Genomic DNA, 72089 nt, shown 5'->3' on the forward strand with positions numbered 1-72089 from the left:
GCTTTTGCATCAGTCTCCTTTTGGCAGATGTACAGTAAACCCAGACGTTACCCATCATGTACAACATTTGCCTATGGACCTGTATGCTAGATTTAACTTCATCCTGTTGCCTATATTCCAGCCTTGGATTTTTCTTTGCTATTTGTGCCTGTTTCACATTTTTCCCCTTCTAAACCTTTGATTGAATATCCCCCCATCTACAGTTTAATGTTAGCAATGTAAATTCTTAGTTTATTATACCCTATAGATGGTTTGATCTGCTACCTTTGGACTTTTTGTTTTGTTTTATACATTTTTACTGCTCTGTTTTATCATCCCACTGTATGGCCATATCACAGCCTTTATAGTCTGACTATTAGTAGCGTGTATCATTCTTATAATTGGATCTTAATGTTAAAGTTTTACTGTTTTGTATTAGTAACCCCTATAACATTGATATTAATATCTTATTTTAAACCTTAAGTTCTATTTCTTGCTATTTCATGTAGCCCGCTTATAGTACCAGTGAATTCTACATCATGAAATCTATGAAAAGATCACAATACAGTCTAGATTTTTTAAACTCCTGACTATTCCTAATCAATTTTTGTTTCCCTTCATTTATTTTATGCTGTTTTATTGTTTATACTGTATTATTGTAATGTTGTAATATAAATAGTAAGAAAAGTTCTTATAATTAGATCTTAGTGGTATAAGATTTTACAATTCTATGTTAGTAATCCTTATAATTATGTTATTGATATGTTACTCTCTATATTAAATTCTTATTTCTAGAATGATTGTAATTCTATGTATTTTATATTGTTCTGTGCCTGCAACAAAGATTGACTAATTGACTGGCTTACTGTACATAGAAGACCCTGCTAGCAAGAGAATGATCACAGGAACTGCTAATACAGGTAGTCCTCACTTAATGACCACAATTAGGACCAGCATTTTGGTTGCTAAGTGAAGCAGTCATTAAGCGAATCTGACATGATTTTACAACCTTTTTTGCAGCGGTCATTAAGCAAATCACCACGGTGTTAAGCAAGCCATATGGTCATTAAGTGAATTACATGGTTCCCCATTGATTTTACTTGCCAGAAGCCAGCCAAAAATGGTGATCACATGACCAAGGAATGCTGCAACAATCATAAATGCGAACCAGTTGCCAAGCACCCAAATCATAATCATGTGACCATGGGGGATGCTGCGACAATCTTGTGAGGATCAGTTGTAAGTCGGTTTTTTTAGCACTGTCGTAAGTTCAAACCATCACTAAACAAATGGTTGTTAAGCAAGGACTACTTGTATTGAATTCCAGCTTTAGCCCTTTTCTGGGCAATTTGGCACTATCTGAAGGTGCTTCATGTGTTCAAATTTTTATTGTTTCAGTTTCCTTTTTAGTCCTATAAATCACCCAAAAGAAAGAGGAAGAAGTATGTGTTGATTTGAATGCTTAACCAGCAATTTGAGCAAGCGCTAAAGGGTATCTCAGATGCTGAGTTTTATCAGATCTGAAATCTAATTATTTTTATGTGTTATAATGCCTTGAGCTCCTGGAGGCAAGGGGGAGGGGGATATAAAAACATAACACTAAATAAAAACAGTAATATATATTGCAATATACATTCAGTATATTGAGTAAATACTCACTATCTCTATTGTGTTGGTTCACCACTGAAACTTGTTATTTTATACAGATGCACAGGTGTTAATATTATTTGTTTATGTATTAGAGAACTGGGGAAAATACAGAAATCCTGGCTGGGGCTCACAGTGGAAGGAAATAGAATGGGATCCCATTTCTCCCCTTTTCAGTCACCCCAGGACTATTCATGCCATTGGTCAGAACAGTGAATGTTTTGTTCGCACTAAGCCGTTCCACAGAACATTGCTCAAACATTAGGCCTGCATAGGCAATCACCTACTACATGGACAGACTTAAGCTGGGGAAGGGATTTAGAAGTCCATGCCCAGCTGCCCTTCCCAGATGTGGGGAAATCTGGGGACACTTTCAGCAAAACATGCTTAATTCTTTTCCCACCGGATCTTCACACTAAACACCCAAAGGTAGCCAGATATACAGAGAGGTCTGGCACAAAGTTTCAATGCATGCTCACATCCCCTGCCTGTTTTAGTTCTATAGGTACTGTATCTGAATGCATAATTGCAGATAAATGCACCATGAGACAGGCAAGCTCCCATAGACATTTTTTCCTTTTTTAATCATTAAAAGAACATCTACATTTTTAACATAAGGAGTAAGGAACCACAGGAACTCAACACAGAAGAAGATGAAGGAAACCCACTGAGAAAAATGTGAAAAGAAGCTGAAAAATAAGGTTCCTTATGTTAAAATGGTAACAATTAAAAAAAAGAGGAAAATAGCTGTTCCTCTTGTCTTTGACGCAGCCTTTAATTAGAACCCATATTTATGACTGTCCAAAGACAGACTGTGAAGAAGCACTTGTTTTAATGTTTTATCATTTGTGCTTTGCAGTAACTTGTAGCCTAGAGATAATAAGTTGACCATCTTCTTCAGACACCTTTACCCATGGGAAGCACATACATCCCATTTTTCTGTTCAAGGGTTTTTGCAGCCCCTCAATATCTGCAAAATGTGGTACGAATGAGGTGAGGATTTATTATCATGGGAAATATTGCTTCCATTGCTTCCATTGTTCTCTTTAAATTATTAACTATTTATCTTATTAAGCTGAATATACCACTAATTCAGTTGGCAGTGTACAGCCTTAACCCATACTGCATTTGTCTGATGCTTCCTCTCTCTAACCAGAGAGCTTAACCAGACTATCCATTTATACTGTATTTCTATTCATTGGATTCAAGGAAACTCTTTTCTGAAGGCAGTGCTTCTATTACATTTATATCACATTTTCTTAATTCTCAGATTGCATTCTCTGGTCACCTGAAAGAATTCCAGCTTGAGCTAGGCTTGTATATGTGAATTCTTCTCCTTTCTTCCCCACATCATCCATTATACCAATAAATATCCAACAAGGAATAAATATTACTTTTCACAATAATTATATCAGGCTTCCCCCAAACCGATACCTATCAGATGTTTGGAATTATAAATCCAGAAGCCCATCTTGCAGGGCCAATGTGTAGTCTCAACACATTTGGAAATCGTCAACTTGGGGTGCATTTTCAGTATGGTGCCCTGGTGACTAGTGTCGGCATCCTTAGTGGGGTAATTATAGAAACTTCATCATGATGGGCAAGATGTCACTGTGTCTTCAGGCACCTTGGATGAGTGGATTCACATAAGGTGCTAAACCTTGATCTGTTTGGTTTGGCTTAGCATATTGTGTGAACCAAACCATTATGGCTAGTAAGTCATGGATTATGTATCAGCATGATACATGAACTTGGTTGCCAATCGCTGAGTTTACTCCCCTGTCCTCTTGCCAAGAGCTTCTAGTGCTCCACGAAACACAAAGAGAACCAAGCCTTTGACTCACCATAGTGCTCTTCTGGCAAGCTCTGTGTTGTTTTTCATCCCAACAAATCCTGACAGTGTATCAAGCAACCTCAAGGACTTCTCCCCAAGTGAAGCTAGGTGGAAAGGAATGGGGAGGCACAGCATTACAGGCAATCTGTCCAGTGAGAAAGAAAACACTCACAAACAGTGGATGACCCCACAGGAACATAAATTCCATCTGTAGCATAAGTGTGGGAGGAAATCCTTCATTTCAGGGGGTGGAGGAACACATTGCTGCCAGTTTGCTATCAACTTCATACAATGAGCAGAATCTTGTACAACACCAGAGTTATAGTAAAATGGTTGCACAGCAAGCTATAACATTTATATTTTGTTATTCAAATTGCAAAGGAGCCTTGAGAAGGATTCTGGGTGGTTACTCCAAATTATGGAATACTCCTCTTTAAAGACTTGCCAAAAACTCATGAAATGCTGCATGTACAAACTCCTACCCTTTGGAATTTGCAGTAAAGTTTGCCATTCCAGCTGGGGCAGGTCTGAGTGGGTCTAAATCAGACTGAGGACTTACCTGAGTGTTTGCTGTGAGTCCAACAAATTCCAATAAAGTCAAGGCCACATATTACTTGTGTAGATGCAACCCATCAGGGAGAATCATCACTCAGAAGAGAATTGGGGGGAAAGAATTTGTTTGTTCTACTGGATATTATCATACTTTAGAAGATATATTGAACCAATATCTTTTGTGGCTGCTTTATATCTCTAGAATGTGTTACACAGTTGTGTTGCATTGTTAGTAGAATTATATCTTCTGGGCTATAACTACAGTATTTATCATCTGCCATGATTGTCAGTTCTGAAATAATCCTAGCTCCTTGTTTGGGCTGTCTGGATTCAAATTTTGCATACAGAGGTTATCTGATTTCCTTTTTGAACTGAACAAGTTGATTCTGCATTCTATCCAAGCAGTTGCTATATTATTTCCTGATAAATGAGATTGCTACTAAAGAAACTTTGTTCATGTTGGATCTCTGAAGGTTGTATTCCACAGAAATGTGTTTCTGGAAACAAATATGCTCAATAGGGCTGTGCACATTTCACAAGTTACTTGTAAATATATCCTTGGACACCATGACACTGGTACCTCTCTGCTGTTCATTAAAACATGCACATCATTTTCCAGGCTTCCATGACAACCTGAAAAAAGTGGCTGCTGTTTTAATAAGTCAAAGTATTAAAGCACTGCTTCTTTAATACAACTCTTAAAGGAACTATATTTTTATTAAGCTCATGAATAACCCAGAAAAAAAGTTGTGGCTGCTTTAACAAACAGTAGAGAAGTTTTGTGCTCACATGAAAAATATTCTATGTTTGTGAAATGGCAGCAAGGAAAAAGGATTACAAAATACATGAACTAAAATTTTCCCTTGCCCATAAAATAGAACCACCTTCCAATGTTCACAAAGTTTTCTCTTGCAAAATTCAGAACCCCAAGTTTTCCCAATCTCAACTCACTGCAAAGACAGAGGTTGGGAATAGCTGTGGAGTCCAATCAAAAGGGATCAAGGAGAACAGACAATTACCAACTGCTGATGTAATGGGATGACTTGCATGTATCACTACAAACCAAAATCTGAGTCACTACAAATCAGAGGTCTTAATACTTTAATATAAAAGAAAAATAGGGGAGCCTTTTTTTGGTAAACTGTTAGGATTCAAAATGCATTCTAATCTACATTAAAGATCTAGCAGTCTACCAGAAGATCTCAGTTGCTTTCTGCTCATCCTTCTTCTATATAAGGAGAACAAGATGAAAACATGCCTGGAAACCTTGAATGTATGAATGTATGAAATGAATGAGGGTGAAAACTTGACAGGTCTACCTCCTGACTTCTTGAGCAAGCATCTCTGCTAAGCATAATCAGGTGAGGCATGGGAAGGATGAAGGACCCAATGCTCCAGGTGATACAAAAGAATTGTACTAGCATCTGGGAAAGGAAAACATCATGCAATCAACTGGGATGCATGATATGAAATGTGGGTGAACAAAGAGCAGTTTGTCAGGGTGAAAGCTCCAGCTCCTGGACTATAGCAATTGTGAGATTTCAGAAAGGACTCAGCATGGAAATGATAGAAGGATTCTTCCTACAACTATCACAAATTCATGCTCAATGGATGCCCAAGGTGTAGGATCATGCCAGCTAGATATGCCTAGGGCTACCAAATCTGGACTGCAAATATAGCAGGATAGACATACAGAAAAAGCTCTGTTTCCCCATTATCTAGTGGTCATTCAGAATTTTGCAGCCCACATTTGCTGCCCCTCAGTGGCCACATATTTTTGTGTTCTTCCTCAGTGATAAGATCTCTTATGGCCATAGATCAACCCTGAATAGATTTTACTTGGGAATCAGGAAAAAAAATCCTAATGGTGCAAGTTATTGAACAATAGAACAGACTGCCTTGGGAGGTAAAGGACAATCCTTTGCTGAATGCCGTTTGTCATAGATGTTGTAATGGTAGATCTCCATACCAGGCAAGTGGTTAGAGTAGATAATCTCCAAAGTCTGTTCCAACCCTTACATTCTGTGATTGATGATTTTATTTGAAGATGAAATAAAATGGTAGGACTCTTTAGCTCTGAAGAAAAGGTGACTGAGAAGGAACATGTTTAAGATGTATAAAGTCATGGATGACATGGAGAAAGTAGAAAGGGAGAAGTCTCCCTCCCTCCCTCCCTCCCTCAAAATGCTAGAACCAGGAGCTATTCAGTGAAGTTCTTTGGAAGGAGGTTTAAAACAGATGAAAGAAATAACTTTCACACTGTACATAATTAACTTGTGGAAATCATAACCACAAGATCTGGTGACCAGCATTCACTTGGATAGCTTTAAAAGGGGATTGGATGAATACATGAAGGGCAATCTCACAAGGCTATTGATCTTGAAAAGAGTCAATGTCACCTTTGGGTTGGGGTCAGCATGCTTCCAAATGCAGTTGCTGGCTGTAGAGAGGTATATCTCCACTTCCTGCCTGCAAGAACCCCAGAGGCATTTGGGGGTCTAGTTGGTGGAGAGCATCCCAGGAGGAGCTAGAGGGGATCAAGACACTTCTTACCAGTTTGCATTCTGGTAGGTGGTGTTTTGTGACTGGCCATGCTCACCATGGCAGATATGTCTCCCCTTGGCAACCCTTCTATGAAAGTACCCATAACATCTGCTCAAATTCCAAAGGTGTCCACTGGTCCAAATGTAGTTCAATATACCAAACTCCCTTTCATGCTAATATGAAACAGTTTCTAAACGAGCTATAACAGCATATACCTTAATTTTGAGGTATATGGCTAAATAATTTTTCCCTCATACAGCCACTGAATTTGGAGCTGGGCAGGTTGTAGGAATAGTTATCTGATCATGTAATGAGAGGATTGGAAGCTTTCCCCAATTTGATGCTGTCTTGTAGAGAAGCCAGAGATGACCTTGGAGAAAGTATGCAGTGGCTGTTAGTAACACATGAGCTTAGCCTGGGAACATAGAAAAGCATGAGAAAGGAGCTTAAAATTATCTTGCCTTGAATCTGTTTGGTATAAGAGGGAGGGAAGGGAACTGTTGTCAGGCTTCCAAGATTCTGTTAATGTAGCCTGTATCAATAAAGTAGAGTTTCAGTATTTCTTGTTGGGTCTGTTTCCTGACCTGGCCTGGCCTACTTCAAAGGGCTGACATGTCAGCTCCAACTAGCATGAACTCTGCTGGCATGCATTAAATCCTTTTTGAACCCTATTCCTGTTTTACATTGTTGTGTGTCCCAGATAGAATGGTGTCATACTTTCTGGCAAAGGGCTTGAGGCCTCAACACTGGCAGAAAATTGGGTGTTCTTCAAGCATCTGAAAAGTTACCTGCAGAATGCTACATTTGAGTATACTAATAACTGCATAATTCAAGGTTGATACCACACTGTAAAAACCTCTGAAGGGACATTTCCTATCCCCAGCAAATTTCCCTGACACAGATATAAGATTTATTATAGCACATTTCACCATTATAGTATTCACTAGAAGGACTTTTTTTAAAAAAATTAATTAACACTCAAACATAAAAAATGAGGAGGCAGCAAGTGAAGCAGAACATTATATGGGAGTGGGGGATGAGGTAAGGTTTTTATAGAAATGCTTCTGAATTTGGATTCACTCTTCACACTCCAGTAATAATTCCATATATACAGAAATGTAAAGATCTTATTGAACATTCAGGAGACTCATTAAAACTAAAAATGCCATCTTAAAAAAAAGGAAAAGAAATTAATACTTTTCTTCAGCAGCAGACACTTAAAAAATAAAAGAAAAACCTCATTTCTAATGTAGAAGTTCCTTCAAAATTAGCTTACTCTGTGATATAAATTAGTTTTCTTTGTGATCTAAAATTGACTTGCCGTTAACTACTTAGTCAAAAAATAGCTGGTGAAAAGGCCCAGCCTTGGAGCTTTGGACTGTGGGTTCCTTTCATGCTGTAAACAAATGCTTCAGATTTAAAGCTTTCCCATAATTGTTATGCTAACCTTGGAGTGAAACCTCTCCATTTGCATTTGAAGGAGCTAAATATTAGGCAGGAAAGAAAAGTGCTCTTTTTAAAAGCATGAGAAAATGTTCCTTCTTTTTGGTCCTCAACCATCTGGGCAGGCTCTGTTTTTCTCTCTCTGGCAAAGGAAGAAGTAGAGGGAAAGGGACAGGGGTGGTGGTAATCTCACCCACCCCCGAAGAAGAAGAAGAAGAAGAAGAAGAAGAAGAAGAAGAAGAAGAAATAATAATAATAATAATAATAATAATAATAATAATAATAATAATAATTCATTCTACACTTGAATGGGAGAATGAATGAGACTTACTATAGGGAAAAGCAAAAAATGCATTCCTGGAGAATGTTAAGAAAGGGTAGGTGAGAAAGAGGTGGGTATAGGAAGACATAGCCTTGACTAAAATCCTCAGTAGTTCAGCAACATAAAATACATTGCAAGGATTGATGTATATATAGACTCAGCAAAGTCTTGATTCTGCAGCCATACAATTAAGAATCTTTGAAACTTTGATCATACAGTTTTGTTTTGTGCTATGTTCTGACTTGCTTGGGACAAGATCATGCAAAGGGTAAGCTCTTTTTAAAGCCCACTGTTTTCAGTGAGAAAGCTAAAGGTTACAGTCCCTACTTATGTAGGAACAAAGCTCAGTAAACCCCAGTGGGATTTATTGAACAGCAAACATTTGAAGAGAAAATTAAATGTGTTTAACTCTGTGATCCCATACATGTATACTCAAAAGAATTACAGAATGGCATGGTGTATTCTTAATATGGTTGTATAAAGCATAAAAAAAATTGATTTGCAGGAGATTTGATTGAATCATCCCTTTGAATTGCATCTCCAAACTGAATCTTCAAATCAGTTTGTGCCATCAAATCATATCAGGGTCCTTCAAATAACTTCAGAGAGATTGGAATGATTTAGAGAACCTCCTGGTTTTGCAAATTTTTTGCAGACAAAACATTGTTGCAGCTTTCCTTATATGGACAAAGCCAAGGGGCTGGGGATTGGTGTGATAGGCTTTCTGATATTGATATGAATAACTGGCCAATGAATTGTACTACTTCTACAAATCTTGCCTATCACTGTGCTTGTTGCAGTGCTGCTTTGTTGTGTGTATCTCACTCTTCCGATAGAATCTGCTTAGGCAGGTTCATTTCGAGAGAGAAAGAAGCAGATTTATTCTGCTGCTGGTTTTGCTCTGATTGTTCTTTCTTGTGTGACTCTCCACCTATCCTCCACTTCATAGCTTTTTGTCCTTATTCTCCCTTAAATCTCAAACCTTATGTCTGACCTTTAGCATAGTCCCTGCTATTTTTTGTGCCCAGTAATTGCAATTCTTCACTCTGTCATTCTGCTCCTTCCCTTTCATTTAATTGTCATTCTCCATACTTCCTGTTAAAAAAGCTAAAATAGAAAGCAAACAAAAAAAAAATCCTGTTTACTTGTCTTGTATTGAGAAAATGAGTCATCTTCATTTCTGTAGGGTGCAGCTGAGGCTTTGAAGAAGAGAAGAAGCCTCCCTCAAGCTCCTATAGACTGAACAGGCTGGTTCAGGTGAATCAGTTAGGCTGACAAGCCAGAACTTCTTCATCCCTGATTAAAGCTACAACTAGCTACTTCTCCTACACAGCTGGTAACAGCTCAAGAAAATGTGGCCTGACAGCCATGTCATAAGAGCAAAGAAAAAAAGCATCCAAATAGTCAAGAAAGAATGAGAAAAAGGGGAGCTCAGCAATGATAATATATATAGACACACAGATTACACAGGTCAAGAAAAAGAAGCCTTTCAGCCTTACAAAGTGCACACAAATTCTAGTTTGTTCCTGTACGATGTCAGTCAGTTACACGTTTTGCTGGGTTAAGACATACTGAAAGAGTTTCAGAATCTACAAGTATGTAAAAAAAAAAAAGGGGGGGGTGTCCACAAAATCATGTTGTTTATTGGTTCAGTCTCTTCCGACTCTTCGTGACTTCATGGACCAGCCCACGACAGAGCTTCCTGTCGGTCGTCAACACCCCCAGCTCCCCCAGGGACGAGTCCGTCACCTCTAGAATATCATCCATCCATCTTGCCCTTGGTCAGCCCCTCTTCCTTTTGCCTTCCACTCTCCCTAGCATCAGCATCTTCTCCAGGGTGTCCTGCTTTCTCATTATATGGCCAAAGTATTTCAGTTTTGCTTTAACATCATTCCCTCAAGTGAGCAGTCTGGCTTTATTTCCTGGAGGATGGACTGGTTTGATCTTCTTGCAGTCCAAGGCACTCTCAGAATTTTCCTCCAACACCACAGTTCGAAAGCATCGATCTTCCTTTGCTCAGCCTTCCTTATGGTCCAGCTCTCGCAGCCATATGTTACTACGGGGAATACCATTGCTTTAACTATGCGGACCTTTGTTGTCAGTGTGATGTCTCTGCTCTTAACTATTTTATCGAGATTTGTCATTGCTCTTCTCCCAAGGATTAAATGTCTTCTGACTTCCTGGCTGCAGTCAGCATCTGCAGTAATCTTCGCACCTAGAAATACAAAGTCTTTCACTGCTTCTACATTTTCTCCCTCTATTTGACAGTTATCAATCAAGCTGGTTGCCACAATCTTGGTTTTTTTGAGGTTTAGCTGCAAGCCAGCTTTTGCACTTTCTTCTTTCACCTTCATCATAAAGCTCCTCAGTTCCTCTTCGGTTTCAGCCATCAAAGTGGTATCATCTGCATATCTGAGATTGTTAATGTTTCTTCCAGCAATTTTAACTCCAGCCTTGGATTCCTCAAGCCCAGCACGTCGCATGATGTGTTCTGCGTACAAATTGAATAGGTAGGGTGAGAGTATACAGCCCTGCTGTACTCCTTTCCCAATCTTAAACCAGTCCGTTGTTCCGTGCTCTGTTCTTACTGCTGCTACTTGGTCGTTATACAGATTGTTCAGGAGGCAGACAAGATGACTTGGTATCCCCATACCGCTAAGAACTTGCCACAATTTGTTATGGTCCACACAGTCAAAGGCTTTAGAATAGTCAATAAAACAGAAATAGATGTTTTTCTGAAACTCCCTGGCTTTTTCCATTATCCAGCGGATATTGGCAATTTGGTCCTGAGTTCCTCTGCCTTTTCTAAACCCAGCTTGTACATCTGGCAATTCTCGCTCCATGAATTGCTGAAGTCTACCTTGAAGGATCTTGAGCATTACCTTACTGGCATGTGAAATGAATGCCACTGTTCGATAGTTTGAACATTCTTTAGTGTTTCCCCTTTTTGGTATGGGGATATAAGTTGATTTTTTCCAGTCTGATGGCCATTCTTGTGTTTTCCAAATTTGCTGGCATATAGCATGCATCACCTTGACAGCATCATCTTGCAAGATTTTGAACAGTTCTGCTGGGATGCCGTCGTCTCCTGCTGCCTTGTTATTTGCAAATGCTTCTTAAGGCCCACTCAACCTCACTCTTCAGGATGTCTGGCTCTAGCTCCCTGACCACACCGTCAAAGCTATCCCCGATATTGTTATCCTTCCTATACAGGTCTTATGTATATACTTGCCACCTTTTCTTGATCTCTTCTTCTTCTGTTAGGTCCTTGCCATCTTTGTTTTTGATCATACCCATTTTGCCCTGGAATTTACCTCCAATGTTTCTAATTTTCTGGAAGAGGTCTCTTGTCCTTCCTATTCTATTGTCTTCTTCCACTTCCATGCATTGCTTCTTTAAAAATAATTCCTTATCTCTTCTGGCTAACCTCTGGAATTTTGCATTTAATTGGGCATATCTTCCCCTATCACTGTTGCCTTTTGCTTTCCTTCTTTCTTGGGCTACTTCTAGTGTCTCAGCAGACAGCCATTTTGCCTTCTTGGTTTTCTCTTTCTTTGGGATTTATTTTGTTTCCGCCTCCTGAACAATGTTGCGAACTTCTGTCCAGAGTTCTTCCGGGACCCCATCTACTAAGTCCAGTCCCTTAAATCGATTCTTCACCTCCACTGCATATTCCTTAGAAATATTAGTGAGCTCATATCTAGCTGATCTGTGGGTCTTCCCTAATCTCTTTAGTCTGATCCTAAATTGTGCAATAAGAAGTTCGTGATCTGAACTACAGTCAGCTCCAGGTCTTGTTTTTACTGACTGTATAGATATCCGCCACCTTTGGCTGCAAAGGATGTAGTCAATCTGATTTCGGTGTTGTCGATCTCGTGAAGTCCATGTATAAAGCTGTATCTTAGGTTGTTGGAAGAGAGTGTTTGTTATGCAGAGTGAGTTGCCTTGGCAAAATTCTATCAGCCTATGTCGTGCTTCGTTTTGTTCTCCCGGACCATGCTTAGCTGTAATTCCAGGTGTCATTTGACTGCCCACCTTAGCATTCCAGTCTCCCGTGATTAAAATAACATCTCTTTTAGGCGTGTTGTCCAGTAGGTGCTGCAGATCCTCATAGAACTGCTCTACTTCAGCTTCTTCCGCATCTGTGGTTGGGGCGTATATTTGGATCACTGTGATGTTAGATGGCTTGCCCTGAATTCGAATTGAGATCATTCTATCGTTTTTTGGATTGTATCCAAGCACTGCTTTAGCCACTGTACTATTAATTATGAAGGCTACTCCATTTCTGCTGTGGTCCTCTTGTCCACAGTAGTAGATCTGGTGGTCATTTGATGTGAGGTGGCCCATTCCAATCCATTTCAGTTCACTGATGCCCAGAATGTCTATCTTTAACCTTGACATCTCACCAATAACCACATCCAATTTGCCCTGGCTCATAGATCTTACATTCCAGGTTCCAATGGTGTGTTGATCCTTAGAACATCGGATTCGCCGTTCACCACCAGCACCATTGGCCGCTAGCCGTCCTTTCGGCTTTGAGCTAGCTGCGTCATCACGTCTGGGGCTAGTTGAACTCATCCTCTGTTCCTCCCCAGTAGCATTTTGACCATCTTCTGACCTGGGGGTCTCATCTTCCGATGGTATACCGACATATCTCTGGTTGTACTGATCCATTGAGTTTTCACGGCAAGAATACTGGGGTGGGTTGCCATTACCTTCCCCAGGGATCGCATTTAGTCTGACCTCTCTGTCATGACCTTCCCGTCTTGGGTGGCCCTTCACGGTTTAGCTCATGGCATCATTGAGGTGCTCAAGCTCCAGCACCACGACAAGGTAACGATCCTTTGCTGAAGCCACAAAATCATAGATGTAAGGAAATCTACCATATTAACTCTGATGTCTCTCTTCCCTGGTTTTCAGGAAAGAAAAGATTACTGCGGGGAAACAGGAAGGTAAGTGTGCCTTTCAAAGTCATGGGAGGTACCTTTTCTCCATGCTCCTTAGGTATACCACAGGTGGTCTCATGGCAGTAATGGATAATCAGTCCATTAACTGGTTGATTGATTGAAAGTATGCACCTTTCATAATTTTTGTTATTTGTCTTTCACATAGTACAGCTATGTATTACTTCTACAATAGAGGAATTTAGGATGCACGCTGCCATTTCTGTACCGTGCATTTCCTGGTCCTTACTCAGTACTCAGCAGCATCACAAAATGCCGAACAGGAAAACAGTGGGACACTCGTATTCAATCCCTTCTAAACCTACATAACAAATCTACATAAATCTACGTAACAACTCAGTGCTTCTCAAAATACGTTGTTCTGCCCCACATATTTTCTAGTCAAGCATCGTTTGGCACATGTGCACCATCAGGAGGCATTTTGACATGCCATTCACTTACCTCCCATAAACTGTGCTTGGTAAACTGTGATTGCTAGCTCAGCTGAGGTGTGTTTAGTTACTTTATAGGGAGATTTTTCTAAGTTCAAGAGCTTTGGTGGCACTCAGTAGATCATCCCTCAATGAAAATCTTCAAGACAAAGCATCATGTCTCAGCAGTAGGTGTCCACTTCTAATCAAATGGTGTGTAAATTCAATATATAGCTATTAAGCAGAAGCTGGGGATTGCAGAAAAAGAGATTACATTGTAAATTGGGCTGTTAAAGAAGATGGGTTTAGAGCTAATTTCTTTCTCATTGTTTTCAATTTTTCTTCACTCTGACCCAATGCCAACTTATTCAATTAGAATAAGAATTCCTGACACTTCAGTGCTGAGGAACTGAGAGTTATTTGGTTGGGCTTCCCTAAAACCTTTCTCCTGATGTGCACGCTTAAGTCTGAAATCAGAGAATGAGTTTTTCTCCTGGACTAGAAATAATCTACTACTATTTTGCAGGGCCAATCGTTGACAAGCCAGTTCCCCTCCAGAAAGTATATTTTCATCTTCCCATAAAGAGAAACAGGACATTATCTAGATTCCAGGATTTCCTCACAGAATCTAACCAATTATAGTGATAGCATATTGTCTAGCGTAGATTTTTAACCTTCCATTTTAAACAGATACTGTATCTGTATGTATAAGTTGTGAAGAAAAACGTGAAACTTCCAGTATACAAGCCTTTTTTATTTTTTAAATGAACTTTATTTCTCCCTTCCTCCCCCTCCATTGATGTGGGGAGGGAGAAATTCTTAGGCAAGATAGATAGCGAAGAATCCTTCTCTTGGTTTTGGTTTGTCTTTTACCTTTTAATATCTCACTGTGGGACAATTTTTCCATTATCCCTGAATCTTAGGACAAGTGTTGAAATCTGTGTTTGTCATAAAAACTCATCTGTCAGTGATGTTCTTGCTTGTATGTATGAAGAGTTTGTATGTGGGTGATACCATAGGTGTTCCTTTGACATTTAACATGAAATCAAGTTATGGGCCATATATCTGCACATCCACCAAGAGAATCCTTTCACCAGTGGCAAGGCTAAACTGCAAAAGTTGCCTTCTGAGAAATCCTAGAATCCATATTTATTAGGTCGCATGTAAGTTTATGTAATAATAAATAAATAAGCTATCCACCACATGAGTATAGATTTTAATACAAGATAACTATATGCCAAGCAATCCTCTGTATGTTTTGTGATAAAGGCTACACAAATTTCATTTCAGGGGAAATCTATTTTTCAGAGTGGGAGTAATTCTGCAAAGCAAGGTGTGTCAACCTAAACCCATGGTTGGAAAACTCTGAAGTGGCTACCTCTCTGATGGATTATGGAGCTGTATTTTCTTTCTAATAGCTGAGGTTTTAGCAAGATGTTTAGCAAAACTGGGATTCCAAGTGGGAACATTTGGAAGGTCTTGTCATAGCAACTCTACCATGACCCTGTGAAATGGGGCTGGGAAATACTACAGATGATGTCCTAATTCCAAATCTAGGGTACTGCTCCAATCCACGGATCAAAAAGGAAATTATGCTGAGCATATGAGTGCCAGTGAGCTAGAAGACTGAGGAATTTATTTTAGTGCATTCAAAGGTAAACATAAAAACTCCCTCAAGTAAAGTTTGATTCCTGACTATATGGATGTTGAAGGGGGTGGGGGGCAAAAATATAGAACTGATTTGCCATTGGCCTCTTCCAGGATGTTCACTTCCCAATGTAGCCTACAGGCCTGAGATTTGTTACTGGTCTCCCATCCTAGTATTGACCAAGTCTAGCCCTGCTGAGCCTTTTTCAAGATCAATCAAAATCAGATAGGTGCTGCCACATACTGTATCAGAAGGTTCAAAATAGATTTTGACACCACACCTCCCCATGGATGCCACTGCAGAGAATCAGCATCAAAATCTTACATAATTTTGATGGTGGTTGAAAACCCAGTTCCACTTTCTATAAGATTAGAGAAAAACCCTATCAACAGGGAAATTCCAGTGATTATAACTGAAAATTGTTGTAATCAAACAGATGAAAACTGGAAAGGGATGTAAAAATAGGAGTAGAGAGATAGAATATGCTGGAAGATGTGGTTTGCTGGACTCCTGAACAAGAGCACTCCCTTGTGCAACAATGTATTCCAGGCTCCACCCATCATTTCTGAAGGATAGATGCTGTCTTAAAATGCTTTGCACTGTAGATAAGAAGTATTGATCTTAGTCATTTGAGCAAAGTAGCTGTATACAAGCATCCAGGAGGGAGATCTTTTCAAGCCATTCCAAAAATTAAGAAGACAAAACAAAGACTTGAGCAGCAGGCCAACAGAATAGACAAAGTTGATGGGAAGAATGTAGCAGGACCATGAGAACATGCATTATACTTGAGTGTTCCCTAGTTTGAAGTCCTCTAGGTATACTGTATGTGGGACCACAACTCTCAGAATTCCCAGCCAGAACCTTTTTAAAATCTTTTTCAGACAATGCTAACAGATACCTGCTCACCGTCACTGAACTGGGACAAATATATCAGAAATCTATCAGAACAGGTCAAAGCAGTAAACATGGAAGCAGTTTGTCCACCTTAAACATGCAAGTGAATAATCTCAAGTCGGTACCTTTCAAATGTTCTATTGGCAAAATACCTTTTCTCAGCTGTAGCTCATAGAGCAACATAAATCCCCAGCAGCAGATCATTTATCAGAGACTAATTTCTGCTTCTAGGAGCAAACTGAGAGATCCATCTACCTTATCTTATGTTTGTTTTGGGCGTGTGACATTTGATACCACACAACTGGCTGTATTTTAAAGCACTGATTTTTCAGCAGCAACACCTGAACAAGATGAGAAGGCCTTGTTCTCTCTGAGGTGGGAAGCCTGTGCCTGCAATGTGTTCTTTCAGACTTCAGACTGGCACTCAGTTCATTAAAACGTTTCTGACCGTAAACAATTCCCTGCTGTTAGAAAAATATATTTTCCCTCCCCCAATCAACCATGCACATAAAAAAAAGGGGGGGAGGAGGCTTTGACTGCATGGTTGTGGCCACTATCTTGACTTTTGGGACATCCCTACTGGCAAGGTATTCTCTGGAACTTCCTCAGGAAGCTTAACATGAGAGGCAGATTGGCACTGTCCTCAGGGCTGCAACTAGGGTCTGTGTCACCCGGGACAAACATGGATTTCACGCCCATTTTGGCACACACACCCCAGCACGGCGCCTGGGGCACATGCCCTGCTTGCCCGCCCCCTCTAGTTGCAGCCCTGACTGTCCTCCTTGAAATCTCTATAAAGGTATTTCTGATGGTTAGATTGCTATACCTGGCTCTGGGAAGTGAAGCAGGAGCAGGCCACACCTGAGATATCCTTGATCAATGTCATCATATATTCCACAGTGACCCAAACTTAATTACATTACTTATATTTATGGTACCATAAAGCAAATGATACTTTACGTCCTACATACAAAGACCAATCCAGTAATACAGTAAAATATTTTACAACCAGATGGAAATGGATTAATACAATAGGAAAGTTACTTGCTCAACATAATGAATGTCTTCTATTACAATGTGCAGATACTTGGCAAGCACCAGATGAAAGAAAAAAATATTAACAATAGCAAGAATCCATCAAGAAATATTTCTCTCCATTTTGGAAGTGTGCGTGATCTTTTAAAGGAGTACATTGATCCTTTGATGTCAGTGTTTATTCTTTGAAGACCCAATCTGTTTGCTTGGGAAATATATCTGTATTAACAGAGCGTCAGTCATTTTAAACAGGTTATAAAAAGCGCACACTGGGGGAGGAAAATATTTCAGACAACAATGCCAAGAACTGTTGGCATCATACGATTTTCGTATCATCACAACTTTTCCACACTTTCTGGATGAAAAGTCCTGGTATCTAATGAAGTAACAGCTTTAGTTATTTGCACAGGGAGGGAACTAAAACAAAAGCAGGGAATAGAAAAATATCCAGTAACAGAAATAACTAATAATTCAACAGCAAACACTGAGAGAAGGCACACAGAATTAGCTGTCTTGCATTTCTCCATTGCGGCCTCCTGCCTGTGGAACTTTGTTCCAATTGATGTCTGCCAGGTCCTATGATTACAGGCCTTAAGGGAACCCTAAAGACTGGTCTGTTTGCCTTGGCCTCAGACTTGGACTTAGAACTCCAGTTGACACAATTGTAGGCATGGCCCTATCTGATTTTAACTGTTAGCTTCACATATAGAGAGACATAGACACAGATATAACATTGTTGTTTTCTGATTTGTTCTGAGGGATGCTCATGCTTTCTTGGAAAGGTTTGGACCAGATCACCAAGTAAAAAAGGGGTGGGGCTTCAATCGCATGGTTGTAGCCACCATCTTGACATTTTTGGCCCCCTCCCTGCAGACACCCATCTCTAGGAGCCTGGGCTAAATTCTGAGCAGGGTTTTCAGATTGTTTGGTCAGCATTGCCTTTCCCATTTCACCAAGGGACTAGCATTGGACAGCCTATTCCACGATACAAGGTGGCAACAGACTAGTCTGGGCATCTCTGGGAGAATGGCTGAGGAGCCAGAGCAAGGAAAGCTGGTATCCCATAGAGCCACAATTAAATCCTAAATTTATTGAATAGTTGATGTCCTAGTAATTTGTTTTGTAAACATTAGAAGCCAATAGTATATAAGCAGTGGAATGATCAGCTGGGCAGATTCCAATAGTGGTGAGAATGTGAGGATTTATTTAAATAACCATGAGCACAGCTGCCAACCAAGAAATGTACCACAGGAAGAGTCAAAGTGGGGAAGTCCAGTCACAAAACCCATGTTTTGCATATAAAGGTTGGCAGCAAAGCTTAATACCTCCATTTAAGAAGGTAGAACATGATGTTAAAGGTGACTACCTGAGACCAGTGGAGCTGCTGGTATTTAAGGTAGTGAATGGGTAGCTCCTGGATGGGTCAAGGGTTCCATATGTTGCACAGCCATATCATCCATAGACCTTTCGCATGTACTGGTAACAAGGGAATGCTTTGCAGAAGGAGCTGAGCAATAGGTTGCTCCCTGTCGTCCTCTTTACATGCAGCCCTAAACAAGTCCTAGTCATTGGGATCTTCATATGAGGAACTACATGTGGGATTATAATCCTTACATTGGCTCATAGTGCAGTATCAGTGGTATGGATGAGCTCAGAATATGGGGCTCTCTAACTCAGACTGATGAATACAAGAGTCAAAAAAGCCATCTACAGGCATATTTTGGCCCTGTTACCACTCCATACTTAACGGGGTCAGTGGGAAGTGGGTCGTTGTGTTTTTGGAACACTAGTCAATACCAAACAGATTAAATGTAACCTCCAAAAGACCAAATCATAGACAGGTTAAATGAATCCCATCCAGGCTGTTGCGCTGTGGGAACACTAACAGCCAGCCAACTGATTCATTTTGCACAGGTGGTCCTCCAAGAAAGTGTCCCCAAGAGAAGGAGCAGCTGAAATTTCAAGCCCCTCTATTATAAAGGGAGGCCTGGCAGCCTAGAATACCCCTTGCAAATATTGACTGATTTTACGGGCCAAGCAATGCTCCCTTCTGCCTGACTAGCTGAACGGGAAAGTACAAATGATGCTGTGAAGCTCTGGGCCTCTGCGATATACTAAGTCCTTTCTGAAGAAAGTGGGGGAGGAGTCTCTGTTTCCAGAACAACATGGTTTATTTGTTTGTTTATTCACTCAATTAAGACTAATGGCACTGGGTGGCATACAATTAAAAAAGGTAGGAACAAGCAAAAAACAGAAGGGAAACCATACGCATCCGGAAGACAAACATATAAACAAAGATAAACCCATCCCACAGGGGCTCGACCGTCACCCTGCCCCAAAGCTTGAGAGAATAGCCAGGTCTTCAATAGCTTCCTGGACATCACCAGATGGGAGCTTCTGGGCCAATTCATGTGACTGTGCATTACTAGAACCACAGTCAATGAGATTTGATTAGTTAGTGACTGACCAGGCTAAGCATAAGGTGGGAACAAGGCTGCCATCCCCCACATCTTAGGGACGTCACTGCATATGACTTCTTAGTATCTGAACTCTCCACAATATTTTCTATGTATTCAAATATCAATATTCACTTCATTCTTTCAAAAGGTTGGCTTATGTAAGAACAAAACAAAGAAGATAGGCTCAGAGTTTTTTTCTTTTTTAAAAAGACAAACAGAAAAGTGGGTGTTAATTTAAGTTTATTTGCACTCAGAGACTAAAATATTAAGCATATTCAATACAATATAATCCATAGTCAGTAAGAACAAGGGGAAAAAACAGGAAATTAAAGAATGATTAAAATTAGAATTGTTTTGAAAAGAGGAAAAGAAGGAAATAACCAGCAATACAAATGCTTAAAGAGACATTAAATTTCTTCAGACATTCTGAAAAAAGAACATATGGAGGGAGATGGGAATATATAGTTTGGTGCTGACCCTCTTCTCCACCCACATATCATACTGTATTAATACGGAGAGTGTGAAAAGAGGTTAAAAGTATAATTGGCAGAAGAGCACAGTTACACTCTCAATAAGTTTGAGAAAAACCTGCACCACATCAAAAAGACATTTGTATCTATATATGACATAGGAGTCCAATTCAAACCATGATGATGAAAAAATGATACAATCCCTGTCGTCTTATACTTGTTTCCCAACTTCAGATGCAAGCATGTAAGCCCACACGGTTTGTAGGATGACATAATAATACATACTTTGTCATCCACCTACCCCTCCCGGCACCTCCTGTGGATGCCTACAGTCACATCATCACTGCTGACACCATAGGAAGGTTAGGGGAATGGAAGAAACAGACCACAGCTCATTTCCCTACCTCCCTTTCTTTTTCAGAATGGCTGGAGCGGGCTAAAATAATTCATGCATTCGTTGGTTGACATGGAAAGAGTGCAGGGTTTATGCCTTTTATAGAGTGATGTGTCAGCTGAGCCACACCTAGACAAAGTGGATACCTACCATACATTCAGACTAGACTACTGTAATGCTTTATCATGACCGTCTACTTAAAGAAATTTCAGTTGGAGCAGAATGCAGCTAGCCAGCTACTTTCAAGGATTTTTCCCCTTTCCAATCTAAGCATTTAATATGAGGAGGAGTTTCTCGGCTGCAAAGAGACCATTCTTCTTGCATTCAAAACCTTACCAGGAGCTGGGATGCTAAAATGATACTATGTCAGCATTTTGCAACCAGACACTTTCCCCAATAGTTGCCCCATCGACTGCATGTTGCTGCAGCAGATAAAATGGTGGAGAGGAGGAAGTACCTTCTAATCAACATCACCACATAGGCACTGGGATGCTCTACTGAAGGAGGCTGAGAGGCCGAGAGACAAAGTTTAGAGGAGCTGCAAGGGTCAGGCAACAGTTCCCACCAATGGAAAAAATATCCTGTTCACAAACTCTGTGAAACCACAACAATTTAAAGGCAACAGGATTGTTCCAATTTCATATAAATTGGTATACAGCCAAAATATACTTACCCAGCTCCCAAAAGCAGACACTGTGCATTCAGGCCTGGAGCTCATATTGAACTGGCACAAAGTCCTTGTGCAGAAGTACCTTGGACTTCAGGCTCCAGAGACAGTTGGTTATCTCACATTTATATAGTTTCTTCCTAATGCAGGTGAACCCTAAGCTCATGGCTTTTAATTGAGCCCTGAGGCTCTTTTGGGTCCATACTACTTTGAACTGATATTATTCTCTTCTGTATTTAACTGCCATGTACACTGTTCACACTCTGTTGCTTATTTTTGCATTCATATTGGGGGAATGCTGGAATTTTTTTTATTGTGGCTATTATAAAATTTTTAAAAATTGTAGTGTTTCCTGACAAATCTAAAAAGCTAAATGAATCGAATTATTTTTTAATGGTTTGGATGGGTTGCAAACCACTTTGGAAAGATTCGTTTCTGAAAAATTGCCTATATATCCTGAAATAAAATATTAAGAAATAGAGAGGGGAAGCCCTAGAGCAGTGTTTCTCAATCTTGGCAGCTTGAAGATGTGTGGACTTCAACTCCCAGAATTCCCCAGCCAGGGTGGCTGGGGAATTCTGGGAGTTGAAGTCTACACATCTTCAAGCTGCCAAGATTGAGAAACACTGCCCTAGAGAGTTGCTTGTCATCAGAACCACTACAATGCACTCTGCTACATATCTCATCTTGCCCTCTACAGCAACCAGGCAAAAATCATCTCTGCCCCACCCCTGGGATCTTTAAGCAGTGTTTTCATAGACCACGGTGGGCAGCCTGAGGCACAAAGATCATTCACAGCCCTTTGACTCCCTCCAACTATAGCTGCTGAGAACAGGCAGCATGGTTTCCCACCATATTGAAGTAGGAAATGCACAATAATTCTAGTGCAACCCCTAAAGCAGGTTTAATGTAGTTCTTCAAAGAAAAAAGTCCTTCCCAAACTCAAGAAAAACCCTACAATCCTGACCCCACCCTTATAGGTGGGCCATCCATCTGGCATCATTTCTCTCCGCACAGCAACACTGGCCCTATCCAGAGGCTCCTCCCCCTCCTGTCAGGTCCTGGCAGATTGCTTGCCATTTCATTTTCCCTTTTTTTAAAGCCCCACCTTCACTCTTTTTTTGTTGTTGTTAACACATTTTATTATGTTTCAAGAGAAGAATGAAAACTACCAAAAAAACAAAAAACCTACAAAGAAAGAAAAAATAACTAAAAAGGTACGAAAACACAAGAGAAAATTTTTTCAGATTTACAAAAAGATGTGGCTTCCAACTTTCAACAGCAAGGATATACAAAAATTTCCATACTCAATCTCTTACTCTATTAAACCAAAACACCAAATTATTTCTATAAATCATTCCACTTTAGCACATAATAAAAGTCACTCAATACAGTTACTCCTCTCCCTTATATTAAATAAAGAAAAAAAACTTCATATAAACCTCCTAAACATCTTTCTCCCCTCCAGAAGATAACACCTATTAATTATTCCCTTCCTATCACTATTCTGTACATTTCTGTCTACTATAATAAGATTCAAATTAAGAAGTATATAGGTTGTCTGCTATTATACTTGGTAATACAGGTTTTAGTAATCTTAATCTTAATAAACCCAAAAACCAAAAGCAATTTAAAACAGTAATTCCATTTCTTTAAAAGCAAATAACATCAATCAAATCCTTAAAGCAAACCAGACAAACATTCTTTAACCCTAATACAACAGTTTCAATAATCGTAATCTTAATAAACCCCCAAAAATACAGTTCGAAGCAATAAATCCAAATTTTTAAAAGCAAATAACTTCAATCAAATCCTTAAAGCAAATCTGATAAACATTCTTCAACCCTTATCTCACTTCAAAATAAACCAGAGCATTTACTGTACATATCCCCTCAATGTGCATAGAGCTTTTCTCTTAAAAGAATCAAACAGTCCAACTTCCCCCCTCAAAGATTCCAGGTTCTTTTCATGGCATTCCACCAGAAAGTCAATTTACTAGTGGTTTGAAGATCTCTCTCTCCCTTAAATTCCTCCAACTCTACTACCCAATCTTCATCCAGCATCTCAGTAAAAATCCCAATGTCACTCTTAAAAAGAAATATTTCTATTGCTCTTAAATTCCTAAATTTCATCCACCACATCCCCAACCTAATGTCACATTTTAATTCTCATGTTTTCCACAATGTCCTGGATATCTTGCATAAAAGCTTGATAGAAGTCAGAAGAAATCTGTTGAAAATCTTGGTGGAAATCAGAAAGAATCTGTTTGAAATCCTCCATGTCTCACGCAGAAGATTATGGTGCCCCCTAGGAGCTTAACCAGCAAAAGTCAAAGCTATGGAAAAGTTCCTGAGTGTGTTTACACAAAGCAAAAGTGAAATAGCCAGACAGTTCCCAAGAGAAAGTGAAAGAGAAAGCTGAAGGTTCAAATCAGCCAATTCAACATGTAGGAAGATGCTAATATCTTCAAATTTAACACAAAAATAATAACAGGAAGACAATTGTGTACTCTCAATCTCTGGAAATTCCTTTGGAAGGAAAATGAAATCCAAAACTTATAAGATTTTTTTTAAAAAAAAAGGTAATCCCAAAAATAACCTTAAGCACCAAGAGAACCAGCTTCACCTCGCTGGAGAAAGCCTCTCTTGAGGTACATATACTTTAAAAAAAATACAAATTGGTGATTTAGAGATGGGGTGGCCAGTCTTAGTGTCCCTTTAAGGCTACAGCATGGCTTGGAAAGTGATGATGTCCCCGCCTCCCAGCTAGCTCTTGCCAGACTAACACAAAATGCTGTTTGTGATCTTCTGGCTGCAAGCAGCCATCCAGAGGACAGATGGGGTGATTCCAGGTGTTCTCCTTTATCCAGAGAACATTTTTGGGCTTCAGGAGAACCTGCCTGAGCCCCCCAAAAGTGCCATGTTGTCAGCACCGCCCACTGAGCTCGCGGGCACAACCATTCAGTCCGCCATTCCCCACTGGAAGCCAAGCCCCACCTTCACTCTTGTCCTGCTTCTTACTGGCTCTTGAATTTCCAGCAGCTGAAGAATTTTGCAGAAGTAATGTATATGTGCCATTTTTGTACTGCTAGGGATGGGCAAACAAAATAAAGACAGCTGTATTTGCAATGCACATATCACAACTTCTTAATGGGTAAATATATAAGAAGATAGATAAAAGTGTGTTTTGAGCCCCTTTGCAAAGAGTAAGATCAAAACAAAGAGGTGACATAATGAAGTTTTGCTACATTTATTTATTTATTTACTTACTAGATTCACATCCTGCCTTTCATTCAGGTACTGATGGTCCCTTCTCAAAATTTTCCTCACTACAATAATCCTGTAAAGGGGACTAAACTGAGAGAAAATAACTGCATTAAAGTTATCCACTGAATTTCCATAGCTGAGGGTAGATTTAAATCTGGATCTCCTAAATGCTATACCACACCAGCTCCCTTTTGTCAGTACTAAGCTGCAACCCTTATTAAGGATTATCTCTTAATTAAAGTTAGTTGTTTGGATTTAACATTTCCTTTTAAAAAAAATTAGTTTTAATTTTAAAAAATAAAAACACCTTTTAATGATGATAATAATAGTAAGTTACTTGTTTTATATTTTTTTTGATTGGTTGAATGTCATCACTGCCTTTATACACACAAATGTCTCCTTTAATGAGTTCTGGCAGTTGGTGGAGATCCTCTTTTTATGGAAGCCACTTATATCATACAATTTTCTTTGTGCTGCTTTAATTGGTCTCTGTTTGCAAGAGGAAATACTTTAAACACATTGACTTCTGTTGCTCTGTGCTCAGGATCATCCACTTTATGTGCGACTTTAAGCCAAAAAGATGCTTTTTAAGTTTCAGTTACCAACTTATAAGCAGGCTCAGGAGGATTATTTGGAGTGAAGGCAGGGCACAAATGTCTAAAATAAATAAATAAAATAAAATAAAATAAAATAAAATAAAATAATCAAATAATTACAGCAAATGTGTAAACTCTGTATAATGAATATTTCATTTATTTATTATTGCCCTGAGTGACTTATTCCAAACCCCTTAAAACCATTCCTGTAGGTGTTCTGCGGAGCAGCCCACTAGTTTGAGGAAAAGCAAGATCTATTCACTTCTTCAGTGAAGGGAAGACGGGTCGGATGTGGCCTGCCTCAAAGACAAGGAAGGAACTCATGGAACACAATAAGGCTAGAAGATGCTTTTAGCTCCTTTCCTGCCTCCTGCCCCCCTTGCTATCTGCTTCTCTTCCCCCTCCCTTCTCCGGTCCTATTTTATGGTCTAAAAGCTGGCACAAATGGGTGTGTTCTTTCAGGTTTATAGCCTTGACTAATGGAATTGCTCTACATAACATTTTGATCTTGTAAGGTCACAAAGAGTGCTATACCTTTCCTTTAATGATGCAGGTCTGGATGAGGCATTTCCCAGAATTGAGATGGTAATGAAGTCATTAGTTTCTTCCTACTTGAAGCTCCCGTTAGAAAAAGGAATTCTATGGGTACAGCCAGAGTGGGCCTTTTAATGCAGCTCCTACCCAGCTGAGTTAAAGCACCTGTTACATTTTCCCAGAACTGCAGCTACAGGCTTCGCCAAATCAATTTGCTCTTCGTGGCTCATGGACAAAAGCAGAGAGGGCAACTGTTTTTAAAGGCAGTGTTAATTGAAAAATTCTGACCAGTGCAAATGTTAGAGTCCCTAATCAGTAAGGCCTTGTTGATTATTTCCTCTCCACCATACATGATGTAAGTGTCATGCAAAATTCTATCTATCCATCCATCCATCCATCCATCCATCCATCCAGTTCTGAAAAGAAGAGAGAATTCAGGGGATCAGACTCAGTAATTATTTTTATTGTTACAGAAGTTAGGAAAGTTACATTGGATTTAAAAATAGAAAAAGCCCAATTAAAAGGCAGGCCTTTAAAAAGGAAACTGTTGCAGATGTTAGGTAGCGAACATGAAAAATGGCTTTTCCTTCTAATGATAGGAGTAAATATTTAATTCTAAACGATAGCCAAAAATCTCCCATTCAGGTGTTTTGCGAATAAGTATTTGATCAATTAATTGATTTAAAACTCTGATAATCAACTAGAACATTATTTAATTGATCAATAGTCTTAACAAGAATCTCATTTTAACATTAGCCTCAGTTATCCAAGTGCAGGTGCTTATGTGGCAAAAATATCAATTTCCACCTGGTTCAGGTTTGTAGGGGGAAAAAAGAATTTAAAAAATCCTAAAACGAGCAACTTCAAAGCAGTCCAATGTTCAGTGGCTACAAAATGGCTAACTGTTGGGGGAAAGGGGAAAAAACCCCCAGAAAATAGAGGAATAAGGGGAGTGGAATGGAGTCACCTAGAAGAGGGCACATCTGCCCAACTCACTGGCACCTTGAATAGATCATAAACGTAAATGAAAAATGAACAGAAAGCTAAGTATAACTGGGAGTGGGGTGGGAGGAAGTCTTGGTCAGAACTGGGAGAGGATCTTGCAATGCAGAATAGTAAGACAAAAGATACAAGGAAGAGAATTAAGATAAATTGTGTACACCTCTCAGACAGTTCGTATTTAACTATTGCTCTTCATTTTGCATTATCACTCTGTATGGATTTATTAAGCGCTAATTTGACATTAACCTTTTAAAATGATCAGTGACCAGAGAGGTCAGATCTTCCCAGCGTTTATCAAGAATATTATGCAAATATACTGACTCTGCTTATTATGGGAATAGTAGTCAGCCTGGTGAATACAAATGCAAAGGTAGTGAAATTATGAGAGCGAAAAAGCAGAAGGTATATGATTGTCACATCTGCTAATACAGAAGAGCAGCATAAATAATTGTATATGTGAATTAGTAGCATTGGAAAGGACCGTAAACCCAAATTAGTGCATCTTGCAAATGGCAAGACTTGCAACGTTCCAATCTATTCCTGTGCAAACTGCCTTGCAGGTGATTGCTTGAAAATGCAATTCACCGCTAACGGCCTGTTCAACTGGCATCCATAGCAACACAGCAGCAAAACAAGTCCTCAAATGGGTTCAACAGCCTGAAACATTTGGTAAGGCCTGGAAGCTACAGCTATGAAAAGTGATATAGTCAGTTGTCAACAAGTCAAAAGGGGCTAACGTCAGCCTGCGCATGCGGGTCAATCCATGGAAGCTTAGCTTAGCCCAGCCCAGAAGGACAGATCTGACAGACTGAAGAATCTTGCTGCGAGACAGTCTCACACACTTAAGGACAAAAGTAGGGCCCACTGAGTTCAGTGAGATGCATATCCAGGTAGGTGAGTATATCTCAGCTATGGAAGCCCATTGGGAGACTTGGGGCCCATCACTACTTCTCAGCTCAACCTGACTTAAGGGTAGTTTTGTGTGGAACAATTGAAGGAGGGAGAGCTGTGTACAATGCCTTGAGTTCCTGAAGGGAATGTGGACTATAAATCTAACTGATAAATAAGTGAAGTAGAGCCCTGTAAGCAGTTCTTCGAACAAGACGTGAATGGGCACTGCTATCTCATCAGCACAACTGCCATACCTATTTAGCTATTTTTCCAGATCCAAGTAAGACAGAATCCACCTTGTGTTTTGTTCAGACAGACATGAATTCAGATACAGCATCTCCAGGCAGTTGTTGGCCACAACTGAAATCTACCCTGGGTCTCTCTCAACTGGTATTTTGAACCAGTGGATGCCACCACGTTAATTTCCATCAACATTCCTGGCCTAGGGTCATTCTAAACATTATACAAAATGAAATGGTGATTCTATCAAAACATCGACACTCCTGTTTGCTATTTCACCATCCATTAGTAAACTCATTGTGCTGGGGTGGGGCAGGGAGAGGGATGATGGATGTAGTAGGAGTCCACCAAAGGCATGTTCCAAGAACTCCTGTCAGACTTGGAGTCAGCTCCGTGCACAAATGAAATAATGAACCCAAAGAGCCTTTCTCCACTGCAGACTGAATGTGCTCTGCACCCATCCTTGAGTCATCAGAAAACTATACTAGCATGACATTTGCTGTCCTCATTGCTTCAGCTGTGACCCATTGCTTAATGGGCTGTCCTGCTCATGCACTTGCAAGGTGCATTACAAAAAGTGATTAGTATAAACCTCTGGCTTTACTTTCTTGATAAGCAGGAAGGAGGAGAAGGGGGAGAAGAGGGAAAGAGCAGTGATCCTCAAGGAATCTACCAGAGCCTCTAAGGCAGTGGCATCTGCAGGGAGTTAAAAAAAAAAATCCAGATGGAAGCTACAATCGCCTATATGTAGGCTGAGCATACGTCCCATTTTGAATGGGACAGTCCTGTTTTTTTAACATTTCCAGACCGTCCCGTCGTTTTAACATAAATGTCCGTTTTGTCCCGTTTTCTTAAAAACCTTACTTAAAAATTTGAAAGTTCCTGCAAACCTGTCAGAATGCAGTCTGACTTTGAGTGGAAGGAGGGGGAGCTCAGCAGAAACGGCGGGAAAAAAGCTGCAGAGCTCAACCCGGCAGGAAACCTAAAAAGAAAAAAAACAGGATCAGCTGATAGGTGGTGATCAAAGGGCGAGCCCACTGGCTCCTGCCTTGAAAGGGAGGGAAGAAAAGAACGTCAAAGCACAGCCGGAGGAGGAACGGCTTGTCGGGGACAACCGTTCACTAGACTCTCCAGCCCAGCCTTGCCTCTCACAAACAAAGGAATCCAAAGATTCCCAGCCTGAGAAAACTGGAGAAGTTCCTGCCTGCTGATCCAGCCAGTCGCCCAGCTCTGCCCTGTTTTGCCATCCCAATGTCCTGTTTTTGTCTCAAGGAAATATGGTCAGCCTACCCATATGGAAAGGCGAGTGAAGAAAGAGCTGCCTCTGCTGGTACAACCACCTAGTCTTCCACTGCCACTCCTGAATTAGCTGTTGCCTCAACAGCAGCAGCATGTGCTGGTAATGGAGCCATTAGAACAGGGGCATCCACAGTGGAAATCCAAAATCAAGCTGGCATGCATGATTGAAGCCCCAACCCCTTTTATGTATGCATGTGCCATAATCTTGACTTTTTTGAAAAGCAACCATGGGACAGTTTCAAAGGTAAGATTATGGTGCCTGGGCCTGAACAGACACTCAGATACATCTGTATACATAGCACTACATTATATCTTAAAGTGCATTTAAAAAGCCACAGAAACATTATTCAATTTGAAGGTGAAATAGTTCATTCCCTCCAAAGAGTAGCATAACCTAGACTTCGGAAACCAGGTGGTCTATCTGCATCTTTTGTTTGGGAAAGATCATTCAAATAATACAGAGTGTTGGGGTGAAGAGAATACAGAAATGAAACATGTGCCATTGGAGGAGCAACTGACATCAATGCATGTTTATTGCTGCTGTTATGGCTGGACCATTAACTCTAGTTGCACCACCCTGAGGCTTAGAAGTCTCTTCTAAAACATATCCAATACCAGGAGACCCAGTACTGCCACCCACTCCTCTGGAGGAAGGGATATGCAAGGGATATGCAATTACAGCTTTGGGAGAATGGAACATGATTCGTCTACAAAATGTTCCTCGATAGCTTCCATTTTACCCAAGAGATGGATTTGAAGGACTTGAAAACTGAAAGCTACCAAGGAATATTCCACTAACTTGTGCATACCGTTGACTCAATCACTTTTTTCAAGAAATTAACATACTCTGTATTCTGAACTTGAACAGAGGAAAGCAAACCTGCATTTCTGAATCCACCACAAAACAAGAACTATTGCATCTGGATGAAGAAGCTGGTCAGTTTCAGATGCATTCCTAGTTTCATTCCTGGGAAATAAAATCTGCCACGCTTCAGGTCTATACTAGAATGAAATCAGCAGGGTTCACATGTTGCATTAAAAGTCATTCATCAGAGCTTACAATTTGCAGAGGTTGAGTTCCCACATGTTGCCAAGCAAGATCAAACAAGCCACCTTCTGGTTAGGGCAATATGTGTAACAGACCTGAGCACAATAAAGTGTGAGCCCTATCACTATGCATCGCTCTGGATTTGGTTTTAACTTTTAAAAAAATTGAGAGCACCTAAAGAGTTGGAATAAACTTGCCCATCCTTAATAAGTAAATATGTTGTATACAATTCCTATTTGCAATGTTTTCTCTTTTCTTCTTCTTTTCCTTTTTTAAGTTAGGGAAAATGGGGGAGGGGGGGTTCAAAGTCTCGCTTTGAAGGGTCTCCAATATAGAACCCTTGCTTTTGCAGCATGCTTCTGTCCTTCCCTCTCGCTCTTTTAAAAGTGAAAGAAAATCCAAATTCCTCATTTGTTGAGGCTGAAATCCTCTACACATTCCCACAAACTACTTCCTTTTCTCTTCCTTTTTTTTCTCATCCTCAGGCTCCCTCCCTCCCTCGCTCTTCTTTTAATGAAGAGAAGTTCAGAAAGGGTTTTTTTCCCCCCTCTTTCTCTCTCTCCCCCCCCCCATCCCTCCCCATGAATAGATGGTCAGCACCTGGGAGTTATGAATTTTAAAGTGATCATTTTCTTTCAGCCCGTCCGGGACAATGGGGATCTCCTTTTGACTCAGTTTCACAGCTTTGAGAGGCTCTCAGATCAGCCACATTCCAATCCGATTGGAGTCAGATCAGAGCCGCCTTAGCCTGCCTCGAGGTCTCCCACAGAAAGACACAGAGCAGATGGCCAACACCAACCTCGCCTCCTCTTTTCAGGCTGGAAGGGAAGGCAATGTGGGAAAAGCGTTCCCCCAGCATTGCCTATTGAGGGCTGAATAGGACCACCACATGCCACCAGCCTGTAGGTATGAACCTCTGTTAACAGATGGTGAGATCATTATGAGCAATTAATTCCTTTAATGTATCAGTGGGAACATGCTGGAAAGGATGAGGCAGGCAGGGAGTGAATAGTGCGCGCCTCACTCCTCCGGGAGACTGGCCACCGCATCACGAAAGGATGGGAATTGGCTTTCAAGGGCTCCGATGTACCCACTGAGAACCACTGGGGGCTCCTGGGAATGCAGGACCAAACCGTGGTTTTCATTACCTAATAGGCCCTTACTGGGTTGATTTGCATGATTAATCACAGATTTTTACATGCATACACACACACACTCAGCTCCCAGGGGTCAATTTTACCCACACAAACAACTCAAAGGCTGGGGGGATTTTAAAAATTTACCAATTTGTAGCAGGGTTATAAAAATAGAGCTCAAACAACATCTGATTTTCTCAATTTAAAATGCAAGCAGAAGGGGAGATCCTGAATTATCTGTCTATCTAAGCCTAGCTTTAAAATGTGTCAGTGCTGTTTAGAATATATTGGATAGTTCAACCAGCTTCATGTAATTACAGTATACTTTAAAACATTCCTGCAAGATGATCCATAATGTCATTTTCTTATTATCATGTGCCATCAAGTCATTGTCGACTCTTAGCAACCACATATAGATAGATTTCTTTCATGACAATCTGTTGCTAACCTGGCCTTCCAGGTCTTCCAACAGTGCACTCATCACCACTGTAACTGAGTCCATCCACTTGCTGCTGGTCATCCTCTTCTTCTCTTTCTTTCCACCATAATGTCATTAGCTATGTATTATATATAGGGGCAAGGTGAAGTCCGAATCCTCCTAAACGTTCCTTGTAAATAAGCCCACAAATGGTGCTAGCTGGATGTGAGAGAACGTCTAGCTCTGATGCTAGGAATGGAGGCTGATCTTCCTTCTTCTATCAGGTATCTGAGTGCAGAAGAGGACGGCGTGCTCCCTTCCTACCTGCTAGACTTTTCACCTACCTGCATGCCCTTCCAGGCATGCAGCAAGTCTACCCCAAATATTTGGGTCAACATACTAATTATAGCTCAGGTAAATTATCCATGCAGCATCTATGCTACCAAACTGCATCCAGTTAAAATGTATTCCCTGCAAGACCTGCTGAAAAGAGTATCTTTTCCAGGCAAGGGGAAGGCATTCCACCAGTGTGGCTTGCTGCACCCTAAATATTCAGATGTGGGCATAGCCCACATAGTCCTCCAGATGCAGTTGAGCTGCAACTCCTAGCAGCCTTTGTCACTGGCCCTGCTGACCAGGACTGGGTCATGAGGGGATGCCCTTGCCACCCCTTTCCATCTCTTGCTCAGCAACTTAGCTTTGAAAGATTGTCTCTTTGCCTGGCTCACATACTTTTCACCTTGGGCAACCTTTACTTAAAGTAAAGTAATTTACTTGCTATATTAGGCAAAGGAAGGGAGGTAAATGTAAGTGGTGGTTTCTTGTCTACAGAATGCTCTGAACAGCAGCTGAATTGTGGTTAAGTCCTAATCGTGGATTTGCCAGAAATCCAGTTTTTTACTTTTGTTACACTTTACCTATTTCACTTTTGAAATCCACGGCTACAGTCAGTAGCTCTTTGGTCTGATCCCACAAGCTGCTCTTAAATTTTTTTACTTTTAAATCCTCCCTGAAATATATGTATTCACTCAGGGAATGGCTGGTGAAACGATACAATCAGTTTACTGCTGAGCTTTAAAGCACTGGGAAGTAAGGTGCTGGAAATACAAGCCACAATTCATGTTAAAATGACACACTATTTTTTTTTCTTTTTTGCCTGTAATTAAGTCATTTCAGTTGTGATCTGTTCCTGAAATTTACATAATTGTACAATAGGTTATGTAAGTAACAGCAAATGATTGTTAACCTTGAAATCTGTTATCTTAATTGAGTAAATCTGGCTTTAGTTCAAGAAATCAAAACAGAACGAATTTTTTAAAACCATTACATTAAAATAATTTCTGCTGCAGCTGAATCTGTGGGGGGAGGGGGTTATTTGTTAGCTTTTTGTTTGTCTGTTTTTTTTTTTCTTCCCACTGGAACATTTAAAATATTTGTGGAGATGAGGGAGCATTTCTGCACAGCCAGAAAGTCCCTGATACATGTTTGTTGTTTTCTTCTCATTCTTTGCACTTTGCATTTGTGCCACATTCTGGAAACCCTTGATAAGAATATCAGAACGTGGAATCCAAATGTCTAACTTGCTTGAGATATCTCTTCCCCTTTATCCTCCACCCTCCCATGTTGCTCAGCCCCTTTTGAATTTCCGATCCCCCATTCCAACACTATATAACATGCTAGCTACATTATTCCCAAAAACTCGGCAGAGAATTTGGACTGGGGGTGGGGGGTGGGGGGTGGGGGGTGGGGGAAGGCAGATTTTTTTCAGAGAAGCAAATAGGAAGACAAATCCCACAGCCCTCTTGTTAAGAAGAATAAAACCTCTTGCAGAATTGAACTGTTTACAAAGGAAACTGGGGAAATCTACTCCTTCTGGCACCATCCAACCAGTATCAGACCTGCTTGGGACACCAAGGAAAAGTTATAGGGAGGTACACATTAGGTTTCTAATGAACAGATACCGGCATTCTTGGGTTTGGTTCGCAAGACAAACATTGAAGAATGCAGGTGTCCTAATATAATTCATCTTTGGATACTCCTGAAGACTTAACATTGTTAACCACTTCCAGCCATACCTTAGGAAGCCACAGTTGTGGGTATGTTTGGCTGTACTTTAGAAAAAGAAAGAGAAAAAGCAGTGATTACTTGGCTGTTGGAGAACACAAAGAAGAACGGGAGGGGGAGCTGCAATTTCTGCTTCGCTCACAATGTACACCATTGTATTTCAGCAATATAAACGGTAGGGGCTCAGCTCTAACCCATATCACTGGAAGAGAAGAATTCACACTGTGAATTACCATTTTTCCCAGCATCTCACCCTAGTCCAGGACAGCACAATAATAAACTAGAAGCTCCTTTGTCTGTAAAAACATCGTTCTTCATTGCAACATGAAAAGCAAGTGGGCTTTCTATAGGGGAACTGCCCCTGCTGCAGGAGGCAAGGAAGGATGAAGGGAACATTCTGGATCACCAGCTCACCCACCTGCCGCTCCGTAGCAGCCCACCCAATCCTTCTGATGCCTTGCAGATCCTGTTAGGCTTTGTCAGGTTCCGAAGTTCAGGAGAAACCTAGATTTGGAAGAGACTGCAGGGAAGATGATCCAATTGCCACCCATAGAAGGCTCGCATAAATCACCTGTGTGCACTGTCTGGATGAAATGTAGCAAATCAGCAGGATTATCCTACTAAGAGGATTGATTTCAGTAAGCGCAGGCAATTCAGGCTGGCAATTTAGAATGTAAATGGAAGAATCATATTTTTGTCTGATAAAAATGGCTAATCAATCACAATTCAGAATTTCTATTTGTCTAGGCTTGCTCTTCTTCACTATTGTTCGAAGCCAGGTTGAGGATGTGCTCTGTCTCCAGGACTGTTGATTGTGATTCCACCATTCTCTCATTTCATTCCTCCTAAACACTTATAGCTGTAAGTCCCAAAACTTGAAAGAATTAAGGCAAAGTAAAAAAAAAAAAATCAGGAAAAACCAGGATCAGCAATTCCATTATTTTGGCCACATTTCTCATTTTGGACCACAAGTTCTGTTTTTCTTTGCTGTGTACCTGCTTGGTAGAAAGAGCATGTTCATAGGCATGCTCTTCATTCCCCCTTCTCCTAACAGAGGCACTTTAAATGCATTTTTCCCAGTGTGTGTACTTATGCCTATGTTTTTTGAGTACCAAGTATGTAACTTTGTCATATGAAACTAATGTTTTGTGTCTACCAGTGATGCTCCAAGACCATGCTTTTCAAAGATGTTTTAAGCTACGAGGCCAAAGAGGTTTTTAGGAATGAGGTAATGAAGGCAAGACCAGAATTTTCAAATCTTCCTTCTTCCCCAAGTTTGAGGAACTGAGGTTAGTGGAGTATAAATCCTATGCTTATCAGAGGGCTAAGAGACTTATTCTATTCCTTCACAAGGGAAAGACAGAACATTTCACATTCAGCTGTTTGCTGCTAAATTTGGCCAAGGTGAAATGTTCCAAGTCTGCAAAAAAAGAGATGGAGGCTATATGCAGCACCCACTACTGATTGACTCATCTACTCCAACTTACTTTATTTTTCCTTAAAATACACATTTTGAAGGCATTTTTTGAGTTGTGAAACTGCAAAATTCTGTAAGTGAATTCTGAAATGCATATACATTTTTGCTCCTCCTATATATGCAGGAAGTCCAAAATTAGAATAAAAAAATCATTGTGCAACAAGCTTTCCATCTAACAAATTTTCCATCTTTCCAAACTGCCTTGTACTTTACATTAAATCAGTCAAACATCCACCTATATTACTTATAAAAGGTGCTTGTCTACAAGGAGTAGCAGTAAATTATTTCCCTACCACAATTTTCCAAGTAACCCAGAAGACTCAAATCACTTGCTGTTTTCTGACTACAAAGGTTTTTGTTTTTTTAAAAAATAATCCTTGGGCAAATTTAGTGTAGTTTGTAGATAATCTGAATATGAATTTTAGGACTGTATCTCTATGCTTCTCTGTCTGGTTGTTTTCCATGCATGTGTTTTCTTTCTTCCTTTTTTTTTTTAAATTAGGAAGCTGTTTTATTTACCAAGAGCTGAGGCTAATTAAGGTAAAAGTGATAGTCTTGTTGTCATTGTCAAAGTCAATGACCCAATGCATTAGTAATTAAAGTACATTTGAAGTTAAGTTGATTGCAAAGTCCTCCAAAAACATGCTGTGTTCACCTTTTCAAGCCCTTTTGCTCCTTAATGGTAAACTCCGTATAAGGGATTCTTCATGGTTTAGTTATTCCTCTGTGGACTTTAATCATTCTTTTTTTCACCAGACTTGGTAGTTAGAAAGGTGGTATTGCTTTTGTTTGTTTAAACTGTATTATAGATATTTGCACAGAATTTTACACAAAACTAAGGGTGGGTAGGTAGGAAGGTAGGAAGTTAGTTCTGAATATGCACATGAAAAAATGCAGAGGGCTGAATCCAGATTTACTCATACTTCAGTGTTACTGGTTTCAATGCAATTACTTTAAATATGTCTTGATCCAACCAAATGTATTTCCCAACACCTTTCCTCATTTACTTTCAGGAAATGATATAATCCATTCCTCTCCATCAACCCATTTGATCTGGGATGTGTTTCACATTACTCCATGGATGAGAAGATACATCATTTCCTACTTTGAGCATTAGAAAGGAACAGGAAAATAAACATTTCTCTTTCTTCTTGGATTCTATCTTGCCTGAAGTCAATGTTCCATGGGAGTGAGGGGGGGGGGCAAGTAGGTAGGTAATAAACTTTGAATTCAGATTCTAAGGTTTTTAAACAAAAAACTTAAATGTTAAGTTGTTCTAAACCAAGAAAGGAAATTCAGGTTACCGAATGACTTCTGTATCATGCTTAAGATAAAAATGGATTGGTGTGCTAACAATTATTTTTGAGTCATATAACACCAGCTAATATTTTGGGTTCTACATAGCTTAATGTTCTGTGAAGTATCCTTTTGTTTACCTGAAATAAAATAAAATAAAATATCAGGTAGTGGTGAATGTGGAGCAAAGCTACCCTTGCTTGCTCCAGATTAGGAATATTTATGTATTTGTATTAATAAATAAATATATTTACCTCTTGTTCATACACACACACATGCACACAGACTTCTCCTTCTGTATGCATGTCTTACCTACATATCTGATTGTGAAGGATTCTTTTTTTAAGAATTACTTGTCTACAAAACAGCAGCTCTTTCTCAAAGTTTGTTCACATTTGACAAGATGAATTCATAAAGTTCCTTGTGATACACTGTGCCTTTGTGTTATTTGGGCTTTCCAGAAGACCAAAAAAAAAAAACCTCAAGCATAAGATTTGCATGTATGGCATACGTTTAGAAGTCTAAACATGTCTTCTAGTTTACGGTGTGGTGTGCTAGTCTATGGTTGTCACAGCAGAGGAGACAGTAGTGGCCACAGACAGCTGAAGCAAATCTATCACTCCTTATTTGGTCAAAGCTTGGGGGAAGTCTGGTCAGAAATATAAAACAGATTTTGACTTTCTGGGAACACTGAATTTCTGGTCTTTTCTGGGCAGGTGTTCTAGTAATCAGTTACAAGAAAGGAACTTTCACATCTTTGTTTTAGCATAGTAATATGTTGCTATTTACATATTTTGCTTTTCTGAAAATAAAATTTAAAAAACTACTGCCAAAAATGGAGATGTTGGTGCTTTGTGTATGGAAAAAAAATGTTATTTCTAGAAGTTCATGATATATACGAAACTTGCTAAATTTCCAGCTAATCAACAATTGACTTTTCTTAAGGAAGAAATTATGCTGTCAGTCACCATAGGGCTAGGAGACATGGCCTTCCTTAGGAATTAGATTTTGAATCAGAATATGTTTGAATATAACAGAATGATTCCCCTTTTATTATCTAACTCTGAACCATAAATAGCCTGAGCATCTGCCATCAATGGAAAGGGGCCATAGCCACACTGAAGAGGGGCAGGAAAAAATAATCATTGAGACAATAAAAATGGTTTCTTATTGGAGTTAAATGGAAGAGGCACACTTAGCTCATCAATGTGGTTGGCTTTTTTTCACTCCTTCTATATATAGTAGGAAGATGCAATTTTCTATTGTTCTTCCTTCTCCCACTTATTATCCCAGTCTGCACATAGGCTGCCATCTACTTCATCTTAGATAGTGGAGGTACCCAGACAGCATTCCCAGAGTCTGAATTCCCCTACTATCATGGGGGCATGAGTTTGGCAGGGACTGCTCCAACGTTATTTCTCTGTAACTTCAGAAGTTACCATTTATGTCCAATTCTTTGCCTTCCAGGTATCTGGACTTCAACTCGCAACAGTCTTAGCTTGCAAGTCCAGTGGCAGGTGATAGTAGAAATTGTACTGCAAAACATTTGGAAAGCATCAATTTGCCCACCACAATTCTATGAGTTGCTGTCTCAGATCACAGGGTACAAAGAAGGGGTGTGATGGCAGTAAGGTTGCTCGTGACCAACTGATACACCAACAGACAAACATTTTAGCCATGCTAGAACTTTAAAGTAGGACACTTTTGATATAGTAGCTGGGTAATAAAAATAGAAATGCATTATATTGGAACTAATGCATTGAAGAGAAAAGTGATTTATTCCCCATTAGTTTCTCACCTTATCCCCTGTCTACAAACTACTAACATTCCATTAGGATTGCTGGGGCAGGAGAGATATTGCGAGTCTTAAATAGCATAGATAGCTGCATCAATGTGCTTTGTATGTGTACAGAATCCCAAGTTACTTTTCTTACACTGAAGCAAAAACTTAAAAGGAGTGATGTGCAGTTATTGGGTTCCAAAGCAGAAAAGAGGCTTCACAGGGGACATAGGTACACCCTGTTGGTGCCACCCTTAAAGAAATTGTGCCCTTTCCTGAGCTTAAACAGCAGTCACAGGAAAACATCTATTTGAATTAAGGAGGTACCAACAAAATCTTACACTGCTAGTACCTCCTTGGGGCCTGGTTATTCAAGGGATTGCATGTCTCCAATTGTTTCTGCCCATCTGGTACATTCAGACAGAGGGGTCCTCTCCAGTTCCATTAATTAGAGCCAGTTTGGTCTAGTGGTTAAGGTTCTGAGCTAGAAACCAGGACTCTGTGAGTTCTAGTCCCACCTTAGGCATGAAAGCCGGCTGGGTGACCTTGGGCCAGTCCCCCTCTCTCAGCCCATCTTGGTGCAATGTAGACTAGCCTCCTCGTGGTGCACCCCGGGCAACGTGACTTGTCATGGCTAAATTCTCTACACATCTGGCTGCTGGACCTCACAAGGATTTCCCAGCAAGAAAAAGCAGCATGAACACCAAACTGCTATGCCATACGATTAAGAAAATGGGACCAAGGAAGTGTGCCTTCTCTGTCACAGCCCCTGCCCTCCAGAACACCATCCCCCTGGAGATCCACACAACTCCCACCCTTCTTAGTTTCTGGAAGTCTTTTAAGATCTGGCTCTGTTCCCAGGCCTGGGGTTAGCATGTCTGTGGAGCCCTTTCTGAGTTTTTCTTGCAGTTGGGGTGTGTTGCTTTCGTCCGGGCAGTCATTTGGTTTTTAGTTGTGTTTTTAACATATGTATTGGACTTACTGCACACCACTCAAAGTCTTCTTGGAGTTGGATTAACACATCCAATAAAATAAATAAAATAAATAATAATACCTTAGCCATTTCAGGTGCCAGACTGTGGAGGGAAGGTGCCACTAGGACCCAAGGTATAGAAAACTGGATCTGCTCTTAGCGCTCACATAAGTAGTACTCACACGAGTACTATATTGGAGGAAGGAGGGCACGAGAGACATAACAGACAGGCAAGAGAAGATGCGAGAGGGAGTAACAGAGAACAGCAGGACGTATAGGGAGAGAGAGGAAGAGGAGCCTCTTACGGACTACCCACAATCACTGGAAGATTTGAAGGACCAGGATGGGGACAGATCATCCTGGAGACAAGCTGTCTGTATGGTCACTAAGAGCTGACACCAACCTGACGGCACATAGTCATTGCACCTGCGAGGGCCTAAACTGTGAACCGCAGCTTCTTAGAGCTTCCTGGTTCCTGCTGCTTCCCACTTCTGCTCGTGGTCAGAGAAGAAGTGTTGGTGATACCAGTTAGGCCCTTAAAGCACTGCTATCTCCCCTCACTCAGCCCCTGCTGCCAGCCTGCTTTTTAGTACACTTTAACTGAGTGATGAGAGGCACTAGAGTTGGCACAGAACAACAGTCATGAGTGGAAATACTCTGGGAGAGTACTGAGAAAAACAAAGCAAGCAAAAGGAGCTTTTGTATCTAAGAGGAAGGAGCTCTCCTGAGATCCATAAACACAAATGTTCCTGGTAACTTTTCTGGAATGGTGAGAATGTTAAATGGTGGGGAGATGCCTGAACTTAGTCAGTCAGAGTGCAGGTGACTTGGCAGCTACTGCAGCATCCGTATCTCCATCTCAGATGGATGTAACCATGCTCATTCATGAAGATCAGAGGAGAATGTGGTAGAGGCACAAGAAACAGCTGCTGCTGAGTTTAATTCCTTAAATCTACATGATCCAAGACTGTGGACCCACTTGAGCAGCAGACCACTTAGTACTGCAAGGCCCACAGCAAGTGGAAAATTTCATGTTTACCAAAGACAAGAAAAATAGGCATTTCCATCCAACACATTACTGATGGGAAATCTTTAATGGTGACAGAGTGGAGGAGCCAGTGGTTCTGTATTCAAAAACAGAAGATGCTGCTTCCTGTCTTTGTTGCAAATTTCCCAGTCTAATATTCCAACCATACAGGAACAAATCTGCTAAAAATGTGGTATGCCATGAGAAGGCAGCAAATCACCAGAGAGTATTCTATAGATGGAAAGAGCTTGAGATAAGTGTAAAGTTAAAAGCAGTCAGAAATTATCCATTTCAAGAGAAGACTGCATCAGCCTTTTTAACAATAATTTTAATTGTTGTTCTATGGCTACCCGTCTTGCAGATGTGATTCTGGAAGGCTAACAATACGTTAAAAACAATACAAACAACAATACCAACAAACAGTAAAAATCTACAATGGTTTCCAAGAACAAAACCAATAAACACTCAATAATAACAACAACAACATCTCTTGGGCCATCTCCCAACTTCCATGTTCTGGAGCATATCCAGGTCTTCACTGCTTTGTGAAAGACAAATATTTTCAGAATAGTCTGAAAAGCTTCACCAATGATGTTGTCAGAAAGCTTCCTATTTAAAACTAGCACCACATGGCAATTCACATCAGCTATATGTGCCAAATAGTGGGAAATTCCTTAAAACTGTGCAGCTGATAGCTAAATTTGATGCTTTACTCCAGGAACATCTAAGAAGGTTCACCGCACAAGACATTTACACACACCATTATCTTAAAATAAGCATTCAAAATGAAATAATGCAGTTACTTGTAGCAAATGTTAAATAGATGATTATGGAAAATCTCAAGTCAGCAAGATGTTGCTTTTATTCTGTACAGCATAGCTGACATCAACTATATAGAACAAATGACTATAAGGATGTGTTTGTAACAACAATTCCTTGTGAAAATTTCCCTGCAATTGTGATGTCAGGGAGCATTTTCTAGGAATGATTGATATGATTATACTACAGAATCTGGCACAACAAATATGGCTCTAAAAAAGATGGAAGATACAAGACCTGAGCTGACGTGAGAAGATGGAGCAATTGCAATAGTGACATCATGAAAGGAATGGAAGATGCAGACATGGAATCTAGAGTTAAACCCTCACTTTTTTTTTTTTGTCCTTTGCAGGTACCATTGATCACATTGGTGATCAATGAAGTTATATCAGCTTCTAATGAGGCTACTAATTTTTTTAATGTAATTCAAAACATCTATATGCTTTCCTCTGATGAACTCATCAATGGCAAAATTTGGAGCAACATGTGAGAATATGAATGCCACATGATGAGAAAGTCAAGTGGGTGTCATAAAGACTGTCAAACTCCAAATTCAAAAGATAGATGATGCTACAGAGGCTATTATGAAGAATAATACTTTATTGTGCAAGAACAGTGGCAAAGGGAAATGGATCCCAGAAACATACAGTACATACTGTGGCTCTTGATATAATTACTTTTATTTTATGGTATTTAATTCCTATTGTGAATGTTTTGATTTAAATTCCTTACTATCTGCTTGTTCTTATCTACTGTAAATCGCCAAGAGTCTGTTTTGATTGTGGTGGATATAAATTCAATAACTAACACATAAATAAATAGCCTGGCTACTCAGATATTTGAAAGTCAGTTAAAGTTTTTGGAGAAGACATTTTAAGTTGTTAGTTCTCCACTGATGAGACAGGTAACAGAGCAGTGTCATCAGAAGAGTAGAACAGGAAGTAGGCAGAGCTGAGATCAAAGTTTTGACCCAAGTGACCAAGCAACCGGGTGGTAGGGACACCATTTGAGCTCCCCACTCCAAGTGCCAAAATATTATCAGCCTGGCTTGACTATACAAACAGATGTTAGAAATAATTAATCGTCTTTAAAGGGGTCATCCACAAAACTCGGTGCTTATTTTGTAAGCTGCTCTGAGTCCAGCTGCATTGAAGGGGCATATCAATCCAAGCAAGTGAGCAAGTAAAATGTACAGGATGATAGGACCACTAAGTTCTTTATTTTCTATATATTATTTCTTTTTCCTTCCCTTCCCATTTTTTTTCCTCTACCCAACTCTCAGCTACCTCTCTTTTCTTTCATTCCCTTTCTCTCCCTCAAAGTTCTCTCAACTTTTGAGTGTTTTCCTTCTAAGGAAGTTGTTAATTAACTCTTTCCTTGCATTCCATTTGGTGTGTCTTGAGGCAATTTACAAATAAATCTACAAACACATACTGTGCAGCTATTTAAAAACCCTAAAAGCAAATGAGATAAACTGCACACATTGCAATAAAATGGGAGAGAATATCATACATTAAGTGTTACAACTTAACATGGACAATAGAAAGACTAACCAACTACTACAAACCTAAAGGTTTATATTTCCAAACAGTACTTAACCCCCTATTCATCACATTTCAAACCAAGAAACATCTACATCACAGGCAATGATTGTTGTTGTTTATTCGTTTAGTCGCTTCCGACTCTTCGTGACTTCATGGACTTCAGCAAAGGATCGTTACCTTGTCGTGGTGCTGGAGCTTGAGCACCTCAGTGATGCCATGAGCTAAACCGTGAAGGGCCACCCAAGACGGGAAGGTCATGACAGAGAGGTCAGACTAAATGCGATCCCTGGGGAAGGTAATGGCAACCCGCCCCAGTATTCTTGCCGTGAAAACTAAATGGATCAGTACAGGCAATGATAGTCAGGTTTCATTCACAGATATGATGCACATAACCATATCCTTCTTTACCAGAGCTCTCCATGAATGCTCCCCACCCCCCAGCTACTCATTCATTAGGATTTTTAAAAGTTGGTAATGGAGATTTTTAAAGCCCAGGTGCTGGATGGAGTGTGGGAAAGGAGGGGAAGAAGGAGTGGGAAAGAGAGAGAGAGAGAGAGAGAAGAATGAGGTGCATGGGTGCGCAAGGAATAATAGAAGGGCAGAGCAGGAGCGTTTGTGTATGTTCGCAGCACACAATGTCAAATGAAAATTCAGTTTCATAGTCCAAGGAATAGAGTGTAAGACATTTGCTAACAAATAATGGGTATCTATCATTCCAGGAAAGTCCAATAAGGAAAAAGTTTATTAAGTTGCCACAGCTTTTATTCAAATAAAATCTGTCTAACGCGCAGCCTCCATGTAAATATTTTTCTTTCTAAGAGAACTATTATAATTAATACCTTTCTTGAAATTGTACTCTCTGACCTGGAAGTTTTACCCTGAAACAAATAGATGGAGAGGCAAGCCATGGTGCTGAGAAAAAACTCTTTGCAGGCTCCCAATACTCTTCTGAGAGACGAGGTAGGAAACGGAGGTAGGCAACAGTTGACCACAAAGATCCTGAAAATTAATGTTCAGATGAGGTCTGCAGCATCTTTACACAGATGTTAAAAATTTCAGTGGGTGAGGAAAAGATCCAAGGGAGAAGGGTAGAGCCCTGCTGTTCTCAAACAGCAGCATTCTTTCAAGCATTGGCCAACATTTCCTAGCCCTACGTTGCTAAAGAATAAACTGGTTGAAAAGTAATTGCTGGGTCTGCAAAGTTTCATGCTTGGCCACATGACCCACTTACTTCACCCAGCATGAGCAACGCTTCTGGGGAGGGAAGTGGAGTTACAGCAAGGGACTTGCACATGTTGCCAATCTGCCTGAAATACCGAAAGGATTTCAACACTTGAAATACTGGAGATCTGAGGACAAAAGACAAAAGTTGCAATATGACATGTTGTTCTTGCAACTAGTCATGCCCTTTCTCACAATTTTCATCCCATTCCTTGTTTTACTTGTTTTACTCCCTCTCCTTTTTCCCCCACTTCTGCAAATCCTGTGTTCCTATGCAGAGCATGATACTGCCTTTGGGCTTTTTCTGCAGATTATTGGCTTGCTCCCATCACATTCACCACCTGATTTCCCTAAGAGAGGGAACTTCAGTAGTTGACTTACTGGGGCATGGTTAGCTGAAGCCTGAAATGATTCGTTCAGTTCAGTTTCACTGGTTCTGAGGCGTGTTGGGCCCTGTTAGCATGCTTTCTCATCCAGAATGACTCTCCTTTAAGTTACACTACAGATGGGGCAGAGAACAGAAAAATCTTGCCTTCTGCCTTCAGAAGAGGGAACTCTTGTGAAATCAGGCCAGCTCATGCCATTTATGGTCTTCACTCTAATCCAATCACCCCTATCAAACACAAGACTAGAAATTACACACAACTGGAAGGCCAAAACTGACAGCAGTGCTCAAAGGTTATTTTGAGCATACAATAAAGCTGTTGTACATCATTCACTGAACTAACTGAATGTGAATCATATGCTAGCAGTGGATTGCCAAGCACAACATCCCATTGTGAAAAAGACAGTTTAGGACTTTGAAAAGGCCTTTGACATGAAGGAACGAAAAGTAGCTTCAGAAGGCTGGAGAGGAAGTTCTAGAAGGGCTGGGTGTGCTGTACTAATCCTGGGACATACTTTGCGTGGATTGGGGGAAGACATTTAAGCCTGCCTGTTCGACCAACTTTTAACTTAGATGCCATGAGCTAGACCAAGAGAATGAACTGGCTTTTATTCATTACTTAATGGTAGAGATGGATTTCAAAGTGATTCCTCAACTGCCAGCTCAGCTACTGTACTTGGGTGCCAAGCCAAGCCAAAAGAAAAATCAGAGCTATTGTTTGCAGCACTTCAACTAATGATTCACACCCTCATTGAAAGATGGTAGGATACACAAAAAGAAAAAAGAGGAATCTAAAAACATTGTCAACAAACAATGCTTCCATGTACAAATTGTGGAAGGTATACCTTATCACCAGCAGTTGTGCTTTGTTCAAGTCATTCCCCTGTCTCTTCTGTGTTCTGGCTGCCTAAAAGAATCAAACTGCAGGGGCATTGGGGGCATTGGGGGTGGGGGGAGTCAAAAATTTAAAATGGCAGCTGCAACCAGGCCACCAAAGCCCCACCCCCTTTTTACATGCAACAGAGTCCCAAAGAAACGGAGTTCCAGAAGACTCACTGTTCAAGACCTTTTTTCACTCAGTCTCTTATCAACTAGCAAGGCTTTGAGAGTTTTATACTCAGTCTGCCAGAGCTCATCTAAGGTTTACCTGGCAGTTTTGCTGAGGTGTCCATACTACAGACTTCTATGAATATTACCTTACCTCTCCATGGCTGAATCTCCAGTACTAACATAGTGTTTTAATCATGGTTTGCTGAACAAGTCACAATGGCCTGATTTACACATCAAGTTAAGATCTAATATAATTTGGTATTACAGATAGTCCTCACTTACTGACCACAGTAGGGACTGGTAACTCCATCACTAAGTGGCACAGTCATTAAACACAACATGACTGTGCCAACTTATGACGTCAGTTCTGCTATTCTGCTATATATTCTGCTATGTTAAAGGAATTACTGTGGGTTGTTAAGCACGATGTCACATGACCACAACTTGCAACTTCCTGCCAGCTTCCCCACTGACTTTGCTTGTCAAAAACCAGCTGTGAAGGTCACAAATGGCAATCACGTGACCACAGGACACTGTGACTATCGTAAATGCAAGCTGGTTGCCAAGCTCCCAAATCATGATCATGTGACCACAGGGACACTGTGACAGCTACAACTTCGAGGACCAGTCGTAAGTCTCATTTTTCTGTGCCATTGTAACTTCAAACAGTCACTGAACAATGGTCAGTAAGCAAGGACTACCTGTATATCATTTAGAGTGATGTGCAAACCCAGTTGTTCTGATTTGTAAATTTTGCTTTATTGCTTAGCATTATCCATGAATTAGACCACTGTAGCTTGTTCAACAAGCCATGATTAAAACAAATTACATCTTAGTACACTGTGTGAAGCCATGTACTGTATGAGTGCAGGAGATACATTTGAATCTCACAAAATATCCACACTGAACTGGAAACAAACCATTCACACATAAAATGACTGGGGAAGGAAAGTAGGATTAGTTATTTTTCCACTGTTATTAGACTATAAGGAAAAAAATGTGATCCATGTTTGAAATGCAGCATCAACCAATAGTTTTCTGCTTGACTGATTTCACAATTAGAACAGCATTTTTCCCTACAGTAAAAAAGAAAGTTGCTTATTTCATGGTAGAAAAATGGATGTGTCACAATACCCTATTCCAAGGATGGTATTTCACAATTAAACTCAAATTATTTATTCATGGAGAAAATTCATGGAGAAAATTAGCTTTGTCCCATTCGGATATCTTTTCCTTTTTATTTTATGCATTTAAATGTAATGAATTCTACAGACCCGAAAGTTGATGATAATGGGAACCTACACCCTGCCCCCCAAGCAAAGCAAAGTAAAACTGCATTCCGTATGTCAAATGTCCAAAAATACATTTACAATAAAATTAAAAATTATAATGAGGCAAATACCTGGCAGGATTGCATTAAAAGAATCATAATACACCTCTTTGGTAACTAAATCACTACCCAACACACACAGAAATATGCATGGCTGGGTCTACAAGACATCAGGCAAAACCATGGTTTGTTTAATAGAACAAGACATTTTAGGTTAAACTATAAAACACGGTTGATAAATCACAAAGACTAGGTTTACACATGACTCTCAGCCTAACCTGTATTGTTATGGCTCACTGGCTAGGCTATCCTCTTTACCATATTTAGGTAACATTTGTTAATTTTTACAGTGTTGTTAATAGTTTCATAGGTGGCAACAGATGGCAGCATCTAGACAATTGTGATCAATCTCAAAAAAAAAGCTAAGCAGGATTGTATCTGGTTAGTTCCTGGATGGGAGGCCACCAGGAAATTCATTCATTCATTAGATTAGTTATTTTTTGAGGCTACCCAACACCAAAAAGACTGAGCAGTTTACAGCAGTGTTTCTCAACCTTGGCAACTTTAAGATGTATGGACTTCAACTCCCAGAGTTCCCTAGAAAGCACACTGGCTGGGGAATTCTGGAAGTTGAAGTCCATACATCTTAAAGTTGCCAAGGTTGAGAAACACGTGTTTAAAATACACAGTTTAAAAAACATGATTGCCCAGAGAAAGCAACATCAATGACATTCAGAAAAGATTTGGTAGGGGCCCCAGAAACACCCTAGCCCCAGAGGTGGAGACAGGGCTAGGGCTTCAGGGACCTTTGGAACACTTGGGGATTACACGTATCTCCAGGGGGATGTTCTTCCAAGGGGCAGGGGGTTCTCTGTAAAAACAGATCCTCAAAAAAGGCAATGGCAAACCACTTCCATAATGTTGACAAGGAAACTAAATGGGTGTGTATATGTGGTTCCATGCTAAATCTTGATTTCTTTTAATCATAATCTGTTGAAGTAGCTACAACTATAGCCAAGGCATACAAACCACATCTCATCCAAGCTTTTCACATGATGGCATAGCGTACCCAGGCACAAACAATCACAAGCACCAAGCCTAATTCTTGCTCTCCACTGGGTCAAGGGCACCATGAGCAGCGGCTATCGGTGCAGAGAGAAATCCAAAAAATGGGGGCAAGAACCGTCTTACCACAATGCCTTGTATAAAGTCACTCCAACTGGAGAGGCTTCTTTGTACTTATTTACACTATTAAAATAAAGGGTTGAAATATGTAAGATGCTAGGTGATTGAGAAACTAGCCTTATGCCACTGTAATTGCTTGGGGCAAGGATTCTTGAACTTGCCCTTATGCTGTTAGTAAGCTACACTGCACAGCTTTATTTTAAAGGAGGATGGTAGTGAGTAAAATGGTGGTTTGTCCTTCACTGGGACTGAAGAGCTGAGAGGCACTAATACATAATGAGAATTAATGGCAAACTGTGGTTAATGACCCTCTGTCTATACCTCAGGCCATTAACTCCTCCCTCCCTGTTATTAATCCTTAGGCAATGCCTCACACTTCCATCTTTATTGCTAGCTCATAAACCCAACAGCTACAAAACCACCAAGTCAGTTCTTAGTTACTCTTCCTTTCTATGTTTACTTACTTATGAAAACACTTCGTGCTGAAAAATCAGTTTATGTACTGTTCTTATGAAAGAAATGTGTCCATTTTAGAACCAAACAAGCATTTTCTTCCTTACCAACGTAACATCTATTTCTACTAATTACTATTTTTATAAGAACAGGCTCTCAGAAAGTATGCAAAAACATAACATGTTTGTTAAGTCTGACTTATCATGCTATGTGAATTTAGGCATTGTCCTGATTACCAGGAAACACACTGAGGCGAGGACTTGGTCTCTAATATTTATTAGTAGTACTTAACAAGAATCCTAACAAACTGAGAAAGCGTGGGAAAACCCAGCCATATAAACCCCAAAGGTTAAGGCGGTCCCGATCTGTGTCTCTTTGAATGGCTGAACAGTTCCTCAGTGCTACGCATGCGCTTGACAGTCTGGGTGGGAGCCCCCTGCTCGCCATCCTTACTCATGACAGGCATTCTGCACCATTTTTGCTGTGTTGGGTGAACCCAGTCATAGTGGTTAACTCAGCAAGCCATGCATTAAAAAAGCCATGTCTTGGTGCAATCCAGCTGTTCTCTCTCATAACCTTTCAAGGTAGCTCTCTGAAGTTCCTAACTAATGAACCTAAACTGGATATCACACTGCAGCCTTCTTTAATGAAAATTATACCTAGATATTTGTAGTCTTAAGTTGTAGACCAGTGTTTTTCAACCTTGGTAACTTTAAGATGTGTGGAAGTCCACACATCTTAAAGTTGCCAAGGTTGAAAAACACTGTGGTAGACAGTTCAACACTTTGTTCTGCTTGAGTACGGGTCTGTATCCACTATCTTTGTGAGCAAGTTTGATTTTTGCCTCAGTTGAGTGCTAATGCCAGTCCCCACATGGGGCTCAGGATTAACATGCTTTTGTTAAGTCCATAGCCTACTATTGCTCAAGCAATGACACTATCAGTGAGAATAACGATTTCCATATGGGTCTTTCTCTAGCCATACTATTTGCATAAGCACACCGGTCCCTTTTCAACTGCCATGAGCTTTAACAGCTCATACTTCCTCATTTTCTCATGCACCATTAAGCTAGACAATTCATATGTTTTTGGTGATTAAGGGAGATGATAAACCTATTCATTTCAAGAGTCTGCTCCAAAAATCCCTGCATGATAGTATGCTATTCTTTTGGAGGGCAGGACTTCTCCAAATGAATTAAACTAAACATAGCTGCAGCCATCAGCATCCTCCCCGTGCTGCAGCAGAGCACAAATTGTGATGGTCTATGTAGTACACCACCAACCCATGGTGGAAAATGTAAGTGGCCATATGGTATGATACCTTCTTCATTCTACCATGGCACTGGGTAGGTTGGCATCTCTTCCCTTCCACCCAGCTGCCTTTCCCAGCTCTCTGTGTAGGCTTTCCCTACACTAAAGATTTGTAGTTGGTAATCCTAAGATGTAGGACTAAGAAAGGCTAGTTGCTGCTGCTGCTGCTTCATGGTCAGACAGATACAAATGCCAAGTGAGCAAGACTGATAATGGATGGAAATCTCAGAAATCTCTTTCATTAGTCCATCCTTCTGAAGCTCCACCCTGCGTGGCCCAAGCATTTAGATCAGCCCTTAAAAAGTCATCCCCCTGGCCTTCAAATAAGCATTTCACTTTTCTATGGCTTCCCCTGGCATAAGAGCCCTCAGGCCCTCCAATGAGATGACTTATGGGGAAGAATTGCTCATGAAACAGAGTTCAGATGTTCAACCTCAACCCTGGTTGTCCACACATCAGATAATCAGCCTCCTGCAGGATCCTGGCACCAAACTCAGCCTGATCCGATTCTCATGCTTCTGTTACAACCAAACCGGGCTCAGCCATCTCACCTTCCTTTGGCTAGAATCTTACAGGGAGTGTCCTAGCATCATGTAGGTGTGCATTCAGGGCTATAAGAATTACACCAATTCAACAGTGACTATAATGTTGGGAGATAAAACATTTGAATGAGAAAGAACTCACCCTTATACTGACCAAGCAAAGGTATATTCTTTAACAGATAGGCATTTCCTCCATTATTCAGCCCTTTATAATCCCATTCATCTAGCTTTGTCTGTTTCAGCAAGGGGTACAATTTACAATTTTAAATGGTTGCATTTATTTATAACATTATAAAAGGCGGAAGCTGTGCTGTTCTCAACAATCTTATGTGTACTTTTACCAACACTAATTTGTCTTGTCTTCCTTACTCATTGGGAGAAGAAATCTAATCAAATTCTTTGGAGTATTTTTCTCTGCTGTAATTTAGCAGCGAAGTTGGCATGGTGCCTAACCATGTCAAAAAGAGAGAGAGAAAAAAGCATTTGAAATGCTGTAATATAAAATAACAAGGAAGCTTTTAGCCACATTCATGTGGAGAAGACTATGAAAATGTTTACTTGCAATGTGGTTAGCATATGAAAAGATTAATCCAACAGGATAATACGTTTCAGAATTGCAAAATTGTCTGTCTTGATATTTAAATATTTTATATAAATAGAGCAAGATGGGAGACTCATAACATTTAGATACTCTTTAAAACAAAAATCAATGGCCCAACAGCCAGCTACTCTCAGTACTTCTTAGACTCACTTTCGTCTTGCCCTGGTAATGAAACAACATTAATCCTGTTATTTATTTATTCTAAACTTTACTCCACAGACAGTGGCGCCAGCGGTTCTGTCTGAGAAAGCCACTGAAGCACCACCATCACCTTCAAATAAAAGGCTGGGCCCAGTGACTGCTGAAGCTATGTTTCTCAGTGGCTTTTGGGAACTCAGCCAAGATTGCTCCTGGCAGTGTTTATCTTGCCACAGGTAGTAGGCTAGAAAAGCCTGATGTATGTGTTACTCAGCCATCCCCCACACAAGATTCCATTGATAGTTTCTCTTATTAAAACCATCTAATTTTCTTACCAGAATCGCCAGGAGGTCTTCCACTTGTCATTGGTACTTCAACATAGGACTTTTGATACGTACTGAATTAAATGAAAAAGTACCTGTGAAAAGCATTGAGGATGCATATGCTTCCTTGAAATTCAGATCCTCAATCCATTTTAATACTGTGTAATACTCAATTTGGTTCAAGATCATCATTCAAGGCCACTTTTGTGAAGGATCGTATAAGCAATCTTACCCTGCTGCACTAGGACACTGTCATTTTAGAAGTGTCTATCATTTTCCAAGGAAGGTCTTCAACATTTCCATTTAATTCAAGAATTTTCCAAGGAAGGTCTTCAACATTTCCATTTAATTCAAGAATTTTCCAAGGAAGGTCTTCAACATTTCCATTTAATTCAAGAATATGGGGCTTTGGCAGGGTTCACATGTTACACTCTCCCATGGTTTGTCTTACTTATGGATTGTTAAATCAAACAGTGTTGAGATTAACATACAACATTAAGTCAAAACAAAACAAACATCGTTTCGGCACCCATTCCTTCCAACCCACTGAAATATTTATAAGTTACGCAGATCATGCATAGCCATGGTTTGCTTAACCATTTATTATTTAATATACTACAACTGTTCACACCACAGATTAAGTTAAAACCAGACAAACCATATTATGGCTCAATATGACATGTGACAGATTGTTAACAAACAAACCTCAATTCAACAGACGGTTCAGAGGGAGGGGGTGTCCATTAAATCCAAATGTCTGTTAAATCTGAATTGATGTCATCTGCATCAATTAATATAATTTCATAATTGAGATAAATGTCATTTGCAGTAAAGCCTCAATTTAACCCATAACTCTTAATTTAATGGACATTAGTCCATTCAACTGGGGCAAAGTCTGAATGAAAAGTCTGATTATTTCATTGGAAATTTGTTAAACCAAGGTCCATAAAATTGCAGGTTTACTGACTATACTATGTTCTCTGGGGAGACCAGTGAATACACATATAGGGCAGGCAAAGGTAGGCACTTGGAGTAATAAGCAGACCTGTAGTAATGTATTGTTAGTAACTGCCCCATTTCACCATAGCTTATTTATTTATTAATCATATTTATAACCTACACAACTCAGAACTTGGGGGACGGGGGCATAGAATTAAATTATCCTACAATATAAAGAAAGAGTCGACAGATTAGGGACTGACATAACAAATACCTGAGTAAAAAATCCCCAAAGGCACAGGATCCTACCCTAGCACCTGATGAAGGAGCCAGATTAAGGCTCATTTAAAGGATAGCAAATTTGGGGCAACTCAAATTTCATGGGGTTACTATTCCACAGGGCAGGCACCACGATAGAGAAGCCCAACTGCCTAGGTCCCATCAGGTGCCATTGTTTCAAAGATGGGACCTGAAGAATCTACTCTATTTGATCTTACTGGACAGGCAGAAATAGTGGGAGAAAGGCAATCCCACAGATAATCAGTACCTATGCATGAAAGGCTTTATAGGTCATAATCAGCACCATGAATTACACTCAGAAGCTTACTGGTAACCAGTGCAGGTCTGATAGTAGAGGTGTTCCATGGACCATGGTGTGCCCATTACTATCCATGCCACTGTAAGGACAACCCCATGTAGACTGCAACAGTCCAGATAAGAGATGATTACAGAATGAGTGACTGTGAGAAGGGACTCTTCAAGCAGGAGCTGTGAGTCCAGGAGAACCCCCACAATATGCATCATTTGTGTCCAGTGAAGTGTTACCTCATTCAGAACTAAAGATGGAAAATCTGGGGTACCAGACCAACTCACACAGCCACTCAACCTTATCTACTTAAGACTGTTCCTCCTCATCCAGACCCTTGCCAGCATCACTGTCAGTCCAGGGTTCAGATATACAAGGTTTCATCAGCATATTGATGATATCTGACCCCATGTCAACAATGACCTCTCCCATCAGCTTCATGTAGATGTTAAACAGAGGAGTGAGAGTGTTGGGCCTTGTGGCACCCTGAAATCCAGGGGCCTCAGGCTTGACCTCTTTGCCCTCCCATCAACACTGACAGTCACTCATGCCCTCCCACATTTAATCCCTGCAGTCGGTCCAGAAGAATACCATGACCATTTGTATGGAAAGTCACTAAGAGATTAAGGAGAACCAGAGCAATTGTACCACCACTATCCCAATTCCATCAGAGGTCACTGACAAGCATGATCAATGCCATCTCTGCACTATGAAACCCTGACTGAAGAGGGTCCAGATAATCTATTTCCTCCAGGCCCCTCTGAAGTTGCAATCCGACCATCTTCCGGAAGGTTGGAGACTGGACAAAAATTGTTCATCATCATTCTTGATGATGAACCTTCTGGACTAATTCTGCTGCTCTTGTACAAGAAAAAAATAGTCTAAGTAGACTTCCTGATGCAAAATCCATGTTCAGGACCATTTGGAAAGGAAAAAAAATAACGTTAATACCCTTATTCAGATGTATGGTATTACCAAACCTGCAATATAGTCTGCACCTTTGGTCCCTACAACTCAAGAAGAAAATTGTGGGGCTTTAGATAAGTTACAAAAAATGGAAAACAAAATGATCAAGGGATTGAGCACCTTCTCTGTGAGAAAAGCTTTAGGGCATTTCAATATTCAACAAAATATGAGTAAAGGGAGGACATGGCAAATATTTATGTAGGGCTGTGCAGAGATTCATATTCAAGAGCAAAATATTATTTGAAGCATATTTGGATATGCATGTAGTACCTACCAGGAATACTTTAAACATTTTGCCCTTCAAATTCAGATCTTTGTACAGCTTAAAGCTATGAGTAGCTAAGTACTTGAGTACCCTTGAGTATAAAAGGGTTAGGGAGGCTTTCTTTAGCTGTTTATAGGGTTGTCCTATAAACAAATGTGCTTTGTAAAGAAATAAGCTTTTTGGAATTCACCACCCCAAGATGTAATAATGGCCAGCAACTTGGCCTACTTTAAGATGATACTAGACAACTTCACAGAAGATAAAATTGTGAACAGCTACTTGTTAAAATAGCCATTCACTGTCTTCAGTGATGAAGGCAATATGTCTCCTGATACCAGTTGCTGACGAGTGTGAGAGTGCAACTGTTTAGCCTGTGGGCATTCCCACTGTCATCTGATTGGCCACTGTGAGAAGAGAATGTTGGAATAGATGGACCGGTTGGAATCATCTGGCACAACTTTTCTTATGTCTTAAGAAACAAGCTCACAGAACTGTGCCTGCCAAAAATGGCACAGAGAAGCCAAACTACACTACTGTACAAGCATAAAAGTGGCCTTGCTTATCTACAGCATGTCTTTCCACACCACATCATCCACCTATGCTATATACCACAGTAAGATGTTATGAGGACCACTAATTTGGATGGCTTTAAATGGTGATAAGCATATTCACGCATCAATGCTATATATTCTGTCTAATTTTGGAAACAGCATGTTAGTTCTGAATTCCAGTTGCTGGGGATTAAAGACAACTGCATTTACAAACTACTTTTGGACTTCCCTTAGCATCTGGCTGGCTACTGTGGAACAGAAGGCTAGACTAGATAGGGTTTAAATGGGTTCCACAAAGTCATTTCTAAGATCAGTAGAACAATGTGTGAACAAATTCCCTTGCCAGTATTTAGTTGTCACCAAAATTCTGTAACAACAGTTCTGATAGCTTTTGGGGGTGGGGGTGGAGACTAGAATCTATAGTCCAGAAAAAAATTAAGGAAAAGGATCCAAAATCAAATGCCTTTCAGACTAAGGTTCTTTTATTATACCTTTAAAACTTGAAACAACTGGCAGCAAAACAGATTTTTTTTTCCAGATAACTAAACTAATTGCTGTAGCAATCATCTCATATTATGTTTTTTTATTATTTTTCGTCACAAATTGACACCAGCGATTCCAAAATGCAGCATTCTCAAAACATAACCATTAGGGTAGTTGTTACATATTTAATTTCATGCTTCATTCAGCATAAAGCAGTTGCGGAATGGCCAGGCAGAGCAAATTAAGTAATCGGTTAGATAATTTCCTGCTTAATTGAAAGCAGGTAGGTTTTTTTCCCCCAAAAAGTAATAATTGATTTTGCTACTAATGAAATGTGTACCATTTTCTCTCTCAATCCTGTTACTGAACAAAATACCTCCCATTATTAGAAACAGCCAAGAAAAAAGGAAATGAGAAACAGGGAGAGAAAGGAGCTTCACAATGAAGCAAAAATGCTGGATTCATTACAGGACATAGGGACTCATATTTGGGGCTCTCTCTTTTGACTTCTCCACTACATTACCTGCTCACTCGTTATTCACATAAACTCAGGAGAAACATGCTGTGGATATGCCATTAATGCCGGTGTAGATTAAAAGCTGCTAACATTTTAACCATTTTCCCAAATAAGTTCTCCCTTCCTTGTGCAGCATTCCTCCTGACACAGCCTTAGAGTTGCACCATGCTAACTCCAATAAACATGATCCAGAGCTAATGTATAGGCTGCGTTCACATACCATGCTAAGCTGTGATTTATTTAACCATAGTTTAATCAGATGGCTGGATTCACACATGCCAAAACCAAATTGCATGTCAGTTTAACACAATACTTAATCTAGCCTGAAGCAGAATTTGAATCCAGGGTTTGAGCCTGATTGGCTTAACCATGATTAGTACAGATGGCATGATATACCATAAATAACTGACAAGAGAAGAAAGGAGAGATTTATGCTGGATGAGGAGGTAGTATGCTATGCTTCTGAACTATTAACCATGGTTAAAAGATTAATAGAATGATGTCTGCAGTGGATTTATTAAATAGTTGGTTAATACAAGGACTTATCCTGAACTGTCAAAAGAACACCTTTTACAAAAGTCAGATTTACTTGAGAAATATATCCATAAAATTCTGCTTACATTATTCCAATAGAACTTGACTGAATTTAAAAGAAGCTAAGATAATTTCATTCATCATTTATTTAACTTACTCAAAAATTATCAGAGAAAATCACATTCTGCAAGTTTTAAAATTGGCCTATGCAAGTACATTATCAACTCAAATATTATGACAATCAAATTCTTCCTTCCCTGGGTTTTAAAATTCTTGAGAGAAGCTCTCTTCTGAAAGAAGAAAATCTTTATTGCAGTCAATGACCAGTACATAATAAAGCCCAATAATGTAATGCATATAGATAAATGCAGATCATAAAATTAACTGGATGTATTGATTAGTCAGCTTCACATTTTACATATAACAAAATTTAGCTATGCTTAAGGTAACAGAATTGTATGTATCTGGAAGTAAAAATGGTAAATTGGACTGGTTGGAATGGTCAGGAAATGTATTTAGATATGGGTTTATCAACCCTGAGTATGTTCCAGCATAAAACAGACAATATTATTAGATTTGTTTTACGGTTTCAATAGTCCCTTTGCCACAGGGGCAAAACTTTAGCCCACATGGGATGCTTAAGACTGCTGTAGGAAGGGCATTAAATCAAGCCAGGCGAATGCCTTCCTATGGTTTGGCTTAGACACCTGGCAGATCTAAGGAGGGTAAAGGACCTAGCTGGAAATACATCCTTGGAAAGAGATGGCAGGTCTAATATGATATTGATATTCTGATAAAAATATCAATTATCTTTACAGCAGCTTGCCTGAGAGTGAAGAGTTGAGGAAAATTAAAGGAGCTCCCATTTTTAATCCCTTGCTTTTCACCCGAATGAGACACATTATCAGTTAAGGATGTGAGGTGTCAGACCTATGAGGCAAAGTATGTTTTGGCCTAGTATGTAAAAACACGAGAGCCAGTTTGTGTAGTGATTAAGGCAATGGGCTAGAAACTGAGAGTCCATAAGTTCTAGTCCTGCCTGAGGCATGAAGCCAGCTGGGTGGCCTTGGCCCAGTCACGTTCTCTCACCCCTAGGAAGGTGGCAAACCACTTCCAAAATCTTTCCAAGAAAACTGCAGGGACTAGTCCAAGCAGTCACCAGGAGTCAACAATGACTTGAAGGTGCACACACACACAAAAGTAATTGTATATAATAAACCTTGGTCTTGATTTTACCCATGCCAACCTCACGGCAAAGAATCACATCTGAGACATAGAAAGGAGTTTGGGATATGTTCCTTAGAAATTTAGTGTAGACTGTTTTAACAGGGCCAAGGAACTTTAGATGCCTAATTGGGAACCAAAGAACAGCTGAGCTCTAACTTTGGCTGAGTACCCTTGGAGTGTATCACAAATAAATAATGTTCCTTTAGCGTAGAAAAATTATTGCAATCCTATAGCAGATCCCTAGGCTTTTTGCCTGATAAAAAGAGTCCGCATAGTTAAAGCAATGGTGTTCCCTGTAGTAACATATGGCTGCGAGAGCTGGACCATAAGGAAGGCTGAGAGAAGGAAGATCGATGCTTTTGAACTGTGGTGGTGGAGGAAAATTCTGAGAGTGCCTTGGACTGCAAGAAGATCAAACCAGTCCATCCTCCAGGAAATAAAGCCAGACTGCTCACTTGAGGGAATGATATTAAAGGCAAAACTGAAATACTTTGGCCACATAATGAGAAGACAGGACACCCTGGAGAAGGTGCTGATGCTAGGGAGAGTGGAAGGCAAAAGGAAAAGGGGCTGACCAAGGGCAAGATGGATAGATGATATTCTAGAGGTGACGGACTCGTCCCTGGGGGAGCTGGGGGTGTTGACGACCGACAGGAAGCTCTGGCGTGGGCTGGTCCATGAAGTCACGAAGAGTCAGAAGCGACTAAACGAATAAACAACAACAGGCTTTTTGCATTATGTATTCTCTGTGCAATCTACATGAAATTGTGGCACGAAAGACTATGCCTAGGTATTTAAATGATTTAACCTGTTCAACTGAGTGATTATTTAGCATCCAAATATGACTTTTGGGCCACTTGGCAAAGACTACCCCTTTGGTCTTGTAATTAATTTCCAAAGCTTTTGACGCACAGTAATTGTCCAGAGCTCACAGTGCCCTTCTTAGGCCAATCAGGGCCTGGGAAAGTAAAACTGAAACATCTGCATATAGAAGAATTGCTTTGTGTTTCACCAATGTCCACTGCAAATGCGGTTCACAACATTCTCCGGAGTTACTTCCAGAATCTAGAACTCCCGCAAGTCTTATCTCCAATGTCCTTCTGGTAGACAAAACTCTTCTTTCCCCATGAATGGACTTTAGTTCATAAGGTAATTTGCAAAGATGTGATGATGGTTGTTTTCATTTATTTGACCTGCTTTCTTTATGTTTATTACCTCTTTTACTGCTATTAACTGCATTTTACAGTTTTAATACTCCAGTTGTCAGCTACTTGTGTATATCTAGTAGAAAAGTGGGATATATATTGAGCAGATAAACAACAACTTGTCTGAAATATGCAACACTCAGTTTGGCAAAATCATGAAAGGCAGAAAAGCAGCAAAACCTCACCACCATTCTTAAAAAAAAAATGAAGCTCAACAAAATAAGCCATCCAATCCATTTCAGAAATGTTCTTATCAGCCAATCAGTGTCAAGGGAAAATATTCTCATGTACTTCAAGCAGGGCATCACTCAAACAAATTTATGAATGTACTATGTTATTAAATGTTGTATATTTTTTATCTCCTTTATGAGTTCTGCTTTGATTTTTGTTTTGTTCTGTTTATTGCTGCTCCTCTTATTTTCCTTCACACTATGCAGCACAAATATTTCCAGGTAATTCAGCAGGGTGAGCTAAGTCAATTATCAACCAAGTATCACAACGTGTTTTCCTAAAGATTTGGGAATAACTGAAAATTAAAAATGAAATTCTATAGCTCTTGAAATTCATGAAGAGAACACAGAAGTTGGTATTCAAAACATGCTCATAATTACTAGGAAAAGGCTGGTAGATGAAAATGTGGCCCTGATGAGCAAAATGATATGACACTCTGAATTATGGACAATACCATTTAGCTGAAAGGATATATCAAACATTGGGAAGGAAGGGAATTGTAGATAAGATTTTTAAACCAGACATCTTTCAGTAAAAATCTCACAACATCATGTGGGAATTGGGCTTCCAATTTCAGGAACAAATTGAACTTCAGATAGTCTCCCTATTTAAGGCTTCACAGAACAGCCTCAAAGGAGAGAGAGAGAAACAGCATTGCTATGGTGAATACAAAAATCCATCCACAGAGGAAGGATCCTGTCATGCTTCATTTTTAAAATCAAAGCCATTTGAAGAGATTTTCTTAGACAGGAGGACAAAAACAATATAATCAGAAAGAAACTAATTAAAAATCTTTGCAAGAGAGAGATGACATATTGGGAGATGAATAGAAAAAAAGAAAGGAAGAACTGAAAGATCACAGAGAGAAAATGTAACCAAATATCCAAGAATAGATAGATTGTTGAAAACAATGGGGGCAGACCAAAGAGAACGGCACATTTCCTATTGGTTATATTGACTTTATACTGTGTTCAAAGTAAACACATAATGACATTTGTCCTGCAGTAAGCCAACTTCCCTTGGTGAGTAAATGTAAATCATATCGCTTCAAGTTAACAGGCATTAACCCGGTTAAAAGCCCACCAGTCCCAAAGGCTTAAGAGGACTAACCTTGGGCCCTGATTGTCATGTTTAAACTACAGTATCCTTCTATCACTCTATCCCTGCTGCCCATCAAAAGCTAACACGAGGAGACTTGGCGCTTCCTGAAAATGTGAAGGTGCTTGAGTTTTGGTGAGCTTCCAGAAGGAGTAGATACCAAGCTACTGTAAACATTTCACCTTCCACATTCTCTATAACGCTGGAGCTTTTATTTTTCTGGCAGATGAAACAATTTCCAATTCTACTTTCTTTCTTCCACAGCATCTAATAATCAACGACAAACTATCTCCCACACTAAAGGCTTCATTTTGCAATGGAAGCTAAGAACAGTTCGGGTTATTTGACCCACCCAGCCCCCAGCCCCCAGCCCCCAGCCCCCACCTTAAACACGGAACAAAATTAATTTACTTTGAGTCAAAACTGTTATTTATATGTGACTCACAATGCATCCAATGAAATTGAGAAGCGAGGAAGCAGCTGTCGCTGGTATATTAAGTCATTAGTTAATTTCATTTCATGCAGGACTTTCTTCTTTCGTTTCTGAATTGTCTTTTCCTAGTAGTAATATTTCCGAGACTCGCACACAGGCGCACAACTGTTGCTTTATATATTTTAACTACAGTTAGAATCTGTAAATGTTAACCAAAACAATTTGGCAGGCAGTTAAGCGCATCTCACTTTTTGCGTAATTTATCCCTATTCTTTCAGGGTCGCCCACAATCAAGCACGCTTTGCGGAAACCCCAGCACTTTTCCCAAATTGCCTGCCAGTCCGCCGCCCGTGATGCACCCTCGCGCACGCGCGCTTGCCAAAGCCCGCTACTTCGCGCTCGTTCCAGCTGGAAATCGTTGCACTAAGCTTGGCGTCCCTGTTGCCACGGCGACCGCCCGGTCGGCGCCGGCTGGGCCAAAGTGTGAATGGGTGATGTCACGAGCCAGGCGCCGGCCCGTCTGGGTAGCCTAAGCCAATGAATCAGCTGAGACGGGAGACGGAAGCTCTGGAGAAAGTCGCGAGCTGGGCGCGAGGAGAAAAAGTGGCGCAACCGAGCTCCTGTGCGGTTAAGTTTCCGGAACTTTCGCCGCCCCGGCTTGGGATGGCGGTTTTTATGCAGACTAGACCGCGAAAGGCACTTGCTAAAGCTTTTCCCAACTGGAAGAGTCTTTACGTTTGAACGCCCAGCTTGAGAACATGGGATTTGCCATCAAATTCCAATAATTATCCCGCAATAATCCTTCAGATTAGTTAAACCTATCTCTGTAAAACGCTGGGATTTCACGTTTCTTGCACACGTAGATCAAACCACGTTCAGAGATGGATCCGAGGATAAGGAAGAAAGCATTTTTCTCAGTTATGCATTTTCTGACCGTTGTTGCTGCTTTTTGAAAGCATGTGGCAGGCAGGAAATAAGCATTTCAGAGATTATTCCCCCTCTCCGCCCATGAAAAGAGTGTTGGGAGGAAATACTGTAGAAATGCTTGTCGAAAACATGCTACAGTAAAAAGTGACTGTCTTGTCTATAAAGTCTGGCCATTTTGTCAGCAGTGGTTCAAATTAGCAGCTGTGACCCTATGCTTTAAGCCCTGTCCCTTTTCTAGGTGCATTGCACTGGGCATTAAGCAGAATGCACTGTCTAGGATTGCCAGTAACATAATTCATTTGCCTTATATTTACAGGCACACATCACACAATTTCTTGGTATGGGACAACATGGCACCTTTCTCCAGATGCATTCTACCCAAGATCCAAAATTAATTTCATGTAATGCATTTTCAGTTACCCCTAACCCTCAAGACTTACTCAGCTTAGTTACTGAAGCCTTAGTAGCATCTGTTAACCAGACACTCAGGCTCTCTGATTCTGCCTCTTGCTAATCCATGTGGGTTACACACAATAATAGGTTTACCCAGAAAAAAATATTTCTGCTTGTGCAGAGGAGTACCTCCACTGTGTCCCCATACCCTCAGCTCATCCACTGCTGTCTACTCCTGCCCTGGCAGTTGGGAAATCCTTCTCAATTATGGAGGGGCGGTTCACATGTGTGAAATTCACATGTGTGAAAGTAATTTCTCTTCGTGCAAAACTACCATTGTCATAAACACTATGTTGAAAGAAAAATCCCACTGCAGACCTAAAAATGTTGCTCCCCAAAATGGAGCCCATAAGGTGCTCTTCCTCCTAAGGCTAAAACAGTATGCTCAGTTTTCTGTACACCGAGATGCCAGTTTGTGCCATCATCTATTCTTCGTCCCTCAGTGCAACCTCAAGAATTTTGTTACAAGGCATGGCTGGCTCTGACTTTTCCTGAATAGGTTCATCATGTCACTGCCCCTTCCTTAAAATCCCTCCTCAGTGGTAAGGTGGGGGGGGGCAGTTTGGTTTCTCTTAACTCTTTAATCCTTGTTACCAACAAAAAGTAAGTGATGAGGCATAATAAAAGAACAAAAGGCTTGGATTTTTTTAGCTGCTCTGCAAGCCAAAGTTCCTTGTAGCTTTGCAACTGAAACAACAGACAAGCTTCCTAGAAAACTGGATTCTGACTCAGCCACCAGTCCTTCCCACAATCATGCTTCAGTCATTCACTTTTTTTTTTAATCACAACTGATCGAGATCCAAAATATTTATCCCATTACACATTCCTGTTAGTAATCTCTTTTTTAAAAAATGCAAAACTATGGGACTTTCTCTGGGGCATCCATTGCTGCTCACAGCCATCTTCATACTTACAGGATCCTTTTAGAGCCCAGCCATGAGGACTTAGTGCTCCATGGTGCTGACCATGGAAAAGGTGCTTTGTTGTGCTATGACTATTGTTACCATCTTCATACTTGGAACTGTGTGCACATTTTTGTCCTCAGTTTTCTTCCCCTTCACCTATTTTATATTAACTAAATGCCTTGAGGCGAGGAGACTGGCAGCAGAATGCATCAGTAGCTTGATGTAATAGTCTATGTAACTGACAGGTCATATAATTTAGGGAAACCATTATATTTTAAATATTTCAAGTGTAGAAGAAATTATTTCAAGTAATATATTCTAGCCCGCTACTTCTTCTGAAGGATAGCGTATATTGCATCCCACAAATGGGAGCTAGAAACTCACTAGTTTCACAAGTAAAAGCCATAATTGTTAACACATATTTTAAGGAGAGCAGAAAAGAGCAGAATTCTAAAACACAAGCCCCACATGCAATGTCCAAAGATAAAGAAGAAGAATAAAAATGTAATGTTATTATAAAAGTCCATGCAAAGGCCTTCTTCAATTAGGACAGTCTAATAATGAAACCATACCTGTATAGCACACCCACCCTCATACAGCCCTATTGATCATACAATACTGTAACTGGAGGGCTTGTATTTGTGAGCAGTTTTAACATATCCCTGTGTCAGCAGCATGGCATTTGTGGCTGGGGCAATGTCACTTCAAAGAAACAAAAACTGATTCAGAAAGAGCAAACCCTGTGCTTGAAGGGGGATTTTCCCATCTCCTGGGATCCAGTTGAGGAGCCTGCTTGGAAAGGTATCCAAAAGCAGAATTGGAAGTATGCCAGCATCAGGAGTCAGGAAAACAACAGAGGTTTGCTGTCATGGTAAGTGGGAGGGCTATGAGGGTTGTTAATTTATTTAAAATCTAGCTCCCCTCAGATAGTTTCCCTTCAAACTGACTTTGGCATGTTGTCTCAAAAAAAGACAAATGTTCAGAAAGACATCCACAGAAACACTTACAGCATATAGCAAGCACATCATGCTAGCAATTTATTTTGTTTCCTGTTTATGAAGAGGGAAAACTGTAATTTTAGTTGTAGTCCTGATGAAATCTGAGTAAATGGGAGGAAACAGTCAGTTATCAGCCAACTTGAAAGAACAAGTGAGTCTTGACTGGTTAACAATTCTCTATGCTCAGATGTTTGTCAGGAAGGGCAAGTAGTGATAGCTGATGGTTCTCCACAAGCTCTAGAGCAGTGTTTCTCAACCTTGGGAAATTTAAGATGTGTGGACTTCAACTCCGAGAATTCCCCAGCTGCTCTAGACTCTCATGCATCAAATATGACTGTGTTTATGTTAATGTCCAAGTAGATCTACTGTTAGTCAAATAAGTCCAGATTAGTCTCAAGTGGTTTTAAACTGAACTGATTTCAAGTGTATTTTAAACTGGAAGATAGGCTGGTTGTCTGGAAGAACCCTACCTTGAGACTGATCTTGAAATGCAGATTTATGCCAATTAAGGTAATGTTTTTATTTTCCTGTTTCTTCCCCATTTGCTGTTCGTTGTAACATCTTGCCGAATTAAAGGCTCTGCACATGTCAAAACCTTGCATACTTTTCATGCCATTTCATCTGATTGTAAGGAAAAAAATGGCTCTACCATGGACATGGGGATGTTAGATTGTTTTTCCCTTCAAGGACAATACTGCTATAGTACCCACCATGACTGTTGCTACGCAAGGAACTCCTTACTCAAGCAGGCAGTCCAAGCTTCCATAACTGGTTGCAGGTTAACTATATAGACAACTCTGCATGTGGATCTTACATAAGTTTTTACTTGTCCAATATAAGCAAGCCTTGCTTGGTAGAAAAATTCCATTTGAAGTTAGTACAATGACGTGTCCATAGAAATAAATGAGTGATTGAATGCCTGAGCTAGATTTTACCTGTTCAAATGCCAACCGGTGGAGTTTGCTGACAGCCATCAGATGCCTCAAGTTAGTGCAAACCAAGCTGATTTGTATATTCCAATGGCTTACGCAAATGGCAATATTCTGTTATTCGGATAATGTTTTATTTCTTGCACTTTCCCACTGGTTGTCATTTGGGGGACAATGCAAAGGAATACAGTGCCAACTGGCTGATCTCCAAGCTGTGACTTTGCTGGTAATGGGCAATATACTTTCATAAAACCTTTTAGAAAATAACTGAACAGGCAGCAGTCTACCACTAAGGAACTCCTTCCCCCTGTACGAGTACAAAACCACTTTGTGAAACCATTTATTTTTCAGATTTAATGCTGATTTGTTTGTTTTCTCTTTGCAGGCTAAGCATTTTCCCATCTTACAACTGGAGTGCTGAAGTCCCAATTATTTTTAAATAGTGACCTCCTTCTCTCACAGGGAGGAGACTTCTCCCATGCATTACTTGTATAGGGGTATGTTTTATGAATTGCAGCTAGCATTGCCACTGTTCAGGGTTATTAAAGTACTCAAACTAAATTACATTGGATACCATCCAGGCAAATCAGGCATGTTTAAGTCTCACCGATGAAACTTAACCATGTCCTTAATTCTTCTACTAAAGCCAGTGGAATTTAGAAGTGCTTAATTTGCTAGATTGTAGGGTTTTTTCCCCCCCAACATCTGAAAAGGCTCTTAAGAGATTTAACAAGTTGACCATGGCACAAGTTTTTGTAGGTAAGAGCCAACTAAGCTAAATGTTAGAAAGCACTTTGCTAACAGTACATAATAAATGTATTTATTAGGTAACAAATGAGTTCCTTTCTTTTATGTTTTTGTTACTGGCCTTTCAAGATTAATTTGGAGAAAAATTCATAGAATACTTCACTCTGGAGATATATACTTTTTCACTGAATACTTTTAATATTCAAATAACTTAAACTAAATACATTTTTAAAAACTTACTTTTCACAGCTGCAGTACAGTTGATAGATATAGGATCAAGCTCTGCCATAAAAATAAGGAAAGATAAAATCGGGCAATATATTAAAAAGGTTTCTCTTGGTTAAAAATTAAGTATAGATTGGATACGTAATTATCCTAATTCATAAAAATGTATAAAATAATTTAAAATGGATATATATATATATATATATATATATATATATATATATATTAATCATGAGAGATAAATTTAGCATGTAGACTTACTATCTTGAGAATTATAGTTTTGAAGGAAGAGGGAAATGGCTGTTTTATAAAAAGCTTGATCTCACTTTAAATAGACTCAAAGTATAATTACATTCATTAAAGTTCTGCAGCATTTATTATTTAATTAACTGGCTTAAGCAGGGAAGGTCACTCTAAGGACTGAAATGTTCATTGAAACCAGTGGTAAATCAATCAGCCAGAGAATTAATCAATAAATCAATTTTTTAATTAGATTTTAACCAGAACTGTATCCAGTTCACAATCATAAGAGTAAGTACTTCAGGGCTTATGGCATTGGTGAAAATGATCCATGAGACTTTATTGGGTTTTGTAATGTGTTCAAGTCTCTGTGTTCATTTTTAATAAAGGATCTATTGACTTCCCTTAAACTTTGACCATAAAGATTAATTTGATATATTAATGGATCATTTCTCATTTTAAGAAGCAGTAAAACAGTTTTAAACACTACACTATACTATACTTTTATTTTACTGAAAAAAAATCCTAAATAAAACTCTATCCATTCTTCTTTGTGGTTTTCAGGATTAAAGGACAACAAGTTAAGTAATTTTGAATTAGCTGGGCATTGTGTATATTATGTGTGTTATTTCTTAATTCAGAGTGTCCTTTTTGCTTTGCCTTATATATTTTTTTTAACTTTCACAGCATTAACAAGGTTCTGTATGCTGTTTAAGAATCCGCTGAAGGAACAGTAACAGTGGTTTTTATCTCTACCCCATTTATCTTAATATACCCAGCTGAGATCTCATGTGATAGCAGTCTGTGGAAATGTCCTGGAAATATCCTGAGAAACTCTTTCCTCTTTTCCCATTGATCATCACCTGCAGTGGACTTCTTACATCAGTTTAATCCTATTCTCTCTGTCAAAGATTTCTAGCCTCCCCAAGCTCCTGACTGCTAGGGAACAAAGCTTGGTATGTAGTCCCTGCAAAGGTCAATCATTAACCTGCCCCCACAACAGTTTTAGTTAGATCAAGGCAAGAAGGAAAACTAAGGAAAAAGCACTTTCACTTAGGAATGAATTGTTCCAAATGCCTCTTGTACATTCAGTACCATTCTCTTTCAGCTTAGCACTTCTTAGTTCCTGCATGTATTCATTTCTCTTCAGGCATAATGGCATGGTTGGTCTCCCAGAGATCTGACCTTAAGTTTATTCTAGACACAACACTATAGACCATTCCATTAATTATGAATACACTTGTGTGTATAGAAAGGCATTGATAGGCCAGCCTGGTAATTTTACCTTGTTCTGCAGGCTTACCTTAATAAATAAATTAAGGACATATCTTTGTGAAATGCCTTTGGAAGAAAAGAAGGGGGAAAAAATCCTTTGAGTCTTAAAAGCCTCAATGTTCAAAGATAAGAGGATTGGTGACATCAAACACTTTTATTCATTGTCCCTTTGGTTTGCATTATATATGACTGAGTATATTTTTATATATGTGTGTGCGAGTTCAAGAAAGGAAGACAAAGCATTGGATATACAACTAGCTATCAATAAGACATTTATTTCCATGAGTTATTGATAACCTCATAGCTCATAAGTGACAAGGTAAAGTAGACCCACGGGCAAAGTATGAAAGGTCATCAATAACAATTGAAAATAAATGATGTCTCAAGAGCCTACCCATTGTTTGCTGCGTTTCTATAGCATCAGGTTAAGTTTCAGTTCAGGCTGATGTTGTAGCAACCTGAAGCTCTAGAGCTCTAGCTGAAGTAAATGTCTTTCCATGCAAGGAGTAGGGGGGAGGATAAGGGGAGATGGGACTATGTTTTTACAGCTGTGGGAGGTGGTGAATCTGCAGATTATAAGAATGAAAGGAGAGACAACTTCTTTTTCGATAACATTAAATATGAAAAGGAACACTGCCTCTGGGTGGCCATGCTTGATCAAGAAGGCATCTAGATCATGGTCCTTAGAAAGATGAAGTTGATCTCAGGCCCTCTTTTGGTATTCCCACAAGGCTGACATCTCATGGGCTTTGCTAACTCTGTGTCGACTCATTAGCATAAGGTGGTTTCACATAATTTTTTGGCTGCTGTAGCACTCTAAACAGTCTGGAAAAGAACGGATTTCCTTGAAGCCCCCCGACATGGCTGGGGAGTTTATCCATTTGTGCTTTTCAGTATCGGTCACACAGGGGTGGAGAAGCTTAACCTCCCCCACAGAGACATTTTGGAAGCTACAGCTCAGCCACATCTTAGAAGCCCACAAGGTCACTTCAGTCAATAAGTTTGGATAGGTCAATGTAACTGTTGGGTATCCTGTGGGTTGCCTACATTTAAGGGATCTTACTGGCTCATATTTTAAAACAGTAATTTCTCATCATATCTCCAGTTAGCTGATTCAATACATTACAAAAAATAAGGTGAGCTGCAGAGGCTGTGTTGTTGTTTATTCATTCAGTCGCTTCCGACTCTTCGTGACTTCATGGACCAGCCCGTGCCAGAGCTTCCTGTCAGTCGTCAACACCCCCAGCTCCCCCAGGGACGAGTCCGTCACCTCTAGAATATCATCCATCCACCTTGCCCTTGGTCGGCCCCTCTTCCTTTTGCCCTCCACTCTCCTCAGCATCAGCATCTTTTCCAGGGTGTCCTGTCTTCTCATTATGTGGCCAAAGTTTCAGTTTTGCCTTTAATATCTGCAGAGGCTGTACTGATGGACAAACCCCAAACCCTGACCTTATAGATATTAGACAGAACTATAGTTTTGCCCTTTAGTTGTTTATATTTCCTAAAGAAATGCGGTAATAAGCAGAAAGATCTGAAAGTAAAAGCATAAAAAGCCCAGCCAATCTCCAAACGATTCTGCCAAGCCACTAACCCCAATTAATTTTATACAGCAATTTTGGGATTAATGGCCCTCCCAAACTAGCATGCCCCAAACTGGTTCCCTCCAAATATCGTGGACTTCAGCTCCTGTAATTCTCAACCTTCAGACATCCTAGCTGGAGATTATGAGTGTCAAAGTCCAACTCAAAAATATTTGGAGGGCATCAGTTTAGATGAGTAAGTCTGCTCACCAAAGTTTGAATAACAAGTAACTCATTTACCCCATTGTAGTCCAAATTCAATGGGGAAAGGAATGATTTCTTTTAATGGATGAGCATATGAGTGTGTAATTAGAATCAAGGTATCCCATTTGAAAAAGAATGAAGAGAGTGATATGCCCACCTTTTCCTCTTTTATTTCCTTTCTAGTGTGCATGAATGGGAATGTCAAAGAGTTCTATTGGATTTCAGTCAACAGCAATTCTTCCTTGGATGCACCTCCTGCTGAGACCTCCCTCCCTTAGCCTTCCAACCACCATTGCTAAGGACAGAAGAGGAGAGAGGCAGAAGCCTCTCCATTGTTCTCAAATCCAGTTTCCTCATCTGGTGAATTACCACCTGTCATGCCCATGTGAAGGGGTTTAAAGAAAAGGCCAAGGCAGTCCCAGAGCTGGGGTTCACTTGCAATTTGCAACACCTTAATAGCCTAGCAACCCCAGTTTTATTCCTGTTCAGTGGAACTGATTCTCTGTTTCCAAAGGCTCATAATTTAAATAGTTTTATCCCACTGATTTATGTTCTGCCAAGAGAGCCAGTTTGGTCTAGTGGTTAAGGTGCTGGGCTAGAAACCAGGAGGCTGTGAGTTCTAGTCCCGCCTTAGGCATGAAAGCCGGCTGGGTGACCTTGGGCCAGTCCCCCTCTCTCAGCCCATCTTGGTGCAATGTAGACTAGCCTCCTCATCGTGCACCCCGGGCAACGTGACTTGTCATGGCTAAATAGTCTGCACATCTGGCTGCTGGACCTCACAAGGATTTCCCAGCAAGAAAAGCAGCATGAACACCGAACTGCTGCGCCATATGATTAAAAATAAAATGTTCTGCCAACACTGTCTTTCCTCAGTAAGCATCTACAGCACTGTGGCGTGAATGTCACAGCACTTTCCCCATTTTTTAGGGGGAGGGGTATTCATGCGGTTGCTAATAATAAATCCTTGCCATGGGGAGGTACTCGCGTCATAAAAGAGAAGATGGGGCATATGTGCCCTGTCATCCAATCCAAAAGGTTCCTCTACCAACCCCTGTGGACATGGTTTAGTCAGATGAGATCAGGATACTATGTTGCTATGCCATATCCTGCCACAGCAAGGAGGCAGGGGTCCATGGGGAATCACTTGTGGGGAAAGGCTCTACCACATTCCTGAAGTTTCCAAAATCATTAGAAACAAGTTTCAAAGACAGACATCAGAACAACAACCTTTGAACATTGCCTAAGTTCAGCAACGGCCTGGAAGAGAGAAGGAGCTGAAATTAAATCAAGGCAAGATGGTGGTGCTGTTAGTAAATAGGAAAATGGACTTGGGAACTGTGGTACAATCTGTTCGGGACTGGGTTGCCCTGTTCCTGAAAGAGTACCTTTGCAGTGAGAGCGCTCCTTCATCCTCAGCTGCCAATGGGTTTGCAGGTGGCAGCTGTGTGTCAAGGAGCACCTTCACATAACTACATCTGGTGTGCAAGCTGTATCCTTTCCTGGATTTGGTGATAGTTATCCATGTCTTTCCTATTGTAATGCATGTAGGACTGCCCTTGAAGAGTATCTGGAAGTTGCAAAACACAATAGCTAGGCTATTAACCAAGTTAACTTCAGGGATCATATGACATCTGAACTGAAGGATCTCCATTGGGTACCAGTTGCCTAGGGCACAATTTAAGGCAGTGTTTCTTAACCTTGGCCACTTTGAGACATATGCTGGCTGGGGAGTTCTAGGAGTTGACGTCCACACATCTTAAAGTTGCCAAGGTTGAGAAATGCTGATTTAAGGTATTGACCTTTAAACTGTCCAAGGGGACACATCTCCTTTAACAAACATGTCTAGTTCCTAGACTTGCAGGAAAGCCCTCTTGAAGATGCCCCACTCCTAGAGACTCATCTTTCTGGCACAGAAGAGAGTCTTTTCTGGGGTGCTCCTATGCACTCCTTCAGGAGTTGTATTGCACTCCTCCCTTTTTTTTTAGTGTTTATGAAGTCTTAAATCCTTCTTTTGCCAGGCATTATTTATTTTAATATTTATTCATATTTAGTACGTATTATATAGCATTTATTTTATTGTTAATTTTAATTAGTATTTTAAAATTTGTATATATTTGTTTTAAAATTTATTAGCAACCTGGAGTGCTTGCCAGAAAAGCAGGGGATACATTTCATTAAATAAAATCAGGCAACTGAAGGAAGGAGGTGGAGTCAAGAGAGGGAAAGTTATAAAGCTGAGAACAGCTTGAGTATAATCATCATGGGATCTGGAATGGAAATGCTGGCTGGAGAATTCTGGGAGTCGAAGTCCACACATCTTAAAGTAGCCAGGGTTGAGAAACTCTGATCTACAGTAGATGAAACTAAAGTAACAAATGTTTGAAAGCTGCCATGGGAGGGTTTTGCCCTGAAAGATGACATATAACAACTTTAAATAAGTAGATATTTAGGTAATCTGGAGTAGGTCACTGGCTCAGTTAACTCATTTAGTTATGGCTTATATTGGGGTCTTGTGCTGTTTATTCAAGGGTTGGAAGGAGAAACATTTGATGAAAGAATTAAGAGTGATGTTAAAGAAGGTGGTGACTAGAACTGGTCCATTTGAAGAAGACTGGAACTGACAGAATGAGAGATTTGGAACAGAAGTATCTCTGGGGGTTGTTCTGTGGAGATCTGCCATGTCTGTTGGATATTTTGGAGATTCTTCGGTGGATTGTCTGGGTCCTGTGCTGCAGGCTCAAAGTTGAGGTTCTTAATCTTTGGAGGAGCTTGGGAGTTGCTGGTCTGGCTAGAGTGGTAGTGATACTGCTGGCAAAGTGCCAAGGGAGTGGCATGGCATTTGCCATTTCTGCTGGGAGTTTTCCTCTGGGTTGAAGCTGGAGGCAGGAGGTGGCCTGGGAGCCGCACCAATTGAGGAGTGGGAGTTATGGAGGAGGACTTGGGAAGCAATTGTGTCAAGCCCCTGGAGGAGAAGGCAGCTTTAGAGGATGGCCAGGACTTTCTCATCATTCCATTTATGTAGCTTCAGGAGTAGCAACAATACTAAGTGTTCTCCTCAGCCAGACTGGGGGGGCAAAGGAGTGAACTGGAGCAAAGGGTCTTCATCCAGGTTGATTCAAGGAGACATTTATGCCAGCTGGGACACATTCCAGGAAGGAGACACTCTGTTGGGCCATGGTGCCAGGTAGCGGAGATGGGAGCAGTGGAAGTATAGTATGGCTTCCACATCCCACATCCTTAGCCAGGCTCCTACAGTAGCATTGGCATCTGCACATGATCAGATACATGCAGCCCTCGGAGGGATCTGTCACTCAAGAAAATGCTAGTTACACCTGGATTGAGAGGTTTTCTAGATATGAGA

The sequence above is a fragment of the Candoia aspera genome, chromosome 3, assembly GCF_035149785.1.
Source record: "Candoia aspera isolate rCanAsp1 chromosome 3, rCanAsp1.hap2, whole genome shotgun sequence".
In the NCBI taxonomy this organism is placed as follows: domain Eukaryota; kingdom Metazoa; phylum Chordata; class Lepidosauria; order Squamata; family Boidae; genus Candoia; species Candoia aspera.